The following is a 71938-nucleotide window of genomic DNA, read 5'->3' as shown; positions in this document are numbered from 1 at the left end:
TTAGTAAAATATTACCAAAACTTAATAGCATTTTAGTCAAAAAAAACTATGACTAAAACCAAGTCAAAATGATTCGTCTAAATGAACAGAGTGTGAATCTGTCTAAATGAACAGTGTGTGAATCTGTCTAAATGAACAGTGTGTGAATCTGTCTAAATGAACAGTGTGTGAATCTGTCTAAATGAACAGTGTGTGGGAATATCACAAGTTGGGCTAGCTTCTACAAGCTAGCCCACCTAATGATCTGTCTAAATGAACAGTGTGTGAATCTGTCTAAATGAACAGTGTGTGAGTGTCTGTACCATAAATGAAGGGCTGGACCTTGATGATGGCCACGGCGGGGCTGGGATGAGGCCGGGCCTGGAGGGGGGCTGGCGGGAGGCTGGGGGGACCTGGTGGGGCCGCAGGGGGCCTGCTGGAGGCCAGGGGGGTAGGGGGCCTGCTGGAGGCCAGGGGGGTAGGGGGCCTGCTGGAGATACCGGTGGGGATGTGGGGGTCCAGGGGCGGGTCCTGATAGCGCCCCCGCCCCCTGCTGAGCTGGCTGCTGAGGGGGCTGATGTAGAAGCTGGTGGGCGTCTCCACCATCGGCAGCTCCTCCTCCGACTCCACCTCCACGTCTGCTGCTCCGCCCCTCGCTGCTAGCCCGGCCTCCAGACCCTGGAGACAAACAACTCTACTGTGATGTGTGTGTGTGTTAGTATAATGTGCGTGTGTGTGTGTGTGTGTACAACTGACCCTCTCCTGTGAGTCTGGTCCATCGACAGTAGGCAGGACTTTGGTGGACGTTGTCCTATCAGGCAAGGCCATGTCTCCTGAAGCAGCCAATCATCTCAGACCCCTGCAGACAGACCAGGGGTGAGTTCAATCTGAAACTGGTGTGTTTCCTCCAATGGTGTGAAATGGGCTTTTGAGGTAGGTTTCTCATGTTTGGTGGGTGTTTCAGAGGTGTTACCCAATCAGCAGACTGATATATAAACCCCGCCCTATCTTCTCAGCTGCCATACGTAGGTGCGACGCTTGTGTAACACGGTGTTCAACGCACGTTTCCGTTTCAATAAACGTTTTACAATGTTTCTGTCAGGGCTGGACTCACCCCAGTAAGAGGAACAGGTTGCGAGTTCCGCCTGCTTCAACGTCCTGCTGTCCGCCTGATTCACCGTCCTGCTGTCTGACTGTTTCACCGTCCTGCTGTCCGCCTGATTCACCGTCCTGCTGTCTGACTGTTTCACCGTCCTGCTGTCCGCCTGATTCACCGTCCTGCTGTCTGACTGTTTCAACGTCCTGCTGTCTGACTGTTTCACCGTCCTGCTGTCCGACTGTTTCAACGTCCTGCTGTCTGACTGTTTCACCGTCCTGCTGTCTGACTGTTTCACCGTCCTGCTGTCTGACTGATTCACTGGCTGACCGGATAACTGACTTGTGTATCTGTGGTCTCACCCCTCCCTCCCTCCCTCTCCCCCCAAGCAGCAGGCCACACCCCCTGAGCTGTCAGGTGAGAACAGGTGCGTCAGATCATATCCCTGCTGGAGCTTGGCTCTGGTTACATTGGAGATGTGTGTGTGTGTGTGTCTATGTGCGTTGGTGTGTATGTGTAGGCTACAGGGGTGGGGTGGGGGTTGTGAGGTCAGTGGGTCACCCAACTGCTAGCTGGTGACAACACCGCTTACCTCACCTGTGCGTTTGTCTGTCCTCTAGCTTTTAATTTCAGTGCCCATGTTGGCTGACAGGCTGGAGCAGCCACACAGCTGCCCACTGACACACTAACCACCCAGCTGCCCAAGCGTCTGAGGGTGCAGCGCAGTCATCTAGGGTTTCGCCGTGGAGCCTATTTTTCACGAGTGAGGCGTGCGCTTCTAGGCAAAGACAGGCAGTGAAAAGATCTGATGATGACATCATACCAGCAACATCATAACAGACACCTTTCACTATAGTTTCAATGTCTAGGTTATATCTGAATATGTCAGAGATGAAAAACAAAAACCTCTATTTAGGCCTCTAATTTTTCTTTCATGTCTGTGACATATAGGATATAATTATTTAGGCTATACATATATTGTATATATGACCACTGGTGGTCTGTGTCTGTACTGGTCTGTGTCTTCTACCAATTATTATTTTAAAGCTGGTTTTACATAATTGCTTTCAAATGTTATTCCTAAAATCCTTCAACTATTTGTACAGCTCGGTGTGCTGACAGCAGTTGCCATTTTGTATACATTTTATTAACTGGTTTGTTTTATTTCTATCATGTGAAGCACTTCATCAGTGTTTGCATCACTGTAAATGAAAGGGTTTTATTTGTAGGCAATGACCTCATCAGCTTTATTTCCCTGTATTAGATAGACTACAACAGTATTATATGTTAAATGTATCAATGAGAAAATAAAGATACTAACAAACCACATGGTACTCCAAACTGTTTTGGATATGTGACCCTGCTGTGGGGCTGTAAGCAGAGAGGTTCTGGGGTGATCACCAAAGCCTCCGTGTCTGTTGTTCACTCCTACTGCCACCAGAGGGCAGCATGTCTTCACTCTCCACAGACAGGCAACTCCACTACGTCGAGTTGTCTTCTCTCACATTCATAAACATCCCAGATACACATTCACCCACAGCGAGTGAAAACGGAGGTTTTGCCCGCCGTTCCGTTGACAGAGGTGTTGAAGATTCCCTGCTTGACAACACTGTCAGTCTGCTCTCTAACTGACCAGATCAGCCTTGAGGAATTCCTGCTGAGACGAGAGGATGGAATGAATCGGATGGGAGATTTACTAGCACCCTGACAGAGGTGATTGCTGAGAATATAGGTTTGCATTGCTAAGTGCTCATCTTAGAACCTAAAATAGCCTCGCTTTTTTGTGATAAGTTGTTTCTTTTGTGATATTCTGGTCTTTGCTGAGTGGTAGAAACACTCGGAAGGGGGCTGCGGCTTTCACTGCGTCTTGTTCCTCTTCTCCCTAAATATACCTCCTCTTCCTTTTCTACCCAACTCCTCCTCCCATCCTCTCTGTCACGACTGTACAGATTACCAGTGTGACTCAGCAGAGCTCAACATCTCTGATGAACACGTCAGACACCCACGCCCCCCCCCCCCCATACACACACACATGGCAGTTGACCAGATATATTCAGCAACAAAGGTAGTAGGCCTACACATTACACACCAACACCGGTTGTGTTAAAAGATGACCCAGCTGCTTCTCGCATCGCCCAGTCCTTCTGCGGTCATCTGTGTCAGCCTCGTGGTCCTGTCGTAGATACACGCGTCACGTTCATTCAATTTTTGCGCTCGTGATGTGTCGGTGGGTTTTTAGGTGTCCGTCACGAATGCCTGTTGAATAATGCTGCCTAGTCAGTAAGTGTGTGGGTCCGCGTCCTTCAGCTCGCTGGCTGCTGCTGTTGGAGCCGCCGTTATCGTCGCCGACAACACGACAACACCGTGGATCCGGGACTTGATTCTGGACCGCTGCTCGTTGTGCAGCACGATACACCGAACCTGCGCGTGGATTAACGGAGACGACCTCTACTCGATGCACGAGATGGAATGTCGAGTGTTGTCGATCCAGAGCCATGTCGTCAGGGGATATGTGGGAAACAAATCGGCGTCTTTCCCGTTACAGGTACAAATGTGCTCTATTCCGACAACAACGACTAGATAATAATCCGTGCATGTAACGGTAAGGTGATGGTCTACCGGGCGGATGTGTAGTTTATGCGACCCTAGTACAGAAAGGTCACATGTCGAAACTCTCGCCGCGCGCTGGCATGTTGATGTGAACGGAGATTGACGTGTTTTGCGGTGATGACAGCTCTACGACCGGGTGGCAGATACCGGGTAGCACCGTTACCGGTCATCTAGCAATAAGTCTGAATGTCACGTTCCTGTATTATGGGCAATACGAGGTCTGTATCTGCGTGAGGTGATGACATTCTCCCGCCCAATCAGAAACTTACTGGCGTGTGACATCCTCACCATCACCACCACTGTCATTATCATCATCATCATCATCAGACGTTACCTTTCTACACAGGGTCATGTGTGAGACCCGCGCACGAGACATGCAGATCAGTACTTCCTCAGACAACATTTTGTCGGTCATGTCCATGATGATGATGATGATGATGATGATGATGATAATGATCGTAGTGGTGGTGATGGGGCTGAGAGGGATCCTCAGGTAGTTAGGAGGGAGGCTATAGGGGCTATCTTTGCTCAGAGCAGCGCTGCATGACAGAGCTGACTGACGTCTGAGGAATATAATTGGTTGACTGGCTGACGTCACTGGAGAGGGACTGGACTGTTCTGTTCTATTTACACCAGCATGGTGGTTATACTGGTCTGGTCCAGGATAGTGGTTATACTGGTCTGGACCAGCACTATCCTGGTCTGATCTGGTCTGGTCCAGGATGGTGGTTTTACTGGTCTGGTCTGGTCCAGGATGGTGGTTATACTGGTCTGGTCCAGGATGGTGGTTATACTGGTCTGGTCTGGTCTGGTCTGGTCCAGGTTGGTGGTTATACTGGTCTGGTCTGGTCAAGGATGGTGGTTATACTGGTCTGGTCTGGTCAAGGATGGTGGTTATACTGGTCTGGTCCAGGATGGTGGTTATACTGGTCTGGTCCAGGATGGTGGTTATACTGGTCTGGTCCAGGATGGTGGTTATACTGGTCTGGTCTGGACCAGGATAGTGGTTGTACTGGTCTGGTCTGGACCAGGATGGTGGTTATACTGGTCTGGTCTGGTCCAGGTTGGTGGTTATACTGGTCTGGTCTGGTCAAGGATGGTGGTTATACTGGTTTGGTCCAGGATGGTGGTTATACTGGTCTGGTCCAGGATGGTGGTTATACTGGTCTGGTCCAGGTTGGTGGTTATACTGGTCTGGTCTGGTCAAGGATGGTGGTTATACTGGTCTGATCCAGGATGGTGGTTATACTGGTCTGGTCTGGTCTGGACCAGGATAGTGGTTATACTGGTCTGGTCCAGGATAGTGGTTATACTGGTCTGGTCTGGTCTGGTCCAGGATGGTGGTTATACTGGTCTGGTCCAGGATGGTGGTTATACTGGTCTGGTCCAGGTTGGTGGTTATACTGGTCTGGTCTAGGATAGTGGTTATACTGGTCTGGTCTGGACCAGGATAGTGGTTGTACTGGTCTGGACTGGACCAGGATAGTGGTTATACTGGTCTGGTCTGGACCAGGATAGTGTTCATGGTCTGGTTTGGCAGGTGCTAGCATTATACTGTTTGTTGTTCAAACCTTCACTAGAAGCATGGTGTTGCCTCTGTGTATGAAATGCGCTATACTGTATAAATGAAGTTTCATTTAATTGAGATAAATAACTAACTTTATATCTGTCTGTCTGTCTTTCTGGTTGTCTGTCTGTCTGTCTGTCTGTCTGTCTGTGTCTGTCTGTCTGTCTGTCTGTCTGTCTGCCTGTCTGCCTGTCTATCTGTTCTCAGGTGCTGGGATTTGAGGTAGATTCTATAAATTCAGTGCAGTTCTCCAATCACACAGGTAGGTGCTTCCTGGCTACTGGGTTGGGGGTGGGGGTGGGTGCTTCATGGATACTTGGGGGGGGGGGGGGGGGGGGGTTGGGTGGGTGATGATCTTGTACTGCAGGACTCTCTGCTCCCCTCAGATCCTCTCAGAGACTCACAGCGTTGTGTGTGTGTGTGTGTGTTTGAGCAGCTGAGACAGCTGCAAGTCAGAGAATTGCGACAGCAGCAAATGATGACGACAGCCCTTATCACAAAGATTCCCCTCCTCCCAGGGCTCTCTAACACACACACACACACACACACACACACACACACACACACGCACACAGAGGAGAGCAGCGGCGACTGTTCTTCGCTCTCAGCCCTCAGGCTTTCTTCTGGCCTGTTGCTAGGCAACCGGCAGCACACCACGTGACCTGGTGACTCACCTGGAGTGTGACATCATCATGGGTCCTGCGGCATGGGGTCTGTCAGAGCCAAGCTCCGCCCCCACACCCCGAGAGAGAGAGAGAGAGAGAGAGAGAGAGAGAGAGAGAGAGAGAGAGAGAGAGAGAGAGAGAGAGAGAGAGAGAGAGAGAGAGAGAGAGAGAGAGAGAGAGAGAGAGAGAGAGAGAGAGAGAGAGAGAGAGAGAGAGAGAGAGAGAGAGAGAGAGAGAGAGAGAGAGGGACTGAGAGAGGGAGTGAGAGAGAGAGATAGTGGTAGAGAGAGAGGTAGAGAGAGAGTGAGAGAGAGATCATCATTGAGAGAGGATTTTCCAGGATAACTATACTCCAGGACCAGTGAACCCTGTCCCCTAGGTGACTTAGCCCGTCTCCTAGGTGAGGGACCCTTATCTACTTGGTGACTGACAGCTGACCTTGTCTCCTAGGTTACTCCCACTGGAAGGGTCAGGTGCTGACAGCTGATGAGCTGCATGTTCTTTACGAGGGAATCAAACTCAACAACGTCCACCACTACGACTATGTCCTCACAGGTGACACGCACGCACACACACACACACACACACACACACACACACACACACACATACACACTCACACACACACACACACACACACACACACACACACACACACACACACACACACACACACACACACACAGACATGCACACACGTTTACTTACAGGACTTGCTTGCTTATGGCAGTCCATCTGTGTCAATAATGACATTTCGCCTGTGCAGAGCCATGTGACTGTGCAGGCCAATGCGTGACCCGCAGGTCTGGCTACATGAGGGGCAGGGTATACAGGTCTGGCTTCATGAGGGGCAGGGTATACAGGTCTGGCTACATGAGGGGCAGGGTATACAGGTCTGGCTACATGAGGGGCAGGTTATACAGGTCTGGCTACATGAGGGGCAGGTTATACAGGTCTGGCTACATGAGGGGCAGGGTATACAGGTCTGGCTACATGAGGGGCAGGGTATACGGCACAGGGAGGGGGGCCCTGCAGCGCTGGTGCCTCTGTGCACGTCGCTGTGTTCTCCTCTCTGTGTCCTGCTCCTCTGCTTCTCCTCTCCTCTGCTCCTCTGCTCCTCCCTCTGCTCCTCTGCTCCTCCCCGCTCCTCTGCTCCTCCTCTCCTCCTTTCCTCTGCTCCTCCCCGCTCCTCTGCTCCTCTGCTCCTCTGCTCCTCCTCTCCTCTGCTCCTCCCCGCTCCTCTGCTCCTCGGCTCCTCTGCTACTGGAGGTGAGTGATTCCCTGGTGGCAGGTGGAGCTCCAGGTGAGGTGATAAGCAGCCAGGGACTCTAGTGCTGTAGGTGATGTTGCACTTCTTCAGGAGCTGTTGCGGTGATCCCTGAAGCGCCTTTTCTGCCCCCCAGCAGACCTGTGACCATCCAGCAGCTTCCCATAGAGGCTCATCCTAACCCTAACCCTCTAGGGAGGCGGTGGGCAGGCCTGTGGATCACACACCTGACCTAGCGCAGATGTTTTTGCGCCAGGAGCACTGCAAAGCTGAGTGTGTGGGTCCGATCATAGATTTCCACATAGGGCACCCTGTCTTCCCAGGACACACCCAGGATCCTTTGCAGGCAGCGGATGTGGAAGGCCTCTTTGGTTCATATGTGTCTCCAGGTTCAGGGTCCAGGTTTCCGAACCATACCGCAGTGTGGAAAGGCAAACTGCCTTGCTTTGGTGGAGATGGTTAGGTACCTGTTCTGGAAGACCCTGCCAAAGGCAGCAGAGGCCAGGCCAATGCCAACCTGGGTGTCGTTATGAATGTAGCAGGAGGGGAACAGAATGCTACCAAGGTAGGTGAAGTGAGGGACGATGGCAAGGGGATGACCATCAAGGGTGAAGGTGGGCGCATGTGGTTTGGAGATGGACTCTTGCACGACTATCTGCGTTTTATTGATATTGATCTGGAGACCAATGGCGCTGTATATGGAAGTGAGTTCTGAGTGGGTGAGGAGAGCACAGTCATCTGCATACTGTAGCTCCAGGATGTGTTGGGTTGTGGTTTTGGTGTTGGCTTGAAGGTGCTGGATATTAAAGAGGTTACCATCCAGTCTGTACTGTATCTGTACCCCATGGGTGGGATTCAGGAGTTTGTGAGAGAGAAGGGTGACATGTTAAATGTTAAAAAATAGTTGGGGCTAGAACACACCCTTGCTTGACCCCCACATCCACATTGAAGAATAGGGCTTGTTGGCCACCAACACTCACACAGGCTTGCATCCCATCATGCTGTAAGATGTTCCTGCACTTTGATAGGACCCCCAGCTTCCCCAGTACTTCATAGTAGTTCCTGGCTTACTGTGTCGAAGGCCTTCAATCAATGAAACGGATCAATGAAAGCTAGGTACAGGTCTTTGCAGTGTTCTCTGCATTTTTCCTGTACCTGTCTACCAACAAAGATCATGTCCAGAGTACTTTGCTCAAGCCTAAAGCCACACTGGGATTCGGGCAGGATGTTTTCGCTTACACAGGATGCTAGGTGGAGTAGCATGATCCATGCTTGCACCTTCCCGGCTACTGTTACTGCAGTCTACTTTATTACCTTTGCGCTTAAAAATTGTAATGATGTTGGCATCCTTCCAATCTTGTGGGATGACTTCAGATGAGCATATGGTAGTGATCAGCTGGTGTAGTCTGCAGGTAAGGCGGTATCTGCCATGCTTCAGTATTTCTGCTGGGATTCCATCAAGGCCTGAGCTCTTGTTCTTGAGACCAACAGTGGCTTTACATACTTCTGAGAAGCGGGGGAGGTGGGAGTCCAGATGGTTGACAAGGGCAGTACGTAGGGTGCTCCAGGGATGGGATCAGCGGGTGTTTCAGGGATCCTAGACAGCTGGACTGCAATCTGTTCCCTGAGCTGGTTGACTGAATGCATGGACTTCAGTGCATCACTGTTGAGCTTCCTGCAGGATGGTGTTTTCCTCAGTGGAGGATGGACTCCCAGGTTGAGTTTGGCTCTGATCAAGTGATGGTCTGTCCAACATTTGGTTCCACATATGGCTCTGGTGACTCACACCTCTTTCCTGTCAGCTTGGCGGGCAATGATGTAATCCATGAGATGCCAGTGTTTAGAGCCAGGAGGTCTTGAATTTGTTCTTAAGTTGGAACAATGTGTTTATGATGACCAGTCGATGCTCAGAGCAAAGAGTGAGGAGGTGGAGACTATTCTCGGTAAGCTTGCCAACACCGCGCTGTCAGAGTACATCCTTCCATAAGCCACTGTCAGAGCCCACTCTTGCGTTAAAATCCTCTAGGAGAATGAATTTGTTGGTGGATGTTGTTTTATTTATGCCAGAGTGCAGGGAGACATAGAAGACTTTCTTGCACTCAGGGTCAGCATCCAGTGTTGGGGCGTATGCACTGATGAGGGTGGTATGGTGGTGGTTTGTGAGGAGAATCCGCCAGGTCATCAGTCTTTCACTGATGCCAACTGGGGATTCTGGGATCTTCTGAAGTAGGCTTGACCAGACAGCAAAACCTACAAAATGGAGGAGAGGGGAGCCTTGAGGAAGGCCCTTCCAGAAAATGGTGTAGCCTTCTCCTGTCTCTGTTACAGAGTCCTCGACATGGAAGAGGGGTTCGCTGAAGGCCGCAATATTTATTCAATGCATAGGAATCCTTTGATTTGGAGCACACATGGGCAGTCACTCCAAGGAAGGAGCACAGCCTGTCTTCTGTCTTCTAGAGATTGGTGTGTACTTGCTGTCCATAACTAAGAAAGTGTTTAAAATGACCATTTTCTACAAGTAACAGAGGCAGACAACACCCTATCAGATCTTGGATGATTGCTTCACTGATGGCTTCTTACCTTCTTGGAGAATGTAGGCTGTAGACTTGTACTTTCTGGACAAAGGATGTTATAGTTGGTTCTGTGACATCTGTCAGTTGTTGTTCTGCCTTATATTCCAGGAACCAAAAATTCAGGAAGGAATCTGTAAGATATCTGGTCATATGTACATCAGTCACATCAAAAGAGTAATCTTAAAAATAATGGTTTAAGATTTACAAAAAGCAAAACTATCAAAACGTAATATGTGTGTGTAAAATCTGTGTAACGTATTGGAACACAAATATGTGGAATGACTGAGTAAGCCAGAGAGAGGAGCTCATGACACTCAACACACAAGTGACGAGGTAAAGTTATCTGATCTGCAACTGGGTATTCAAACTCAAAATGCTCTTAAAGTAACATGCCATGTGCGTATGGCCAAGCAAAGCATATTATTTGTTGTGTACTTTATTGCAGCTGACCCTAAACGTTGATGTAGCCTATCATAACATGTAAGCTAGAATTATGTGGCCTGTCTCGTCATTGTTCAACACAAGAAAAAACGTAACTTTGGAAGAACAATTTGTCACCCTGGCCCCGAATCACAAATTAACACTGCATTAATATTAGCTGCTGGGTAAGTGGGCTAAGCTAGCTAACTTAGCATGCTAAGTTGCACCTAATAGAAGGTAAACAACTGAAACTAACAACTGAAACTAACCTAACATCAGCCTGAAACATAAGAGTATAACATAGGTAACTTTAGCTATATATGTAGCTATAGCTAATTTCTTTGGGTGAGGGAAGAAGAGACGTCTGAAGAGTTTGGTACAGAAGGAGCTTAGCTAACGTAACGTAACGTTAGCTAGCTTTGATAGCGTGCAAGTTTAGTTTTCTTTATGCTTCCTTTCTAAATGACAATACAAGTTGGACGTGGTCCCAGCAGGCTCTGTAAGTGTAGCATCACTGTATTTACACACTGCTGTATACTTTTAGCCACATTTTATGATGGATGAATTTGCCGACATTCTTAGAAGTAGAAAACACCACCTGTTTCTCTGTCATTTTATTAGACTGTGTGCGGTAGGTGGATTGATGACACAACCATTACATTTTTTGAAATTAGTGACAGGTCGTTGGTTGCATTTGAAGCAGGGAGTTTTACATCCAATCACAGTAATGATGTTAACAAATAAATTGCACAGGCATTCCCACAGTTGTGGTTAGGGTTAGGGTTAGGGTTAGGGTTGACCGGTCTTGAGATAATTCCCCAAGTCCGTGACCGAGACAAGACCGAGTAAAAATGCGGTCGATTCCGAGACCTTCAAAAAGTGGGTTAGGTCTAATACACACCACACCACACGCACACAATGCACACCACACACACACATACATACGCATACACACACACACACGCACACACACACAATACACACCACACACACACACATACACAGACACACAGTACACACCACACAACACAGACACACACACATACTAACACACATATACCAGTGCATATACACGCACACACACACACACACACACACACACACATAGACAGACACAATACACACCACACAACACAGACACACACACACACACACACACACACACATATACCAGTGACAGAGGCGTTGTGTCCTGCAGGCTACACCAGAGACACGTCCTTCCTGGAGAAGGTTGTGGACATCATCCAGGAGCTGAAGAGGGCCAACCCCAACCTCGTTTACGGTCTGTAACCCCCGCCAGTGTGTGTGTGTGTGTGTGTGTGTGTGTGTGTGTGTGTGTGTGTGTGTGTGTGTGCGCGTGTGTGTGTGTAGCGTAGCTGTGTGTGTGTGTGTGTGTGTGTGTGTAGCTGTGTGTGTGTGTGTGTGTGTAGCTGTGTGTGTTTGTGTGTGTGTGTAGCTGTGTGTGTGTGTAGCTGTGTGTGTGTTTGTGTGTGTTTGTGTGTGTGTGTGCCTGAGATGTAGAAACTGAGTGTTTTCTGGTATGCTGTTGCAGTGTGTGATCCGGTGCTGGGAGACCACGGCTCCATGGTGAGTTCTGTCCGTGTGCATGCCATGCGTGTGTGTGCGTGCGTGCGTGCGCGCGCGTGGGTGTGTGAGAGAGAGAGAGAGTTTGTGTGCGTTTGTGTGTCTATGACTGACGTATGTGTGTGTGTGTGTGTGTCTGACTGACGCTGGTGTGTGTCATGTGTCTACAGTATGTGTCTATGATTGATACTGTGTGTGTGTGTGTGTGTCTGTGTATATGACTGATATTGTGTGTGTGCGTGTATGTGTGTGCGTGCGCGTGTGTAGTATGTTCCCCAGAACCTCCATCCAGTCTACAAGAACAAGGTGGTTCCTGTTGCTGACATCATCACACCCAACCAGTTTGAAGCAGAGTGAGTACAGGAAAAAAAGTTTTGCTGTAGTAATACTTAGTAAGCTAGTTTTACTAGTATAGTTTTACAGTTGTACTATAGTTATACTGACATAATAAAGAAAATATGTAGTAGTGATAGTGTAGTTCTAATGGTCCTCCTGCTCTGCTGTCTGTCTCTCAGTTCTACTGCTCCCTCTGCTGGACACACAGAGTACTACACATAATGAAACTGATGTTTTAACAGTCAAGTGTGTGTGTGTGTGTGCGTGCGTGCGTGCGCATCTGTGTGTGTCCTAGATTGTTGACAGGGAAGAACATCAGCTCAGAGAAGGACGCTGTGGAGGTGAGTGTGTGTGTTTCACCAACAGGGGGCAATGAAGACCTGGCCTGGTCAGTACAAACATGCCAGGGTGTGTGAGAACTGTTCAGGGATGTGTGTGTGTGTGTTCCAGGTAATGGACCTGCTTCATAAGATGGGTCCAGACACGGTGGTGATCACCAGCTCAGACCTTCCCTCCCGCCTCGGAGACCGCTTCCTTGTGTCACTGGGTAGCCAGAGGACTGGTGAGATCTGATTCTGACTCTCTCTGACTCTCTCTCTCTCTCTCTGAGTCCCTCTGTCTCTCTCTCTCTCTCTGATTCTGACTCTCTCTCTCTCTCTCTCTCTCTGAGTCCTTCTGTCTCTCGCTCTCTCTCTCTCTCTCTGAGTCCCTCTGTCTCTCTCTGATTCTGACTCTCTCTCTCTCTCTCTCTCTCTCTCTCTCTCTGAGTCCTTCTGTCTCTCGCTCTCTCTCTCTCTCTCTCTGAGTCCCTCTGTCTCTCTCTCTCTCTCTGATTCTGACTCTCTCTCTCTCTCTCTCTCTCTGAGTCCTTCTGTCTCTCGCTCTCTCTCTCTCTGAGTCCCTCTGTCTCTCTCTCTCTCTGATTCTGACTCTCTCTCTCTCTCTCTGAGTCCTTCTGTCTCTCGCTCTCTCTCTCTCTCTCTGAGTCCCTCTGTCTCTCTCTCTCTCTCTCTGATTCTGACTCTCTCTCTCTCTCTCTCTCTCTCTCTCTCTCTGAGTCCTTCTCTCTCTCTCTCTCTCTCTCTCTCTGAGTCCTTCTGTCTCTCTCTCTCTCTCTCTCTCTCTCTCTCTCTCTCTGAGTCCTTCTGTCTCTCTCTCTCTCTCTCTGACTCTGACTATCTCTCTCTCTCTCTGACTCTCTTTCTCTCTTTCGGACTCTGACTGTCTCTCTCTCAGACTCTCTCTAACTCTCTGTCTCAGACTCTCTCTGACTCTAACTCTCTGACTCTTTCTCTGACTCTCTCTGTCTCAGACTCTCTCTAACTCTCTCTGACTCTGTCTCTGACTCTCTCTGACTTTCTCTGCCTCCCTGTCTCTGACTCTCTAACTCTGTCTTAGACTCTCTCTGACTCTCTAACTCTCTCAGACTGTCTGACTGACTCTCTTTCTCTGACTCTCTCTGACTCTGTCTCTGACTCTCTTTCTCTGACTCTCTCTGACTCTGTCTCTGACTCTCTAACTCTGTCTTAGACTCTCTCTGACTCTCTCTGACTCTCTTTCTCTCTCTGAATGTGGTGATGCTGGTGTGTGTTGCAGAGCTGATGTTGTGATGCTGGTGTGTGTTGCAGAGCTGATGTTGTGATGCTGGTGTGTGTTGCAGAGCTGATGTTGTGATGCTGGTGTGTGTTGCAGAGCTGATGTTATGATGCTGGTGTGTGTTGCAGAGCTGATGTTGTGATGCTGGTGTGTGTTGCAGAGCTGATGTTGTGATGCTGGTGTGTGTTGCAGAGCTGATGTTGTGATGCTGGTGTGTGTTGCAGAGCTGATGTGATGCTGGTGTGTGTTGCAGAGCTGATGTGATGCTGGTGTGTGTTGCAGAGCTGATGTGATGCTGGTGTGTGTTGCAGAGCTGATGTTGTGATGCTGGTGTGTGTTGCAGAGCTGATGTTGTGATGCTGGTGTGTGTTGCAGAGCTGATGTGATGCTGGTGTGTGTTGCAGAGCTGATGTTGTGATGCTGGTGTGTGTTGCAGAGCTGATGTGATGCTGGTGTGTGTTGCAGAGCTGATGTTGTGATGCTGGTGTGTGTTGCAGAGCTGATGTGATGCTGGTGTGTGTTGCAGAGCTGATGTGATGCTGGTGTGTGTTGCAGAGCTGATGTTGTGATGCTGGTGTGTGTTGCAGAGCTGATGTGATGCTGGTGTGTGTTGCAGAGCTGATGTTGTGATGCTGGTGTGTGTTGCAGAGCTGATGTGATGCTGGTGTGTGTTGCAGAGCTGATGTTGTGATGCTGGTGTGTGTTGCAGAGCTGATGTGATGCTGGTGTGTGATGCAGAGCTGATGTTGTGATGCTGGTGTGTGTTGCAGAGCTGATGTTGTGATGCTGGTGTGTGTTGCAGAGCTGATGTGATGCTGGTGTGTGTTGCAGAGCTGATGTTGTGATGCTGGTGTGTGTTGCAGAGCTGATGATGTGATGCTGGTGTGTGTTGCAGAGCTGATGTTGTGATGCTGGTGTGTGTTGCAGAGCTGATGTTGTGATGCTGGTGTGTGTTGCAGAGCTGATGTTGTGATGCTGGTGTGTGTTGCAGAGCTGATGTGATGCTGGTGTGTGTTGCAGAGCTGATGTGATGCTGGTGTGTGTTGCAGAGCTGATGTGATGCTGGTGTGTGTTGCAGAGCTGATGTTGTGATGCTGGTGTGTGTTGTAGTTCTGCCGGATGGGACCAGGTCCACCCAGCGTGTCAGGATGGAGGTTCCTAAGGTCGATGCTGTGTTTGTGGGAACAGGGGATCTGTTTGCTGCCATGCTGCTGGCCTGGACACATCACTACCCCAATGACCTCAAGGTCTGGACACACACACACACACACACACACACACACACACACACACACACACTTCTCACAGACATCACAAACGAGAGTTGATTTGAAATGTATGTCTCTCCCTTTGTCCTTCCTCCCTCTCTCTTGCTCTTCTGTCTCTCTCTATCCTCTCTTTCTCTCTCTCCCTCTCCTCTCTTTCTCTCTCTCCTCTTTCTCTCCAGACTGCGTGTGAGAAGACGTTCTCTGTCATGCATCATGTGATCCAGAGGACCATCTCTTATGCTCATGGTGAGACACCACACCCCCACGTACTGTATGACAGCGTTCAGCTGTATCTGCATGACATTTCTGGTTCTGAGGTTCTGAGGTTCTGATGTTCTGATGTTCTAATGTTCTGAGGTTCTGATGTTCTAATGTTCTGAGGTTCTGGTGTTCTAATGTTCTTAAGTTCTGGTGTTCTAATGTTCTGAGGTTCTGGTGTTCTGAGGTTCTGGTGTTCTGAGATTCTAATGTTCTGATGTTCTAGTGACGTTATGATGTTCTGACGCTCTAATGTTCTGAGGTTCTGGTGTTCTGTGCAGACCTGGCGGGCCCCGGCCGGCGTCCCAGCCCCCCCCAGCTGGAGCTCAGGATGGTGCAGAGCAAGGCAGACATCGAGGATCCCGCCATCGTCCTGGAGGCTACCGTGCTATAGAGGCCCCTCCCCTTACCCAAGGCCCTCCCCCAGCCCAAGCCCCGACCCAAGCCCCTACCCTGACCCAAGCCCCTCCCCCACCTCAAAGTCCCTCCCGGAGCCCAAAACACCTCCCCCACCCCAAGCCCCTACCCCAGTCCAAAACCCCTCCCCCTGATCCAAGCCCCTCCCCTGACCCAAGCTCCTCTCCTAACCCAAGCCCCTCCCCCAGCCTAAAGTCCCTCCCCCGGACCAAAACACCTCCCCCACCCCAAGGCCCTCCCCCAGCCCAAAACACCTCCCCCTGACCCAAGCCCCTCCCCTAGCCCTTCCCCTGACCCAAGCCCCTCCCCTAGCCCTTCCCCTGACCCAAGCCCCTCCCCTGGGTCCTCCCCAGCACCACAACCGCACAATGTATAGATGTTGTCATCTGACCTGTAACGTGACATTGCCTTAGAATCTAACAGCACAACATGCCATAGGAGGAGGAAGAGGAGGAGGAGGAGGAGAAGAAGAAGACAGCAAGGACTCTTTTTAGTTCTGTCTCTCCCATTCCCTCTGTTCATGAGCTAAACCCTCTGGTTGGTCCTGCACCCACACACAGACACACACGCACACACACAGACGCACACACACACACAGACACACACGGTGATGCATACAGTACAGTGTAGCTGGAAAGTGTAGAATCCAGAGTACCAGACTAGAGGTCTTCATGGGTCCAATAAGTCGGACCCCAACCCTAATGAACCCGGGAAGTTTGTTCAGAGATCCATATATATATATATATACACACACACACACACACCGGAAAGTCTGCACACCCCTTTCACCGTCTCCACGTTTTATTACATTACAGACTTATTCTACAATAGATTGAGTTCATTTTCTGTCTCTCAATTCTACACAAAATATCCCATTATGACAAAGTGAAAACAGGTTTTTAGACATTTGTGCTTATGTATTAAAAATCAAAATGTAAAATATGTACATAATTCAATTCACATGTACAATTGTCAACCTTTGATATGACACTCAAAAGTGAGCTGAGGTGCATTTGCTTTCCGGGCATCTTGAGAGAGAAGCTACTAGCTTGGCGCACTTGTTTCTGGAGATCTTTGCCCATTCCTCTTAGCATATCCTTGCAAGCTCCTTCAGGTTGGATGGGGAGTGTCAGTACACAGCCATTTTCAGCTCTTTCCATAGATGTTCAATTGGATTCAGGTCTGGGCTCTGGCTGGGCCACTCAAGGACATTCACAGACTTTCTTCGAAGCCACTCCTTTGTTCTCTTGGCTGTGTGCTTCGGGTCGTTGTCATGTTGGAAGGTGAACCTTCGCAGCAGTCTGAGGTCCAGAGCGCTCTGGAGCAGGTTTTCTTCCAGGATCTCGGTGTAGTTAGCTGCGTTCATCTTTCCCTCTATCAGGACTAGTGGCCCCGTTCCCACTGCTGAAAAACATCCCCACATCATGATGCTGCCACCACCATGCTTCACTGTAGGGATGGTATTAGCCCAGTGATGAGCAGTGCTTGGTTTCCTCCAGACTCCACTTGGTATTCAGGCCAATACGTTACATTTTGGTTTAATTAGACCAGGGAATCTTGATTCTCATGGTTTGAGAGACCTCTAGGTGCCTTTTGGCAAACTCCAAGCGGGCTGTCATGTGCCTTTTACTAAGGAGTGGCTTCCATCTGGCCACTCTACCATAAAGGCCTGATTGGTGGAGTGCTGCCTGGATGGCTGATCTTCTGAAGAGTTCTCCCGTCTCCACAAGGATACGCTGGAGCCTCAGGGTCCTGCTCACCTCCCTGGCCAAGGCCCGTCTTCCCCGATTGCTCAGTTTGGCCAGGCGGTCAGGTCTAGGAAAAGGCTTGGTGGTTCCAAACTTCTTCCATTTATGAATGATCGTGGCCACTGTGCTCATTTCTGCATCTTACACCTGTAAAGATGCAGAAATGTTTCCGTACACTTCTCCAGATCTATGCCTTGACACAATCCTATTTCTGAGGTCTGCAGATAATTCCTTTGACCCCATAGCTTGGAGTTTGCTCTGACATGCACTGTCAACTGTGGGACCTTATATAGGCAGGTGTTGACAATCCCCAATCATTTCCAATCAATTGAGTTTACCACAGGTGGACTCCAGTTAAGCTGTATAAACATCTCAAACAGTATCAGTGGAAACAAAATGCACCTCAGCTCACTTTTGGGTGTCATATCAAAGGGTGTGCACACTTATGTACATATGATATTTTACATTTAGATTTTTAATAAATTAGCACAGATTTCTAAAAAACGGTTTTCACTTTGTCATTATGGGCTATTTTGGGTAGAATTTTGAGACAAAAAATGAACTTAAACTATTGTAGAATAAGACTGTAATCTAACCCTATAAAATGTGGAGAAGTTGAAAGGGGTGTGCAGACTTTCCAGCTTGACTATATATATATATATATATATATACATATATATAGCGTTTTATATTATAAATAGCGTTTATATATAAATAGTAGATATTCCAGACCCAACCCGGCCTGTCCGAGAGCAGAGAGAACTGTGATCCGAGCCGTGTTGGATATTTTACGGACCCGACAAATCTGGTAATTGAAATTGCTACTATAAATTCTGTTCTACTGCTAAAAACATTTATTTTGTCGGATACAACATATGGTATCTTAATAAAAGGAGATGAAAATAGCAGAACGACGTGACGTGAATAGGCTCCGGTCTGTTTGAGCTTATTTTTCACCTCAGTGAGGAAGGTTTTTCCTCTGCTCTGACTCGGCTTGCTCATCGTTTCTCCCCTTTCACAAGTTTCACTCTTGTGTTTGTTTTTTCACCTTATTTCGCGCTCTTGTAATCTGATCCTAGGTCAGCCTAACCGTCACATTACAGTGCTTCTGCGTTTCTCTCATGATCAGTGCAGACCATGGGACCCTCAGATCCACTCGGGCATTAGACATAGTGATAAACAGACCCGGGACCCGACCTGGACCTTAAAACGTGGCCCCTAACCTGTATGGATCCCGGGTCAGGTCTTCGATCTAAGGTTTCGGTAGACCTGTGAAGACCTCAATATCAGGCCATCTCATTAGTCATCATAGTTGTATCCACAATTGACCAACCAATCCTGGCAGCTGATGGAGTGTGTGAATCAGACACAGCTGAACTCTGACCTCTGGTGTGGTTCAGGGTCACGCGGAGGTGAGCCTGGCAGGAGCACCTCACCTACAGTGTTGCTGTTGTTGTTTTTATCATTTAGTTTATCCTTCTTTTACAATGTTTGACATGCAAAAGACCTGTCATTTCAACATGTACTACATTGTTGCTTTTCATTTAATTTCTCAGTTTTTGTTTGCAGAGATAATCAACTTTGAACATTATTATTATGGTCTGTCTCTCATATCTTACCGGACCAGGTGGTTACCATGGATGCGTGAACACGTCATCAATGTATAATAATTTTTCTCCTTTTTCGCCCTAGCCTGCTCTCTTTTTTTTTTCAAGTTGCAAATTACTTGTCCCATCAATCGAAACATTTCCAATAGTCCAGGCTTTCATGCACACTTTTTTCAACCTGTTTGAAGCCTAACCGACTGATTATTGATTTGTTTACATGGAACAGCTGTGCGACGCGCACGCAGGCAGGAGTGAGTGAGTTACTATGGTTACTACATACGAACACAAGTGGTCAGCTGGACACATTTGGAGACGCATGATAGACACAGGTGTAAACGATGATGTGTCTCGCTGTCCACTTGTGATCTGATCGTCCAAAACGCATTTTAAAACCAAGTCTAAACAGGGTCATAGAGAACCTCAGCTCTAGAACCACAGTTAGCAAACCTCAGCTCTAGAACCACAGGTAGAGAACTTCAGCTCTAGAACCACAGTTGGCAAACCTCAGCTCTAGAACCACAGGTGGAGGACCTCAGCTCTAGAACCAAGAGTAGAGAACCTTAGCTCTGGAACCACAAGTAGGGAACCATAGCTCTAGAACCATGGTTGGAGAACCTCAGTTCCAGAACCATAGGTAGAGAAGCACAGCTCTAGAACCACAGTCTGGGAACCTCAGCTCTAGAACCACAGGTAGAGAAGCACAGCTCTAGAACCACAGTCTGGGAACCTCAGCTCTAGAACCACAGGTAGAGAAGCACAGCTCTAGAACCACAGTCTGGGAACCTCAGCTCTAGAACCACAGGTAGAGAAGCACAGCTCTAGAACCACAGTCTGGGAACCTCAGCTCTAGAACCACAGGTAGAGAAGCACAGCTCTAGCTGACTGAGGAGGATTGTGCCTGACTGAGAGTCTCCATGGTGAGGTGTGGGGCGTGTCTATGTGCAGGACCAATCAGGGACAGGCTCTACTCTGACTGACAGGTGATATCTCCTCAGCTTCTCATCAACAGTGACCTGTTCCATTTGTGTTCCGATGTACCTGTACATGTGCTGTTAACGTGCGTGTGTGTGTGTGTGTGTGTGTGTGAGTGACAGAGAGAGAGAGAGAGTGTGTGTGTGTGTGTGTGTGTGTGTGTATTTCCCTGTGATGTAATGTGGTGTAGGGGTTCATTAACAAAGAAGAGTAGAAAAGCCTGAGTTGTACCGCAGAGCTGGGCTGCGGGTTAGAGGTCAAAGATGGCAGCCCTGCTGTTGCTGAGGGGCTGGTCATGTGACCCAGGTGTGTGTGTGTGTGTGTGTGTGTGTGTGTGTGTGTGTGTGAGAGAGAGAGAGTGAGTGAGGGGGCCTATGCAGGGTAGCCTACCAAGATGGAGGCTGGTCATGCGACTGGTCTGCTCGTCTATGTCATGGGTAACCATGGAAACCGCATGAAGACTGTTACCGCAGCGACGTAGAGGACATTCCCGGGGGGAGGGGGGTAGTGGGGGGGGGGGTCTGAAACTGTGTATGTGTACATAATATAGTATATCTGTCTAATATCTGTGTACATACTATAGTTCATCAGTGTAAACTCTGTTGTGTACATACCAGTACATCTGTATATTGTCTAAGTGGTCCATTGTACCGTGTGTGTGTGTGTGTGTGTGTGTGTGTGTGTGAGAGAGAGAGCATGTGTGTGTCAGAGTGTGTGTGAGTAAGAGGCCGCCGCAGGCAGCAGAATCTGGAACTACAGATCCCAGAATGCAGTGTACCAATGTGATGATGTCATAACAGGAAGAGGAACTGTGACCCTGGCCCTCCCTGACCCCCCCCCCCCCCCCCCCCCCTCCCGAGACCCGTCCCCCAGCGTCGCTTAGCTCGGTTCTCTCTGTGGACGTCTCTCTGGTGACGTCTTTCTCTGTCCCTCCCGCCATGTTTTCAGTTCTCCAGTCCTGACCTGTGTCTCAATAAGATGTTTGGTACTGTTTCTAGTGTATTTTATAACATGTTCCAATGAAGATTGTAGTGTACAAATACACATTTCTAAGATGTAAGGTGTACTGTATGTTACCATGCAATAAAGAGTCATGATTCTGTTATCAACCGACCGGCTCTTCTCCTTGAAGGAGAGTGTTTGTGTGTGCATGCGTGCATGTGTGTGAGACAGCAGATGGAGTCTGTCTGGGTTAGGTTCAGGGTTTGGCCATACTAGACCCTCACCCACCAACAGCCCCCCTGCTAGAATCTCACCACACACACACACTCTGTTCTCTCTCGCTATCTCTCTTTGTTCTCTCTCTCTCTCAGGTCAGTGTTCATTGGCCTGAGGTTAGGTGTGGTGAGCAGGGCAGAGTCCTGCACCATAGCTGTGTGGAGTGGAGGGCAGACTTCGCCCCCTCCACTTAGCCTCCTCCTATTGATCTCTCTATGTGTCAGTCTCAGTGAGCTGTCCAGAGTGTGTTAGTGTTTGAATCAGGCAGAGTGTGTTAGTGTTTGAACCAGGCAGAGTGTGTTAGTGTTTGAACCAGGCAGAGTGTGTTAGTGTTTGAACCAGGCAGAGTGTGTGTGTTTGAACCAGGCAGAGTGTGTGTGTGTTTGAACCAGGCAGAGTGTGTGTGTGTATATATGTGTGTCAGTGTTTGAGAACCAGTCTGATCAACTGCTGCTGTCCCTCTGAGGTAAGTGCTGCTCCTCTTGCTAGCTGATACCTGTTAGTGTAATGTTGTTACATGCCGTATGTAGCTATATAGTAATGTTACATGCTGTATGTAGCTATATAGTAATGTTGTTACATGCTGTATGTAGCTATATAGTAATGTTGTTACATACTGTATGTAGCTATACAGTAATGTTGTTACATACCGTATGTAGCTATAGTAATGTTAAATGCCATGCTGTATGTAGTCATTGTAATGTTACATGCTGTATGTAGACATAATAATGTTACAGTACATGCCATATGTAGTTATAATAATGTTGTTACATGCTGTATGTAATCCTAGTAATTTTGTTACATGCCATATGTAGTCATAATAATGTTTACATGCCGTATGTAGTCATAGTAATGTTGTTACTGTACATGCATGAGGCTAACCCTAGTTACTGTCTGTAGACTCGTTTTCCTGTTTAACATGTAAAGAAAACTGTTGTTCTTCATTTGGGTTTGATGTTGTGTCCTCTCCCCCCCAGGCTCGGGCCGAGGGGCTATCCTTTAAAGATAGCTGTTAAACTGTTAAAACTATAGTAGAAGAACCCATAAAGTAGAGAACAGGGTTAGGGTTAGAAAGAACCAAGATATAAAATAGGGTTAGGGGAGATGTAGTAGACGGGGTCAATGTTGGAAAAGAGTAGAACAGATGGGTTTAATGAACAGAAAAGCAAACCTGGAAGTACTGTACACCAAGAATGATGTGAATGGGCCACTTATTCACCAAGATAAGGAAATGCATGAGCTCACACCTTGTTTAGTTGCCATTACTGTATCAATGAAACTGTCTCTGAATGAGTCTTTGTATTTTGATCCTCCAGTTCTCTGTGGGTTAGATTACCTGCAAGCACTTGAATTAAAAACACTCAAAAATGTGTTGGTCCCCGGGGCGTTTTTATCACAGACTAGACTCTGGCCTACCAAACCTAGAGAGCGGTCTACCCTTGGACTGAACTGACCAGCTGAAGTGGTCTGGAGGGGGCTGTTTACTGCAAGCACAGCAGATACAACTCAGGTCAGAAGGTAAGGGCTACAATGCTGCCCTGCAGATAACTGTTAAATCACACATCAGTATTAGAAGTGTTTTGAGCCTCTTTGGACTGACCCCTGACCCCATGCGTCGGCAGCCCTTACCCTAACCCACTCTCATCAGGGTGAGTTGAATCCAGGAGACCATATGCTTTCATGATAGTGTAGTTTAGAAAGTTGAATCATACTGTGGGCCTATTGGGCTGTGATTAGTGAATCATACTGTGGGCCTATTGGGCTGTGATTAGTGAATCATACTGTGGGCCTATTGGGCTGTGATTAGTGAATCATACTGTGGGCCTATTGGACTGTTATTAGTGCATCATGAATGTACCCTGGCATGTGGGTTGGTGGATGAGTTCATGTCTCGCTCTCGATCGGAAGACGCTCCAAAGTTCACTCCAGTTCCCTGGGGAGTGGTGTGTGTGTGTGTGGAAAATAGGGCAGAGTTCCTCTTCCGATCAGTCTCAGTGTGCTGTCAGTGAGAGGGTGTCAGTGTTTGAACAAGGCAGAGAGAGTCTGGGGGTGTCAGTGTTTGAACCAGGCAGGGAGAGAGTGTGGTGTGTGTATGTGTAGGTGTATGCGTGTGTGTGTGTGTCAGTGTTTGAGAACAGTCTGATCAGCTGCTGCTGTCTCTCTCAGGTACTGTAAGTGCTGCTCCTCTTGCTAGATGATACCTGTTAACTACTCATAGTAATGTTGTTACATACCATATGTAGTCATAGTAATGTTGTTACATGCCGTATGTAGTCATAGTAATGTTACATGCCATATGAGGTGTGTAGTTACCGTCTGTAGACTAGTTTTCCTTTTAAACATGTAAAGAAAACTGATAAACTGTAGTAGAAGAACCAGTTGAGGCTGGCTGAAGTGTGTGTGTGTGTGTGCGTGCGTGCGTGCGTGCGTGCGTGAGGGAAAGAGCGTGACGGCACAGTTCCAAATAGGTGAAAGGATGTGTGAGTGTTGCTGAGCAAGTGTGTGTGTGTATGAGTATGCGGGATGAGTGTGCATGCGTGTATAGGAGTATGAATGAGTGTGTGTGTGTGTGAGTCTGCAGAGCAAGGCTATAATAGTTTTGGGTTTTTCTTTTTAGTTTTTGTATCGTTTAAAATTTTTGTTTTAAATTTCACTATAGTTAGGGCCTGAGCACTGCCCGTGCGAGGCCCTATTGAAATTGTAAGGATTACTAGGGCTGTGAGCAGCAGTGAGCGGGCCCTCGCACCCACACGTGTCGGGGTGCGGCGCCGTTAAAGGGTGTGCTATTTTGGTATCCAGTACTGAGAGAAACTTCCTGTCACCAGTAGGTGGCGCTTTAAGCGTGACTCAATACTGATGCATAGATGTGTTCAGGACGGTACCTTGATGAAGCGTGAGAAATGTTGTGTAAATCGGACAATGTATGTAGGAGTTATGATGACTTCCTGCTTGACCTGTAGGCGGTGCTATAAGTATGACTCAATACTGACCTACAGATCCTACAAACCCTAGACCTAGTTTTTTTAAGGGTTTTTGGTAAGTTTTTGTTAACTATAATAACCTTGACGCAGAGCAAGTGTGTGTATGTGAGAGGTGCTAGTGTATCATCCAATGGCACATTCTCACACTCTTTCTCCCTCTCTCTCTGCTCTCTCTCTGTTCTCTCTCTCCTCTCTCTCTCTTTCTGTAAAACTCCTCTGATCCTCCTTTGTCTATAATTACATTTAATCAATCAATGAAATTTCAAATCAAATGAAACCTTTAATGATCCCTCTCTCTACTTCTTTCTTTCTCTCCCTCTCTCCCAGTCCTGTGACCACAGACGTACGGTTGGCTGTACTGTGAGTCTGTGAGTGTTTCTGTGTGTGTGTGTGTGTGTGTGTGTGTGTGTGTTGCGCCATGGCCCTGCTGGCCAGTATAAAGAGGTTGTTCGCGGTCCAGCTGCTCGTGGGCTTTGTGTTCGTGGTCAGCGGTCTGGTCATCAACTTCCTGCAGCTGCTTACCTGCTTCCTGTGGCCGATCAACCGAGCGCTGTACCGCCGAGTCAACTGCAGACTGGCCTACTCTCTATGGAGCCGTATGTACACAGAGTCATTCTCTATGGAGCCGTATGTACACAGAGTCATTCTCTATGGAGCCGTATGTACACAGAGTCATTCTCTATGGAGCCGTATGTACACAGAGTCATTCTCTATGGAGCCGTATGTACACAGAGTCATTCTCTATGGAGCCGTATGTACACAGAGTCATTCTCTATGGAGCCGTATGTACACAGAGTCATTCTCTATGGAGCTGTATGTACACAGAGTCATTCTTAAGGCTTAGTTGCTTTCTCAGTCATTTCTCAGTCATAAGGTCTCAAGAGAGAGACACGTGGATGGAGGAATAGAGAGACAGGAGAAGTCAAACCCAGTCCAACTTTATTGACAGTCTGTGCTGCTGTGTGGTTGCAGAGCTGGTCATGCTCCTAGAGTGGTGGTCGGGGTCAGAGTGCACGCTGTTCACTGACCAGACCACGGCCGACCTCTTTGGCCATGAGCACGCCGTCATCATCCTCAACCATAACTATGAGATCGACTTCCTGTGTGGCTGGACCGTATGTGAGAGATATGGCGTCCTGGGGGTCAGTACTGGACACACACAGACACACATACACACATACTGTACATACATACACGTTGTAAGTAAGCTTGGAACAAGCAACCAAAATGGCACTTTTCACACCCCATACTGCACTGTGCACTGTGCACTGTGTGTGTGTGTGTGTGTGTGTGTGTGTGTGTGTGTGTCTGCATGTGAGTGTGTGTACTGTATGTGTATGCATATGTGTGTGGGTGTGTGTGACTGCGTATGTGTGTGTGTGACTGGGTGTGTGTATGTGAGTGTGTCTCATGCCTGCTTTGTCTTCCCAGAGTTCCAAGGGGTTCGCCAAGTATGAGCTGCTGAAGGTGCCTCTGATTGGCTGGACCTGGTACTTCATGGAGACTGTGTTCTGCAGGAGGAAGTGGGAGGAGGATCGGGAGGCTGTGTTCAAGGGGCTCCACCGGCTCAGAGACTACCCTGAATACATGTTGGTGGGTACCGCCTGTGTGTGTGTGTTAGTGTCTGTGGTATGTGTGTGAGAGAGAGTGTGTGTGTGTGTGTGTGTGTGTGTGTGTGTGTGTGTGTGTGTGTGTGACACCCATGTCTCTGTCCGGTGTAGATCCTGCTGTTTTGTGAGGGGACGCGGTTCACGGAGCAGAAGCACCAGGTCAGCATGGCGGTGGCTGACAGTAAGGGTCTGCCCCGGCTGAAGCACCACCTGCTGCCCCGGACCAAGGGCTTCACCACCACCCTGGCCTGCCTGAAGGGAACAGGTGCACACGCACACACACACACACACACACACACACACACACACACACACACACACACACACAAAAACACACTCAGACAGGGTCAGGCTGATGTGTGTTTGTGCTCCCCAGTGTCAGCTGTGTATGACGTGACATTGAACTTCCGCGATAAGAAGACCCCCACGCTGCTGAGCATCGTCAGAGGAGAGAAATGCATGGCCGACATGAACATCAGGTACTAAGCCTGTATACTAGATACCTGTATACTAGATACCTTTATACTAGATACCTAATACATGAACATCAGGTACTAAGCCTGTATACTAGATACCTGTATACTAGATACCTAATACATGAACATCAGGGACTAAGCCTGTATACTACATACCCAATCCATGAACATCAGGTACACCTGTATACTATATACCTAATACATGAACATCAGGTCTTTATACTAGATAGCTAATACATGAACATCAGGTCTTTATACTAGATAGCTAATACATGAACATCAGGTACACCTGTATACTAGATACCTAATCCATGAACATCAGGTACACCTGTATACTAGATAGCTAATACATGAACATCAGGTCTGTATACTGGATACCTAATCCATGAACGTCAGGTACTACACCTGTATACTACATACCTAATACATGAACATCAGGTATTAAGCCTGTATACTAGATACCTAATACATGAACATCAGGTACACCTGTATACTAGATACCTAATACATGAACATCAGGTACTAAGCCTGTATACTAGATACCTAATACATGAACATCAGGTACACCTGTATACTAGATACCTAATACAGGAGGACCCCACTTATCCGAACCCAACGGGACCGAAGGTCGTTCGTATCTCTGAAATGTCCGGATGACTGAAACTTATGTTAAAATGCACCAAATTCAATAAGTGGTATACTTGTTTCATATAGACTCATAATAGACAGATAAATACCCTTAATTACTTGTGAAAATGCATCAAAATTGCAATCAAATAGCCAACTAAACTGATACAGCCTAGCCTATAATAGGCCTACAGTACCCTATAATAAGATAAACGAATTTCCACTTGAGTGCGTGCTTTGATCAAATACAGTAGCCTACTTTATTCTCAAATGAGGCCTACGCTGCATCGATAGGCTACTGTATTCGCAGAACAAAATGGTATAGCCTAAAAATAACCCAACATTAGAACAATTAGAGAAAATGATAATCAATAAATAAATAAATGAAATGACAGACAAGTTGTCATGTCTTAGGCTATTGCAGCCTAAAGGAAAGTCTCTAAAACAACCGATGTAGGCTATAGGCTGTAGGCTATTATTTAACAAATACAGTAGGCCTAGTAGGCTAATCTACATGCTCACAACACATCTGTGTTCCTGAAGTCCAATAACTGGGAACGAAAAATGACTCGATACTCCTCTGCTTCAGGTTGCTGACGCGCTTTCTGGCTACCAAGGAATGCAGCTCTCGCAGCAGACTCCGCGTTTTGCGCTCGACATTAGAGCAAAGAAATGAAACATGACAGTAGGCTACAGCCTACAGGCAACATGTAGGTCTACATACAGTCTGTTTTTATTCACGGTAGGATACAGTACTGTAATGAAAATCCAACCAGTAACCAGATTATCAGGCTCAAATAAAAGTTTTTTAAGCCTGTCCGGTAGACCGGGAGGTTCGGATCTCTAAAGTTCGGATGAGTGGGGTCCTACTGTACATGAACATCAGGTCTGTATACTGGATACCTAATCCATGAACGTCAGGTACTAAGCCTGTATACTAGATACCTAATACATGAACACCAGGTACACCTGTATACTAGATACCTAATACATGAACATCAGGTACTACGCCTGTATACTAGATACCTAATACATGAACATCAGGTACTACGCCTGTATACTAGATACCTAATACATGGCCTACATGAACATCAGGTATAGAAGAATGGCGCTAGCCTACAGGGCAATGAAAGGAACAGCCCCCTCCTACCTCCAGGCCATGATCAAACCCTACACCCCCCCCGACCACTACGCTCTGCTACCTCGGGGCGACTGGTTGCCCCGTCACTCCGAGGTCCCTGCGGTCGAACGACACGGTCACGACTCTTCTCTGTCCTGGCCCCGCAGTGGTGGAATGAACTGCCCACTAATGTCAGGACAGCAGAGTCACTGCCCATCTTTTGTCGCAGGCTCAAAACGCATCTCTTCAAGAAGTACTACAACAATCCTCCCTCCTAAGCACTTATTGTTTTTTATTGTATTGTATTTTAGATTGATATTCTTGCACTTTGCCTTCATCACTAGATTATGCTCTTAGTCACTTGTTTTAGAAATAAGATGCACTTGTGAGTTCTGGCAAGTAGTAGTACATTGGCTTTTCCTACGTTAAATGCAATTATTGTTAGTCGCTTTGGATAAAAGCGTCTGCTAAATGACTAATGTAATGTAATGTAATACATGGCATATCAGGACGGAAGAGAGAGTTCACTCTTGTGGCATGGAGTGACTCTGTCACTGCAAGGAGGGTGGTCTCTGTCGAGTGGCCAGCCTAGAACCCGGACTGGTGAGGGTCCAGGAGGTTGTTCTGGTGGAGCTACTACAAATCTAATACCTATGTACTACCTATATACTATAGCTATATATCCTATACTCTATACCTATATATATTAAACCTATACTACAGTATACTCCTATACCTATACTGTATAGCTATATACTATACTCTGTACCAGTATACTACCTATACGGTACCTATATACTACAGCTATATCCTATACTCTATACCTATATACTACCTATATCTATATACTTTAGCTATATCCTATACTCTATACCTTTATACTACCTATACCTATATACTATATCAATATCCTATACTCTATAACTATATACTACCTATACCTATATACTTTAGCTGTATCCTATTCTCTTTACTATAGCTATATCATATACTCTACCTATATACTATAGCTATATCCTATACTCTATACCTACAGTATATTCCATAGCTATATCCTATACTCTATACCTATATATTATAGCTATATCCTAAACTCTATACCTATATATTATAGCTATATCCTATACTCTATACCTATATACTATAGCTATATCCTATACTCTATACCTATATATATTATACCTATACTACAGTATACTCCTATACCTATACTGTATAGCTATATACTATACTCTGTACCAATATACTACCTATACGGTACCTATATACTACAGCTTATCCTATACTCTATACCTATATACTACCTATATCTATATACTTTAGCTATATCCTATACTCTATACCTTTATACTACCTATACCTATATACTATATCTATATCCTATACTCTATAACTATATACTACCTATACCTATATACTTTAGCTGTATCCTATACTCTTTACTATAGCTATATCATATACTCTACCTATATACTATAGCTATATCCTATACTCTATACCTACAGTATATTCCATAGCTATATCCTATACTCTATACCTATATATTATTGCTATATCCTATACTCTATACCTATATACTATAGCTATATCCTATACTCTATACCTACAGTATATACTATAGCTATATCCTATATTCTATCCTTATATACAATAGCTATATCCTATATTCTATACCTATATACTATAGCTTTATTCTATACTCTATACATATATACTATAGCTATATCCTATACTCTATAACTATATACTATAGCTATATCCTATACTCTATACCTATATACTATAGCTATATCCTATACTCTATACCTATATACAATAGCTATATCCTATATTCTATACCTACACATACAATAACTTAGACAGATATAGAGTTGCGGTGTGATGCTCGGTAGGAGAAGAACATCTCTGAAATGTTAGAGAAAGTCCTGAAAAATTCTGTGAGTGCTGCGTGTGTGTGCACTGCTGTCTCCTGCAGGCGGTACCCTGTGGACGAAATACCTGACGATGAGAAGGAGTGTGCTGACTGGCTGCATAAATTGTACCAGGAGAAGGTAGACGCTTGACTCTCTTTCTCCATTACTTTGAAATTGACATTAAACATGCATGTGTTATGACATAATAAACGTATGTGTGTGTATAATGACATATAAAGTGTGTGTGTGTGTGTGTGCAGGATGCGTTGCAGGACCACTACTTCAGAGAGGGTTGTTTCCCTGGTCCCACCATCTCGCCACCCCGACGCCCCTGGACCCTCCTCAACTTCCTGTTCTGGATGGGGCTTCTGCTGTGGCCTCTCTTCTCCCTGACCTGGGGAATCATCGTCAGCGGCAACCCCCTCCTCATCCTCATCTTCCTCATAGTGCTCTCCCTCGGTGGGTAAATCAGTCAACTAGCCAGTCAGTCAGTCAGTCAGTCAGTCATCCAGTCAGTCATCCAGTCAGTCAGTCAGTCAGTCAGTAGGTTGTTAACCAGCCATTCTATAAGAGCTGCAGGAGCTGAAGCAGAATGTTAGCAGTGTGTTAACGTAATAAACCAGCCCGATAAGGGCTCTGTCGGAGGCCAAGCAAACACACAACAACTCAGGAGTATAGAAAAATATAAGAGCCTTCATTTTATTTGGGCATGATAAAGCTAAAATTCATAGGGGGGAATACATGTGGGCCACATGCCTTAGACCCCTAACATGGGTGTCCATCAACTGCCCGGGTAGACCACTACAACCTGGGATGCCTCAAAACATTCGTGACCACTACAACCTGGGATGCCTCAAAACATTCGTGAACACCACACACACACACACACACACACACACACGTGTAAATCACTACAATTTAATTTATGTGTAAATTAAAGGAATACGAAAACACTGCACTCTGCAACTTCACATTAGGGCAACGCCCCTTACTCGGGTTGAACACTCAAATAGGGTCAGTAAGAAATCCCCCCACGCTAGGGAAGTTTGGCCACCCGCAATAACCTTCCCCGTTTTGCCCTTCAATTAATGCAGCTAACCTAAAAGCTTACAAAAGGACAGACAATGCAGGGAACTAACACAACGAACAAACACTGAATGAAATCAAAAAGGTTTAAAATGTAACTGGCCCGGCTGGCGAGACCCTCCCCCGGTGTCTGAGCTTGTGGTAGCCTACTGTCCGTAACCGCTTTGATCGGGCAGTGCTGGCAACACATGGTGAAGCGGGCCAAGTACTGAGACACAGGACTGGACAACAGGGTGAGTGTACACACTAAACCCCGGCCTATTCTGACTCCCCTCCTGGCACTAGAATAACTCCCCTATCTCGCTATCTTCATCGCCGGCAGCACTAAGCTGCGAACGACACACCTCCCTCCCAGTGTGCGCATGCTCACAGACAATAGACAGCTCTCCAGCAACAACGGAAAGGACTCCTGGCTCTGTCTTTTAACCCCAGAGTCCCATACAGTTCCACAGGTGGCTGGCATCAAGCACAATTAGTCAATAAGCCAGGTGATCATCATTAGCTGCAGTAAGGGCAAAGCTCCATCACACTAACAACAATTATTAACATGTCTTTACGCCCCCCCCCCCCCCCCCCCAACCCCAACCCTATATCCCCCCCAGCCACGGTGGCCATCCAGCGCCTCATCGGTGTGTCGGAGGTGAAGACCGGCTCCTCCTATGGAGACCAGAGAGCCAAGAAAAAGGAGTAGGTCTGCTGCTGCACCTAGCTGACCTGCACAGTGGTCTCTGTGTGGTCACACTGTGGTTACTACTCCAGTGTTCAGGACATTCTCTGTTCTGGACACAGGCCTGAATCCTTCAGCCTCCCTCTTCTGACACCTGAGAGAGGGCCGAGAGCAGACAGTCCAGAGGGGATAATGAATCTGGCTATGATTGAGAAGGACACAAGAGTTGTGTGTGTATGGGTGTGTGTGTGTGTGTATGTGTATGTGTGTGTGTATGGAGGCAGGGAGGGGGGGACAGTCTGTAAACATAGATCACTAACCTACTGTAAAATTACACACACACACACACACACCAACACAGAGATCACATTTTATTTTAACTGATCTTCCCGTGTTTGTCAACAATGAACATGGATATTAGAAATAATAAATAAATATTTCTGTTTTCATACTTGTCATGTGATGTGATCTTTATACCTACGCTGAAACCAGCACAATAGTGATCTCATCTCTGTGTCTACTGTCTACTCTCTCGTTCTCTCCTCGGTCTAACACTAGCTGACGCAAGAAAATGACTTTTATTTTGAAAATGCCGGAAGTCACATCAACCTGCGCAGCGCAGAACAGAACACTTCCCACAACAGAGATTCCTGAAGTCAGTCAATCAGAGACAGAGACAGAGACAGAGACAGAGACAGAGACAGAGACAGAGACAGAGACAGACAGACAGACAGACAGACAGACAGACAGACAGACAGACAGACACACACACACACACACACACACACACACACACACACACACACACACACACACACACACACACACACACACACACACACACACACACACACACACACACACACACACACAGACAAGACAGCCTGCCTAGCCTAGCTACATATAGCCAGCTGGCTAGTTTACAACCTAGCAGCTAGCTAGCCAGTCAGTAAGATAAGGTGGTTGACCGAACAAGATGAAGGCATTTCTCTGTCTGACGTCTGGTCAGTCGCATGGCATTATGCTTAGCGAGGCTAGCTCGCATGTTTAATTTGATTTGTGTCACAAAGTTGACCAGCTAGCTTGCTAAATGGCTAGTTAGCCAGGCATGATCAGTATTAGGTAGCTAGCTAGCATACTAGTCCGTGCCTTGTCGAACGTGTGGGTCGAGCGGCGGTGATATCAGTGGATATGGAAGGAGTTCTGTACAAGTGGACCAACTACATGACAGGTAGGCAGGAGGTCATAATTGGCGTCAAGACTAGCTGGCTAGCTATCTAGCTTTACCTGTGGCGTGATGTCGTTGTTGTTGTAGTGTCTGTGTGTCATGTGTGCGCACGCGTGCGTGTGTATGTCTGTGTACAATGAGTGTGTCTATTATTTATGATGTGTGTGAGCACAGGTTGGCAGCCTCGCTGGTTCGTTCTGGATGACGGCATCATCTCCTACTACGACTCTCAGGATGACGTGTGTAAAGGCAGCAAGGGCAGCATCAAGATGTCGGTCTGTGAAATCAAAGGTTAGAAGCACACTAGTCTCGCATAGCCAGACCTATCTCCACACTCCGTTTACACTGTGCCAGTCATGGAGAAAGGTCTGTCTGCAAATTACCTTCTGGAGATGGGGGGGGGGGGGGGGGGCACTGTATTTCTTTAAACCAATCACAATCGTCTTGGATGACAGGAGATTGGGGCAGGGAGATTCTCACGCTTCCTAATGACAAGGCTTATCTCCAAAACCTGCGTCCGGTGAGTCAGACTAGAAGCACACTCACACACCACTCTACCTCCTACCTCCAGGCCATAGTCAAGCCCTACACCCCCTCCCAACCACTATACTCTGCTACCTCGGGGCGACTAGTTGCCCCTTCACTCTGAGGCCCCTGCGAACGATCAACATGGTCACAGCTCTTTTCTGTCCTGGCCCCGCAGTGGTGAAATGAACTGCCAACTGATGTCAGGACAGTTGCCCATCTTTCGCCGCAGGCTCAAAACTCACCTCTTCAAGAAGTACTACCACGATCCTCCCTCTTAAGCACCAATTGTATTTATAGCTACTCTTGCACTTTGGCTTTAGCACTAGATTATGCTCAGTCACTTGTTTATAAAGGAGATGCACTAGTGAGTTCTGGTGAGTAGTAGTACACTGACTTCCTACGTTAAATGCAGTTATTGTAAGTTGCTTTGGATAAAAGCATCTGCTAAATGGCTAATGTAATGTACTCCACCGTGGAAGAATGTCTGTCCTCGATAGCTTTCTCCTGTCCAGCCCAGTGGTAACTTGGTGTGTGTGTGTCCAGTCCACCCTACAGACAGCAGTCGTCTGGAGCTGATCATCCCTGGCGAGCAGCACTTTTACGTGAGGGCGGTGAACGCTGCAGAGCGCCAGAGGTGGCTGGTCGCCCTGGGGAGCTCCAAGGCTGGCCTTCTGGACACCAGGACGAAGACTGAGAGAGGTAGAACCACACACACACACACACACACACACACACACACACACACACACACACACACACACACACACACATACTGTTGATACACACACCCATGCGCACACACAAACATCGCACACCATTTTGTATTTTGCACTGACCTGTCTAGTCCTTGCCTTGCACCCTGTCAAATGTTGTCTCAGTGACAGTCATCAGTGTTATGCATCAACTGACTAGAATAAATTCCTAGTATGTGTAAAAACCTACCTGGCAATAAAACCGATTCTGATTTTGACATACACACACATACTGTACACATACTGTAGATACACACACATATATATATACACACGCACACACACACACGCAGGCATACCATAAGCACATGCATAAGCACAGGCACACAGTAAGCGTAACTGACAACAGAGTGAGTGTGTGTTGCAGAGCTACACACACAGTAAGCGTGACTGATAGCAGAGGGTGTCTGTGTGTGTGTGTGTTGCAGAGCAGGCAGAGAGGACGGACAGTCTGAGAACCAAGATGTCGGAGCTCCGCCTGTACTGTGACCTCCTGGTCCAGCAGGTCCACACCCTCCAGCACTCAGCCACACCCTGCCACCACATCACTTCCTGCAACAAGATCACTTCCTGTTCAGCCCCGCTTAGCAGCGACATCACCTCCTGCTCAGCCCAGACCGGCCATGACATCACTCCCTCTCCCTACTCCCCCAACTCTGAGGTAACTGCCTGGGGACTGAACACCATTCTCCATCTTTGTTATGAAAAATTGGGGACTGAACCCCATTTTCCACTGGTAATAAAAAATAAAAAAATAAAAACTTTATTTGTACGGTAGGACCCCACTCATCCGAAATTCAGAGATCCGAATCTCCCGGTCTACCGGACAGGCTTAAAAAACAATTATTATTTTTTGAGCCTGCTATCTGGTTACTGGTGGGATTTTCATTACGGTACTGTAGGCCTACTTGCATTTAAATCTGTCATAATAAACATGTACTGTATCCTATTGTGAATAAAACAGAACTGTATGTAGACCTACATGTTGCCTGTAGGCTGTAGCCTACTGTAAAGTTTCATTTCTTTGTTACTCTAATGTCGAGCGCAAAACGCAAACGAGTCTGCTGCGAAAGCTGCATTCCTTGATGGGCAGAAAGCGCGTCAGCAACCTGAAGCAGAGGAGCATCGAGTCATTTTTCGTTCCCAGTTAATGGACTTCAGGAACACAGACGTGTTGTGAGCATGTAGATTAGCCTACAAGGCCTACTGTTTTTTTTTTTTTTTTTTAAATAATAGCCTACAGCCTAGGCCACGTTAGCCTACATCGATTGTTATAGAGACTTTCTTTTAGGCTACAATAGCCTAAGACACGACAACTTGTCTGTCATTTCATTTATTCATTTATTTATTTCTTGATTATCATTTGCTCTAATTGTTCTAATGTTGGGTTGTTTTTAGGCTATAGTTCTGCGAATACAGTAGCCTATCGATGCAGCGTAGGCCTCATTTGAGAAAAAAGTACTGTATTTGATCAAAGCACGCACTCAAGTGGAAATTCGTTTATCTTATTCTAGGCTACTGTACTCTATTTTAGGCTAGGCTATATGAGTTTAGTTGGCTATTTGATTGCAATTTTGATGCATTTTCACAAGTAATTAAGGGTATTTATCGGTCTATTATGAGTCTATATGAAACAAGTATACCACTTATTGAATTTGGTACATTTTAACATAAGTTTCAGTCATCCGGACATTTCAGAGATACGAACGACCTTCGGTCCCGTTGGGTTCGGATAAGTGGGATCCTACTGTATAGCACCTTTCATACAGTAAGCGGTAACTCGCCAACACATAAAACACACTAATACTCTCTCCCGCTGTCTCTCTCCCTGTGTTGTCCTCTCTTCCCCTCTCCCTCTCTTCTTCTCTCTCTCTCCCTCTGTTTCTCTCCCTCTGTCTCCCTCTCTTTCCCCTCTCTCTCCTTCTCTCTCTCTCTCCCCCCAGACCAGACAGGAGGCCTCGTCGTTGCTCAGTGCCACTTGTAGCACCTTCATCAGGACGCTGGAGGAGTGTGTGAGCCTCGCCAACACACACCTGCTGCCCACGCCGGACTCTGCCCACTCACCCGTCTCCCCCTCCCCGCTGCAGATGAGCCGGGTGAGAGAGAGAGAGAGAGAGAGATAGGGAGAGAGAGAATGAGAGAGAGAGAACTACAGAGGAATGTGACCAGCTGTATGGGCAAGGTGTTCTGCAGCATCATCAACACCCGAATAGTACAATTCTTAAATGACCACAACGTCCTGCTTAAAAGTCTCAAATTGGATTCATGCCAAACCATCGCACATCTGACCATATTTTCACCCTCACCACTCTCATTAACACACATAATAAAAATAAAATGTATTCAATAGTTTTGTAGACTTCAAAAAAGCTTTCGATAGAATTTGGCATGAAGGGCTTTTTTATCAGTTACTGGAGAGTGGTATAGGGGGTAAAACATATGATTTAATTAAAACAATGTATTTAAATAACAGATGTGCAATTAAAATTGGAAACAAAAGAACAAATTATTTCAAACAGTACCGTGGGGTGAAACGGGTGCAATATGAGCCCAACCCTCTTCAAAATCTATATAAATACATTTGCAGAACTACTGCAGAAATCCACAGCCCCGGGTGTGACCCTGCAGGACACTGAGGTCAAGAGCCTGATGTTTGCGGATGACCTGGTTCTCCTGTCTCCCTCCACAGAGGGCTTGCAGCAGAGCCTGGACATCCTCCATAAGTTCAGCCAAACATGGGCACTAACTATAAATATGGAAAAGACCAAAATATTGACCTTTCAAAAACTCAGAAAAATAAATTCACACTAGGAAACACAGAAATTGAACATACAAAACATTACACATATTTAGGCTTGATTATCAATTCCACTGGACATTTAGGCATGGCTGTGAATGAACTCAGAGAGAAGACAAGGGCTTTTTACGCCATCAAAAGGAACATTCCAATTGACATCCCAATTGGAACGTGGCTCAAAAGTCTAAATTCAGTAATAGAACCAATAATATTATATGGCAGTGAGGTGTGGGGCCCACTTACCAGTCAGGATTTCTCAAAATGGGAAAAACATCCACTGAAAGCCCTGCAACCAGAATTGTGCAAAAACATACTTGGAATCCACAGACACACAGCCAATAATGCATGCAGGGCTGACCTTGGCCAATACCCTTTAATAATAAAAATTCAAAAGAGAGCCATCAAATTCTACAAACATCTCCAATCAAGTGACCCCCACGCCTACCATTACAAAGCCCTACAGTGCCAAGAGTTGAGCAAAGACAAGAGTCCCCTCTGCCAGCTGATCCTGAACCTCTGCCCACAAACCCCAGGGCTTCAGGACCAATCAATCTGGCCCAACCAAATCATCTCAAAACAAAAAGAAAAGTATATCAAATATTTGCATGAAACCACCAAATCACAAAGTATGTTAGATTTACATTTGACCCTAAACAGAGAGTACACGGTAGCAGGATACTTGACTGCAGTGACTGATAGAAGACTGCGGAAAACGTAGACAAGGTACAGACTGAGCGGACATAGCCTGGCCATAGAAACAGGCCGCCGCAGGCAGTATTGGCTACCCAAGGAGGCCAGGCTGTGTTCACTTTGTCATCAGGGAGATGTTGAAACAGAATCTCACTTATTACATTGTGAGAAATATAAACATTTAAGAGAGATTTTCTTTGATAAAATAAATAATATATATCCTGAGTTTATTCACCTCCCTGATCCCGAGAAACTGCCATATTTATGTGGAGAGAAAAGTCAGTGTGCAATATTAGCTGCTAAATATGTTGACTGTTGTCATACGTTAAGGGAAACAAGTTCTACTGTATAGCAAACATCTCAGTGATAACATCTGAAGGGTATTGCCAGCTCCCCATGTTATTATATTATAAATTGAACTATTGTTAAATGCTTTTGATTGTATTGTTGATATATAGCTTCATGTTTTGTTGTGTATGTTATGTTTTTATACACAAACACATAATTACTGTCACATAATCACTGATACTCACTCCGCCGGGCTGGGTCTGGGAGCTGAACTCGCAGCAACCCAGACCCTTCACTGTCAGAGATAACACACCCTCACACTCACTTTTTATTTATTTATTTATACAACAATCTAAATGTTGATTTTTTGAATGTTGATTTTATGTACTGCTTTGGCAATGTAGGTTCTTTTCACCTATCGTGCCAATTAAGCTTATTTGAATTTGAATTTGAGAGAGAGAGACAGGGAGAGAGACAGGGAGAGAGAGAGGGGAGAGAGAGACGGGGAGAGAGAGACGGAGAGAGAGAGACGGAGAGAGAGAGACGGGGAGAGAGAGAGAGAGAGATGACAGAGACAGAGAATATATACTGTCTAGAGCAGGGGTCTCAAACTCGCGGCCCACAGGCCATTTGCGGCCCGCCACACCACTCCATCCGGCCCGCGACATGATGTCAGAAATATAATGTAATCCGGCTCGCAAAATAATTTATTGTAAATGGCGCCGCCAGGCAGGCCTACAATGTGAAATTCAAGTCGCTCAAACGTGGGGCGAAATTCTGCTATTGTGCGCAGCGCACGAGTTGAATGCTGAATACAGTCACAGGTGCAATCAATCCGCACGCGACTATGAACAATGAATGCAGATAGCCACCGAGAGGCTGTTTTCATGGTTAACTAATGTTAGGAACACAGACAGTTTCAAGAAATATGGACGTTTCAGTATTTTTTGTGGAGTTCAGTGGAAATGCTACCTGCCTGATATGCAAGAACAAATTCGCCGTTCTAAAGGAATATAATGTCAAGAGCTATTCATTAGGCTACTAAACATGGAGTGTCATAGGGAGACGAGAGGAAAAAACGAGCCACACCGCTGAGAGGGCTAACGCCTCAGTCTTTCAAGATAAGTGTCTAGCAAGAAATAGAGTAGTAGCCTACAAATGTATTCAAGTGTCTGGTAAGAAATTGAAACAAACTTGAACTTTAATAAATGCAAGTACATGTCCAGGGCAGGCTTACAGTAGTGATGCATCTTGCAGCTAAAATAGAATAAAGTACAAATGTAGGCTATTCAAGATAAAATAAAAGTAAGGAAAAATGATTTGCAGCACTAACTGTTAAAATATATTACAATGAATGGAAACTGGTTTGGAATTGTATGATGAAAATATAGTCTTGCAACATTTGTGAGTCTAGTTATGGAAATGAAAAATGACATTTTCAGAAATATTGCACTTTCTTATAGTTAGTAGTAGTTGAAGTTGACATTGAAGTGGCCCTCCTATGAGTTGACGATACCAGCAGTGGCCCCAAGACAATTTGAGTTTGAGAACCCTGGTCTAGAGTAACCAGTGTTTGTCTGTCCTGTGTAGATGAAGCGGTCTATCAGCCACCCAGGGACCTACAGCTTTGACAGGTGAGTTGACCCCCTACACACACACACACACACACACACGCTGAATTCCAGTTGTATCGGAAACATAGTTTTTTCTGAGTGCGACGTCAAAATCGTCATCAGATACGTCAACTGAACTCTGTTTTCTGCCATTGAATGAATGGGGGGGGGCATTACACACACACACACACACACACACACACACACACACACACACACACACACACACACACACACACACACACACACACAGTCAAACAACAATCCCTCTTTGTCTTAGACCTGTGATCAATCGGTGTGCTCCCCAGATCAGGTCAGAGGTCAGCCCAGCGCAGGACCAGAACCTGCTCTGACACCGAGGCTAGCAGACCCGGCTACGACAACGACCGTGAGTCTCACACACACACGCACACGCACACACAAACACACACAAACACACACACACAAACACACACACACACACACACACACACACACACACATATATTTACACACATTCGCACGCACACACACACACCGACATAATCTTCTCTGTCTCAATAGTTACAATGTGTCTGTGGTCCACACAGGGGCATTGCCGTGCCTGAGAGCCAGTTTGAACGGAGACTCCGCCCCCTGCATCCCAGAGGAGAGAGGGGGAGGAGCCAGTCCCAGAGGGGGAAGAGTCAGCCCCAGAGCCACATCAGACACAGACACTCCAGAGACAGATGTGTCTATGTAGAACTACAGACACACCACAGACTCATCCATCTACACACCAGACTGTCAACTACACACCACACCACACCACAGACTCATCCGTCTAAACACACCACAGACTCATCCATCTACAGACACACCACAGACTCATCCATCTACAGACACACCACAGACTGTCTACTACACACACCACACCACAGACTCATCCACCTACACACACCAGACTCACCCATCTACAGATACCACAGACTCATCCATCTGCAGACACCCCACAGACTCATCCATTTACATCCTCATCCATCTACAGACACACCACAGACTCATCCATCTACAGACACGCCACAGACTCATCCATCTACAGACTCATCCATCTACAGACACCACAGACACATCCATCTACAGACTCATCCATCTACAGACACACCACAGACTCATCCATCTACAGACTTGCCTGTCCTGCTCAACCCTGCAGACCACTGACCTGAAGCATCTGAACCATCTTCAGACACAGACTACAGACACAAACAAACTGACTACAGACACATTACATACAGACAGACAGACAGACAGACAGACACACAGACCCTCCCCGCCCTGCCAGCTACTAGAGAAACTGTGCCAACAGACTAGCAGGTGTTACGGCCTGTTCTGTCCCCCTCAGACCATGCAGCCAGGTCGGTGTCACGTTGATAACGGTCCCCCTCTGAAGTATTGTAGTTCCTGAGGAAGCATTTTTTTTGCACTTTAAGAACATGGATAAAACCAGACGTCTTTTCTGAATGTTTAAACAATGTTACTATTATAATTATTATTACTAATTAATACTGTTTCAGAAGATGTTTGAAATGCACAGTTACTGTCACCATGGAGACCATCACTCTGTGCCAAGGAGCCTGTCTGAATGTCCTCCATGTCGAAGCCTTGGCACGACACACACACACATGCGCGCGCACACACACACACACACACACACACACACACACACACACACACAGAGCTCACTAACACATGCACATCACTGTTACTGTGAGTCACACGCACACACACACACACTTGTGCGTTGTTTCCTCTAGTGAATGATGATGGTGAGAAGGAGCTGCCTGGTCAGCCTGACCTGCTTGTTTTAAATAAATATTTGTCTATTGTCATGTCATAATTGTGTGTGTGTGTGTGTGTGTGTGTCTCATAGACTAAATACTGAGCTGCTTAACACATACAGTACACCCTTCCTCCACTCATCACCACAGCTCCCCCAGGTGGGCTACACACATGCGCGCACACACACACACACACACACACATACACACACAGGATATTGTCTATGAGTGTGGTCCAATAAAACACCAATATTAATTTGAATGGAGTTTATCTTGCTGCTGAATTGTATACCTACCCGCACGCACAAGAAGAGCAGTACAAGCAGCAATGCAGGTAGGATGATTTTACTCTCCATGTGAGTGTGCTTCTAACCAAGAAATGTATCATATATGAATTTCCCATTTTAGGGTTAGTTTTTATTTTCTCATTTAAACAATGTTTAAATGGTGTTGCCAAGCAATTATCAGTAGTACTTCAGGAATAGGGCAAATTAAACTTAAGTCAGCAGCTGCCACCTTGCATGTCGGTGATTTGAAAATAAAGGTATTATGTAGAGTAACCTGATACATAATACCTTACAGTTGGTATTTCCTGTATATTCAATATTAAATAATGAGTCTATTGTAACATTTAAAAGTAAAGGACACAAGGTGGCTGTCACAGCATGGAGCCATTGAAGCCCTGCAGAAGAACCTGACACAGCATGGAGCCATTGAAGCCCTGCAGTCTTGCCAACATTGGCAGAGGTGAAAAGATGCCCACTGGACAAATGGCTATACACATTCTGTGGGATATACTGTACAGATCTGTAGCAACTGTTTATCTACAAGCTGACATTGCTGCATCTTGCATGCCTGTCCTGAATGTTTCAGAGGGCAGATGATAACTTTCTTCTAATCAAGGAGCAGGTGTACATAGCTCTGTCTGCATCACTACACCGAGGTGACATTTTGGCTGTACTGTCTGATCACAACACTAAGAGCTCTCATTTTTTCTCCATCTGTATCATTGTCCGCACCTGTTTTATTATTGTATCTGAGGCTTCACATGTTTGGTGATGGGACCTCAGTGGGTGAGAACAGACATGCTGAATAGACATAAAGATGTAGGCATGGGCAAATAAATATGTATTATTTTATGCCAACCTACATTCAGTCTAGCCCTAACCCCAACCTCTTAGAGTGCATGAAGTGTCGGCCAGCTGTGTCATGTGTGTGTCTCCATTCTCTGTGTCAGTAAATCCAGTTTGATAGTTCACCTGGGCCAGCAGACTAAGCAGAGCCTCGACCCAAACAAGCTGTCCTGAATGGTCTCCCAGGTCACCCATCATCACAGCTACAACAGTGACACCAATAACCCTGTCACTCTGCTACAACTCTGGTCAGCTGGCAACTTCAACCACCACATCAGACCAGTCTGCCTGGCAGCAGCGGGCATCACCTACCACCTACCTACCAGGCTAGCACAGGTAAACCTAGCACCTACCTACCAGGCTAGCACAGGTAAACCTACCACCTACCTACCAGGCTAGCACAGGTAAACCTAGCACCTACCTACCAGGCTGGCACAGGTAAACCTAGCACCTACCTACCAGACTAGCACAGGTAAACCTAGCACCTACCTACCAGGCTAGCACAGGTAAACCTAGCACCTACCTACCAGGCTAGCACAGGTAAACCTACCTACCAGGCTAGCATAGGTAAACCTAGCACCTACCTACCAGGCTAGCACGGGTAAACCTAGCACCTACCTACCAGGCTAGCACAGGTAAACCTAGCACCTACCTACCAGGCTGGCACAGGTAAACTTAGCACCTACTTACCAGGCTAGCACAGAACCTAGCACATACCTACCAGGCTAGCACAGGTAAACCTAGCACCTACCTACCAGGCTGGCACAGGTAAACTTAGCACCTACTTACCAGGCTAGCACAGAACCTAGCACATACCTACCAGGCTAGCACAGGTAAACCTACCTACCAGGCTAGCATAGGTAGACCTAGCACCTACCTACCAGGCTAGCACGGGTAAACCTAGCACCTACCTACCAGGCTAGCACAGGTAAACCTAGCACCTACCTACCAGGCTGGCACAGGTAAACCTAGCACCTACCTACCAGGCTGGCACAGGTAAACCTAGCACCTACCTACCAGACTAGCACAGGTAAACCTAGCACCTACCTACCAGGCTGGCACAGGTAAACCTAGCACCTACCTACCAGGCTGGCACAGGTAAACCTAGCACCTACTTACCAGGCTAGCACAGGTAAACCTAGCACCTACCTACCAGGCTGGCACAGGTAAACCTAGCACCTACCTACCAGGCTGGCACAGGTAAGCCTAGCACCTACCTACCAGGCTGGCACAGGTAAACCTAGCACCTACCTACCAGGCTGGCACAGGTAAACCTAGCACCTACCTACCAGGCTGGCACAGGTAAACCTAGCACCTACCTACCAGGCTGGCACAGGTAAACCTAGCACCTACCTACCTACCAGGCTGGCACAGGTAAGCCTAGCACCTACCTACCAGGCTGGCACAGGTAAACCTACCACCTACCTACCAGGCTGGAACAGGTAAACCTACCACCTACCTACCAGGCTGGAACAGGTAAACCTACCACCTACTCTACCTACCAGGCTGGCACAGGAACTATGCTGGTCCTTATGCTGATATGGATCAATTATCAACACAATCATAGCCTTTTATACCCACTAACCCCAGATGACTTGGGTATTGGAGTGGTTTGCAGGGAATCACAAATCCAGGAACAAGCACAAGAGTCTCAAGAGACAAAAAAGCCCTCTACCTCCCTCTTGTGGCTATAGCTGTAAATAACCTGTTTCATAATTATATTTCCAACATGTCACTACGTTATCTTCCTACTGTGACCTCTCCATCTGTTGAATATATATATTACCATAACACACATCTACTGGCTCATGAGTCTGCCCATCACACCAGTTATCCCAACTACCTACTCAGTCTGGCTCAGCTTCTAGGATGTGACTATTTTACCAAGCTGAAGGTAAATTCTCATTAAAATATGACTTACAAACATTACTCTGCTTCACAGCAGAACTGTAGTTGAACAAATTACAAATAATTTCTTCCTTCTCTGATTCCAAGGTCGATCGAAGGAACAATTTCTGATCACATGGCATAGTGGATGACATGTTAGAGATCATTGCTGGTCAGTGGTTGAGGAGCCTATCCTGGCAGAGGTACTTCCATCCCCAGCTGTCTACCTTGAGGTTGACTAAAGTACTACAGTAAGGTCCATAAATATTTGGACAGTGACACAATTTTCATCGTTTTGGCTCTGTAGACCACCACAATGGATTTGAAATGCTTTAACTGCAGACTTTCAGCTTTAATTTGAGGGCATTTACATCCAAATCAGGCGAACGGTGTAGGAATTACAACACATTTAATATGTGGTACCCCCCTTCTTAAGGGTTAGGCTGGATGAATATGAGCAAATATGCTCACAACACTTCAGATTTCATGCTTTAACCAGGTAACTGGAAATTGTATTGACTTGTATAGTGTGTCTGTGTATTAGGGAGACTCACAGAGGACATCCCTGCTTACACCCATGTTCTCTCCACAGTGGAGGAGTGATCAACAAGCTGGTCCGTACAGCAGGTAAGACCCTCTGAACTACACGACTCATGACCTCTCTCTCCCGGAAGTGATGGACAATATTCTATGCCGCATGTGATCTCTTCTCAGTTGTGGACATAGGGAAGAACTACACAGCAGTTTATGATGCAGTGTGCACACTCTACGGGAGGTCTACATGAGCTGATCGGTTACAATACCCACTGTGTGATGCTGAGGCATTGCTCCGTGTTTATGATGGGCTGTGCTATTCTTCATCATCATCGGGTCGTCCACTGATTTGTCTCCAGTTATCCCGGTCCTGTTAGGTGCCAACAATGTATCCTTTCCCACTTTTATGTAGCCAGTCCATGTGTGTGTCTCCTCTCTCTCTACCTCAGCTGATCAGCTTCCTCAGGTCATCGGGGTGCCATTCAACAAAGACGTAAGGTTGACCCTCTCTTTCTTTCTTTCTTTTTCTTTCTTTCTTTCTTTCTTTCTTTCTTTCTTTCTTTCTTTCTTTCTTTCTTTCTTTCTTTCTTTCTTTCTTTCTTTCTTTCTTTCTTTCTTTCTTTCTTTCTTTCTTTCTTCACCATTCTAACTTTATGGGTGTCTGTCTGTCTGTCTGTCTGTCTGTCTGTCTGTCTGCACAGGCCCCCGCCCCCAAAATGTATCCTCTCTCACGTTTCTGTAGCTAGTCCGTGTGTCTGTCTCCTCTCTCTCAGCTGACGGCCTTCCTCAGTTCCTCGAGGTGTCACTCAACAAAGACATAAGGATGACCCATCTCATCATCCAGGTCTATTTCTGATACATTGCATGGACAGGTGAGAGCACACATACACACACAAACGCACACGTTGACATCCTCTCTGCAACACTGATCTCTTCTGCCACCCTACTCTCTCTCCCCTGCTCCCAGGCTATAGCTCCCGCTGTGGTGATTATCTGCAACTGCTGTGCTGTACAGACTGAGAACAAGGAGAGATGGACACGGCCTGCCCCTCCAGCAGCTTACCAAGAACGCAGGAATGGTCAGAAACAGACAACCAATCTGAAACACTTCACTTTAGCCTCAAACAGCCTATGCATAGGCTGTGTTTGGAGATTTCACAGTCCATTCTCTGTGTGTACTTTGCACCGTAGGCTGCGACCCTAACCCCTGCTATGGATGGGAACAGCACCCACTGCCAGGATATAGATCAGGTACCAGTTATGGTCCCTCATCCCCGGATAATAGTTATTGATTAGGGTGATAACATGTCTATCTATCCATCATTCCTTCTTCCTCATTTTGCTTGTTGCATGCTGTGATATCTATCACCTTTTTCTCTTTATTTTTGTACGTGATCTCACCTCATTTCAAGTGAACGTTGACTGTAGATTCTTATAAAGGGGACAATTATACAAAAAGGTTGAATTAACTCTCCCTTTGTTTCTTTCCCTCTTTCAATCTCTCTGCCTCTGTCAGTATGCTCTGGCCTGGATGTGTTTCCAGCTTGCAGGGTCTGTGAACACAGCCAAGGGGTTCAGCTGTGAGTCATGTCCAACTGAATACTGTGTCATTTATTTACATGTCAATGTCATTTTCTTTATATAGCACCATTCATACAAATTAAAGTAGCACATAGTGTTTTCCATAAAAAAATACTCACAATACTCAAAACTTTCCCTCAGTGGTGTGGGAGTGGACCAGACTCCAGAACCTGACTTCTAACTGGCTCCAACGCTCTGTTTCAGGACAACTATAGCACATGAGACCAGTGGGCTATGGGGAACACTGTTATGAACACACGCCAAATTCTCCCATACATAGGAGTTGTATTTGACTGGCAATGTGGCTGTATGTAAATTAAACCCAGGGTCTCCTTTTTGATGTCACAAACTAGTTTAATTTGAAGACATTGTGATTCTTTATCACATACGTGGTGTCTTCAAGCAATTTGTTGGACATGTCTTCAAACGGGTACTTTTGAAAGTTTAACCTTCAGTTATCGCACACACACATTATACCTTGGAAGTGCTGTTTATCTCAAGGAGGAGCTGCCTGAACCTGCCATCACAAAGACACCTCCAGCTCTACCTTATGTGATGAGAGATGGCCTTGTCTGAACAAAGTGTATAGGAGTTGTGGGGGATTTGTTTTTGAGTGGAGAAAGGGAGTGGGGGTTATGAATTAAAGTAAAGGGTAATGATTGTGAAAAAGGATATTTGGTGCCTTGTTTTATATCAATGGCTGTAGTACATTTTTGACTATGATGGTCAATTATTAGTAATTGGATTAGATTAACTATTTCTGTTATTTATTTGTCAGTATTGCAAAGTGAATGAAATGTGTTCTGGCCTGGAGCACAAGAAAAGCTAAAATAAAGGGGGACTTAGGCAGAATATTTTTTCCCCACGATGTAAAAAAAAAAAAATCACATTTCAGGAAGACTAACATTGAATTATATATGGATGTCTTCACAACTATTAACTAAGGAAAATAAGCCAAATCCATGCTTGACAAACATGAGAATTCTTTATGACAATTATTTTCCACCGCTAATGCTGTCCGTCGCTGATGAAGATGGACATGAGCACTTTATCGGTCCCCATGGTGCGTCCCCTGCATGCTGCCTACTGTCTGCTATTGGCTGCTCTTAGAGGAAGGATGGCAGAATGGGTGAAGAGCAGAGAACTTCATCAGTGGACACTCCTGTCTCTCTGTGTGTGTTTCAACATTGACACGCCATCACTGTGTGCAACAACTGTCTGACAATAAAAGTTGTTTGTTTTTTTGGTGTTTTTTTTAATTCCCTTTTATCAGTGTGAAGAATATAAAGGCATGACAACTTTTTGAATAACATTGTGCAGTCCATAGTGCATATGGGCAAGGCACCTTGACATTACACATTTTAGCTGTTTGGCTAAAACAATATCAAAAGCAAGTCAGTATGTTGCCCATGTTATGCTTTTTGAGTAAAGTGATCAGAAATGCAGTGACATATTGTTTTAACAATGCTTTATCAAAATAGAAATGCTACACCTCTTGCCGGGAAGGACATGCGCTTATAGTATTTGTAATATCTTTGCAGACATATGAACATTAAATTAGCTTTAATCAGTCTAAAAAATATCTAGTTCAGTATCTTCTGATAATAATGGTCAATAAACTGACTGAAATCAGTGATATTTTGACAAAAAAAATTAAAAACACATGGCTACTTAACATACAATTTTACCTCAGAGCTATTCCTCAAATTGATTTCTTCACTGTAGACTTTCAAACAATCATGTTCATGATAAATTGCACTCCAGTATGTCTCACCCTGATCACTGGAGCTGGCCGCCAGAGTCAGTCCTCCTCCTCAGGCATTCCCAGAGGTGTGAGACCACCACAAACAGCTCACTTCTGCTCAGGTCCAATGTTTTCTTGGAGCCCTTCTTGCTAAACGAGTAACTGTTAGTAGGACAAGACCTCCTCAGACCACCTACTCCACATCTCTTTGGCCTGGGTGCAATGATAACACCAACTCTAGCAAGAGGATAAAGTGAAGCACTTCTGTACCTGTACCAGGGATAGTCATCTTCTTCCCTCTCATCTCCAGTCACGGTTGCACTCCCAGAATTCCCTTTTTGGCATAAACCCCGCCCACTTAAATAGGGAGGAGTTTGAATATGAATATGCTTTCTGGGTATTCACCATAATCAAACTTTGTACCTTTATAAAACAATGAGGAAATGAGATGGAAGGATGAAACAAATGCCAAATGAACATTTAGTTTGGGATACATATTTTTGGAAGATAATATTACATTTTTTTTTTTTTTTTCACCATGGGTGTGTTTTCTGTTCAGTTTAATTGGGTCCCCTAGTGGTTTACAGCAGAGTCAAGGTCTGACAATGCTTGAATCTGTAATAGAAATTTAACTGATCTAGTCAAAAAAGGATTTACCAAGATTCGCTCAAAAGGTTAAGTCTGGTTTATTGTGAAAACATACGAGTGCAAGGACTTTCTGAACAACCCAACAGAGTGGTCTATCCAGCGAAGTGCCAGCTCTGGCTTTTGCTGTGCCTTATATGCAGTCAAAACACAGGTACGGTGCTTCCAGGATGTGATTGGCTACTCCATTGTACGTCATATGAAATGGCAGGCGTGGCCAAGAGTACAGACATGTGACATGAGAAAAAGGCGGCAATTGTGGACAAAGGATGACAAAGGATGGTTATTCTGTTGTAGACAGATGGCCTCCTGGAAGCCATTTTGTATGTTAGCACAGCTATGTGAATATTTGGGGGAGGTGATGAATTACAAAAGGAGAGAGAGAACAAAGGTTTAAGGTGTTTGGATGTAAATTCCACAACATTCCCCCATTTGTGCCTGAAAAGGTACACAAAAATAAAATATAAAATCCAAACACAAAGTGTAAACATTCAGCTATGCTATACATGTGGAAAGGAAATAATCTCTCCACTAGGTGGAGCAAAAAAAAAAAAAAGATTATTTTCTTTCCACGTGCAAAATCACGCACCAAAACCCCTTGTTTCAGAAATATGACAGGAAACAACGTAAAAAAGATGACATGATTATATACTATTTATAGTCTAAAAGTGGACAACCATTCACCAAAAACCTTGATTTTAAAGTTTGAACAAGGCAAAAAGATAAATGGTTATTAGTGTAAGAAGGGCAAAAAACCTCTTGGTCAATTTAGAGGAAAAACCCAAACTTATTTATCAGCTCATGTTTCAACCATTGTAACTCTTGTAAACAAATATGATATTTTTTCAAGATAATTTCAAAGTTCATTCACTCTTGTTGTGAATAATCGCATGTAATTTCCTCTGGATCATAGCTTCCATGTTTGCGTCTCTGAATGTTTAATGTAGGTTCCAGTGTGTGCGGTTAGAGGTGCAGTCATTGCTGTTGAGATTGTCCACGTTGTCATACCACAACCACGAGAAGGAGGTGACCGGCAAGGTCAGTCTCCGATTGCTCTTCAGAGGAGAGGACAGTGTGGCGGTGACCGTCAAGGTCACTCTCCGATTGCTCATCAGAGGAGAGGACAGTGTGGCGGTGACCGCTTTGCCCTTGAGATCTCTGGTTCGGCTGCATGGACCATCCTCTCAGCTACTTTTGACAGCTATTCCACACAGGCCAGAATGCCCTGGTCCTGATTGTTCCATCTTTGACGGGTAGGTTCACCCCGCAACATCTACTTCTCTTCCATGTTTTCTGGCCTGTTCTCAGGCTGCTCATCTGCTCCTTGGTTTGGGATGCAACGGCGTCGAAGTTCTCTCTCGAAGTTCTCTCAGCTACTCTGGCAGCCGTCTGCGTGGTGAGTTGAATCTGGTACGGCCCCAGGTCGCGGATCAGGACCCAACGGCCTGGTTGGAGATAAGAAGAAGCCCTCTCTTGGGTCCGGAATGGTCGCCTTCCTTAGTTGGGACTTCATACGGGGAGCAGGCCGGCAATGTCTTTGAGAGACATGGGAGGAGAGACCTGTGAATCCACAGATGAGAGAGACAAACAGAGACAAAACAGAAGAGCAAAAGGAGAGTCCTCTGGTCTGGTCTCCCTGTTCCCCTCTTTGAGTCCTCTGGTCTGGTTTCCCTGTTCCCCTCTTTGGTCAGGAATGGTTATCAGCAGTCTGATGAAGATACTCAGAAACATGGTTAAGTGCAAGCTCCTGCTTTGGGGGAAAAATTGTGTTATTCAGTCAGGAAAACTTAAACAGGGTGTCTGTTCAAGTGTCATTAGAGCCAGTCGGGTTTGTCAGTCTATGTAGTTTGTCAGTGGGGAATCTAGCTTTTGTCCATTTACCGAATCGGACAGTAGCAGGGATCTAGGCTCTGCAGTAGCCTACAGTGACATCAGGGGCAGTGTAAGAATGACTTTAACACGCCCAGTCCCCAGTCATGATCAAGGCAATTGGATTTGGCTCTAGAATTTCTCTCGCGATTTTATGAAATAAAATAAAATAAACACATTCTCGTCTCAACAAAATAACCGCTTGAGTCTTTCGGACCTCCCATCCAGGGCGCAATCCCGGGCTAGACCCCGTTCCGTCCGAGGCCTCAAGCCAGGTTCCCCTGGAATGAGAGCTCAGGCTTCTGCTTCCCGGTGTCTTCTTTTCAAAGCCCACCGATCACAGAAGCACTACTCGCCTACTAACGCATTCGCTTTTGGCTTGTAGTGGCCTGACTGTACATTGAGCCGAGCGCGGCGGCCATCTTGTGGTCTTACTGCCCTATGCGACCCGACCGGCCGGTGACCCAGTCGATAGCGATCCCGGACACCGTAGTGATTGTTAGTCACCCAGCTCAGAACCGACGGTCTGATCCTAATTCCACTTGTGCTATGGATATTAGAACTTTGACCGTTTTCACCAGCCTTGCCTATTCACAGAGGTCGTCTCTTACGCCCCTCTGCTTAGGTGTGGACTGTCTTCCACGTACCACACAGTGCCAACCCCTTAACGGCGACACAGTGCTGACTAGACGGTACCAGAGCAGTATGTTAATTCATACTTCATCAGACACGGGGGCCTTCAGTCGTCTCCCCAGCACTATACTACCATTTAACGTGCCCTTTTGGGACCTTGCTGTCCCGCTCCCGTCTGTTGGGGGCTAGGTCCAGGGGTGCCCACTCCCCCTCCCTAACCCCCTAAGGGTAGAAACAAATTCCCTGAAGTCAGGATAAAACAGAGATGGGGGAAAAAAAATGCATCACTCAAATAAAATGACACTAAAATGAACTGGCTTCATTTACAATTAAGAAAACATCAATTATCAATTAATCAAAAAATCAATCAAAGCTTCATTTGTATAGCTAATTATTAAATATTGTATATCTAAAACTTCCCTCTTCTGCATTTGAGGACAGAGTATTGGGCACGCTTCGGACAAAATGGTCTCTTCTCTTCTCTATGTCATACTTATCTGTCGCTCACGGTGAGTCGGTGACATGGCGTTGGCCCTGCATCCCACGAACCACAGGTCGCCCATCTGTAGAGAAGCAGGCCGGTAACCTCCATCTCCACCTCCGGTCCTGTGCCAGTCTCCTGGTTCGGCATTCACCCATCACTCCCGGAATGACAGTTGTCTGTAAAAACACTCAGAAAAACACTCAGGCCCGATGAATGTGCCTCAAACTATAAACATGAGATATTTAACATAACCATTTAAAAATATATAATTGGGTTAGGAGATGCTGCATGCAGATTAAGACACTGACAAATATGAACCTTCTGTTCATCTTGCACAGCTGTTCTATCTGACGGTCCCTCCTGGCCTAGTCATGACTATTGTGGGTTGTTCACTCCAGCAGGTGGCGCCGAATCCCAGGTTGCAGGATTCTCCCTTTCAATTTGCCTGCGGTAGCTGTGACATTCTCTAATCCAGTGATCCGGTTCACCACAATGAAAACATGCATCCTCCTCATTCCTGTCTTCCAGCTGTCTTAATTGAGCAGCTTGTAATCTGGCTGCACCTAGCTTCATTTCTTTCAACTCCCTCTTTTCAATGTGATCACGAAGACGCTCCGCATAGCGGAAATGGTCAACAACTTCTTCGAGAGAAGTCGATTCCCAGGTGTGGCACATCAACCTAACTTGGTCGGACAAAGAGGAGAGAGAGTTATTCATCAATTGTTGTTTCAAAATCTTTTTATAATCGGCGTTCGCTTTGTCCATGCCACTGTGTGCGGCGAAAACTGATTCTAGCCGTTCCCAAAACCTTTGCGCAACAATCTTAGCTGGGCCAGACAGCGAACTAGTATTGGTATTCATAATTAACACAAATACCCTACAGCAGGGGTGCCCAACCTTTTTTGAACCAAGATCTACTTTTCAAGAAGCCAGCCTGTCGAGATCTACCAGTCCAGTTCCAACATCGTAAACACACACGCGCATACAACACACACATGCACACACACACACACACACACACACGCGCATACAACACAGACACACAGTTCCCAGTCTGCATAGTAAACTCACAACAGACTTTTTTTCTCTTTGTCACAGCCACTTGGAGACCATCACAAACCCTCCCCCTTTATCTCTCTCTCTCTCTCTCTCTCTCTCTCTCACACACACACACACACACACACACACACACACACACACACACACACACACACACACACACACACACAGTAGGGAGCCATAGCCCTTACTGGCCTGTATGCAATATGCACCCAACAAACAGAGAAGCAAACCAGATACAAAATAGGTATCTTCGCCTCTGGTGTGCCCTTTCAATGGCAAAATGGTGAGTAGCTCTTCCTTGGCGCTCATGTCTCCAAAAACCATTCGGATAAACACACACAGCTGTGCTACATCCACCATATCAGTTGACTCATCGAATTGTAGAGAAAAGCACTCACATGCATCAATATCCTTCGTGAGTTGCTCCTCGACATCGACAGCCATTCCCCCACATCGCCTTGTAGTAGTACTCCGGGACAGCTGTACGTCCTTAATAGCCTTCACGATCTCCGTTTTATTCTTGAAGTCGTTGAAAAGGCTATCCGCAACCTCAAGAAACGCTTCTTTCACAATTTCGCCGTCCTTGAACGACTTCTTGTGTCTGGCAAGAACGTGACTGGCACGATAGGAAGCTATAGTTGCAGCTTTACCCTGGGCCTTGGGTTTGGTGAAGATTGACTGCTGGGCTGCTAGCTGTGCCTTCAATTCCCAAACTTTTGTGGAGCGTAGAGCCGTCTTCGCAGGGTAATCCTTCTCATAGCGCCCGTGTACTGTCTTGAAATGTCGCTCCAGATTGCCCTTCTTTGCCAATGCAACGCTTGCATTGCAGATGAGACAAACTGGCTTCGAGTGGGAATAAACAAAACAAAAAAATCCTCCTCCCATTCAGGGTGAAAATTGTAGGTTTTTGCTCTTTTGCTTGACGTTACTAGGCGCTTCGTCAACTAGCTAATATTATGTTGACCTTGACTGAACTTTCACACGCGCCCAGACAACAGATTCACGTTAACGTAGACTATGTCTATAAAACGTGCCCAGCGTTGTTGTCTTTTATGTGTTGAAGTGACGGGGTACACGGCAGGAATGATACACATTTAAAGAAAGATTTATATAAAAATAAAACTTTTTTTCCTAAACAGCTCGCGATCGACTTGGTATCAGTCCACGGTCTACCGGTAGACCCCGATCGACGGGTTGGGCACCCCTGCCCTACAGCCTATAATTCAAAACTAACGGTGAAAAGAAAATATAGTTAAAACAGGCGGGAAATAAACAAAGGAATACAATTTCGAAAGAAACAAAGACACATTAAACCGCTAAGTAGGCTAACTCACCCAGCAACTGGTCCTTTGTTCTCCCTCTGGCTCGATGGCGGTTCACGGGAGAGCGGAGTGGTGTTTTCCTGCGTTTCCCAGGCGACCAGCTACTAGATTCTAGCAGTTAGGATTTAACAGTCGAAACAGTGTACAAAATACTTACAATAGGCTACTTTACCTGGATAAAAGGCGCGCTTAACAAACAATACAAGGCAAGAGCCGAAGCTCAAACAGTAAACAACAAAACGAACAACCCTGTGCAGGGACACAGAACACAAAAGACGAACAAAGGGGACGAACACAGGCCCACGTTACAACACTCGGCTGACCCCCAGCCCTCTTGGTTGGAAGCTACCCAACCACCCGGGATAAAAGGGACAAACGTTTCTCCCAGAAAAACGCGGACCGGACACTACCAAGCCACTCCCCGTAGCTACCTTCGTTGAGAAAACATACGGCTCTGCGGTTTTAATTCCACCCGCGACCGGCCAAAGGGAAGCCCGTTCTGTGCCAACTTTGGCGTATTAACTCAAAACCGTTCTAAGCTGCAACCGATAAACAACCTAAATTGTACATCAACTGCAGGGGAACAAATCACGAGACCAAACTCACACTTCTTCTGAAAGGCATATACCCTAGTAACGAAACAAGGACGAAGTCAAAGAACAATACAATATAATATATCTACTGTTGTTCACAACTCCTTAGATAGTTAATAAACCCACCCCGGGGGTTTCTGTTTTCAGAACACGCCAGACCAACACAATCCGAAACTAAAACAAGGCAAATACAACTCAGAACCATAAGAGGGTTCGTTTAAACGTACCTGTGAGTTCAAGAAGCCAGTGGAAGAACTGAGGAAATAATCTCGGCGTGCGCTCTGGCGCAAGAGAGAAGATTGACTTTCCAAGCCCACTATTATGGACCGACACGTCTGCCGACCAGTTCATCCACTGGAATCCCGAAGCAACACGCAGGTAGTCCTCCCTTTTCATCCGCGTCGCCAACTGTAATAGAAATTTAACTGATCTAGTCAAAAAAGGAAAAAAGACCAACAGAGTGGTCTATCCAGCGAAGTGCCAGCTCTGGCTTTTGCTGTGCCTTATATGCAGTCAAAACACAGGTACGGTGCTTCCAGGATGTGATTGGCTACTCCATTGTACGTCATATGAAATGGCAGGCGTGGCCAAGAGTACAGACATGTGACATGAGAAAAAGGCGGCAATTGGGGACAAAGGATGACAAAGGATGGTTATTCTGTTGTAGACAGATGGCCTCCTGGAAGCCATTTTGTATGTTAGCACAGCTATGTGAATATTTGGGGGAGGTGATGAATTACAAAAGGAGAGAGAGAACAAAGGTTTAAGGTGTTTGGATGTAAATTCCACAACAAATCCGTATTGAGTATCCTAGGGCCTTCAAGTCTGTCGGTGAGTTTCTTTGAACAGTGTAGGAGCTGAATTCAGGGTTTATGTGGCATGCCCGCAAAACTTCTCAGGGAATACCGCAATGTCTTAGACTCTCATACGGGATTTAAAACCTTCAAGTCTGTCGGTGAGTTTCTTTTAACAGTGTAGGAGCAGAATTCAGGGGTTTATGTGGCATGCCCGCAAAACTTCTCAGGGAATACCGCACTGTCTTAGACTCTCATACGGGACTTAAAACCTTCAGCCGGTAGAAGCTTGTGGGGTGGATGGTGAGACTCACCACCACCCCTCCGCCGGATGTGGAGGTTTAGGGTTTAGAGACTTATAGAAAGAGGGACCTCTCTTGAGTCTTCGGGCCGGTAGAAGCTTGAGGGGTGGATGGTGAGACTCACCACTCACGACGGCTGTGGCAACCTTACGGTGACAACAAGCAGTTTGTTTGGCCAGGGGGTAAGTATGCGGCCCTCCAGGGTTCCACTTGGAACAGCACACTGGATGTGGTGGTCCAGGGCATCAGGACCTTGATCGTTGCCCAGTCTTCTTTGGGGGTTAGCCCTACCCATGCACACTACATTTGCACCACACCCTTCGATGAGGGAGCCCCCCGGCTTGGGGGCGGTAAGTCCTGAAGTCTGGACCCAGTTAGCCATCAACTTAATGGCAGTTTTGAAGATGAGGGAATTTATGTAGGATTGGTAGTTGTCCAATCACCTAACCCTAATCAGCTCAGGAATAGAGTACAAGGTTAGGGTGTTTCATGAGCCTAAGTCCATACTCTCTTTCAGAAAGGTTGTCAGTTCATTCTCTGCTACATTGGTTTTGGAAGTGGGATGGTGGCAGTGGGGCCATCGGAGAGGCGCATGAGGACGTGAGGGACTTGGTATAGTGAAGGGTGAGGGAATGCTCCTTCAGATGGAGAAGGGGATAGTGTAATGGCCCTCTATGGCCTGTTAACAGCTGTGCTAAGAGAAATGGCTCTCTTGGTGTTGTGGTTAGTGAGCCGGGTTCGGAAGTGAGAGGTCATTGGTTTGATTCCTGCTTGGGGCGACTTCTTTCAAACAAACAATTACATGAGGCAGCATGCTGTCTTACTTTTTCCTCCCCAAAGCTCTTCTGAGTTTGAGTCTACTCCACTTTACCCTGGCTGATTGCTCATTCAGCTCAGGTGTGCAGGATCAGCTAGGTGCAAGCACTCAGCTCCTCAAACTACAGCCTGAAGGGTCCTAGTAGTAGCCTTTATTTAAACTCAAGAGGCCACATTGAGGTTTTCACCTCATTTTCAAGTGTGTTGAGTTGACAAACACATATACTAAGCAATAAACAGCTCCTGGGAGCTGTAATTGTAGGGCGGCTGCAATTTTGCCATCAGTAGGCTTCCCCTGGTGGCCATATCGGGGATTGATGGCCCCAGGTTGCCACTGGTCTAACATTCCTTTTTTGACAAGTCAATTGACCCAAACTGGTCTTTGCAAACCTTCATAGGCCCCCTAACTGTATGACCAAAGATCAATTCAGCCAGAACTAGAAAAAAATGTGTAGCGGCTAAATGCTTCCACCCAACAATGCAAGTTGCAGTTAATATTCAGTTGGTCTTGAGAGAGGGATGCACATGGATACATGCAACCAGAGATGGGTAGAGGCAAAGGAAGTGAGGGAGGCAAAATTGAGTAATTGTTTTTATTAAACATCACAAAAGGCACTATTGAATGCTAATGCTAGCTAGCTAACGCTAATGCTAACAATAATGCTAATGCTAATGTTAACACTAATGCTAGCTAGCTATAGCTAGCGTTAGTGTTAGAATTAGTGCTAGCTAGCATTAGCGTTAGTGTTAGCATTACCATCACCGAAACATTTCCCAATTCCACCCTACACATAGCACACCAACACTTACTCATTTCTCACTCCAATACTATCTGGACCTCAAACTACATTTGGCAATTTCACATACCTGTCCAGGTCTGTGCGCCCCACCACACCAGTGCCAACTCCTAGAGAGAGGCCTCACTTTCATCCCCCATCCCACCCTGGTTGCAGGAAAAAGTATCGACAGACAGGAAAAACTATCTACAGGCTTGAGGCATGCCCTGGTGCATGTCATGATCTAACCTGTACTGAATACCTTTTTTGAAGGGCCACGTGTTGCTTGGATTGATAAGCATTACCTTGCCAACTTACTGAGCTTGGAAAAGTTGGTTTGATATACCTTCCACCATTTTAAGTGGGTCTGGTCTGTCAGGGGACAACAAGTACGTTGGCAGTTCTGATTTTGTCTTCCTCAGAGGTCTGGGACTCAGAGGGACCGGCCACTGACTTCTTGAAGCTCTTCCCCCCTCTGACACAGGTTCAGCATCTTGGGGCATCCCACAATGAACTTCAAGATCCTCTTGATGTGCAGTTACAGGCACAGCTGTGCCTGACTCAGGAGGGCACTTGTCAGACAGACAGACACTCTGTAATAGCTCTCTTTTAGTGTCCACATTGTCATGTTCTACCAGTCATCTAGAACCGATGGTCTACAGCAGTGTTTTTCAACCGGTGTTCCGCGGCACACTAGTGTACCGTGAGAGATTGTCAGGTGTGCCGTGGAAAATTGTCAAATGTCAGTAATAATATTAAAATTATAATAATTATTATTTTGAGAATGACTGACTTTTTTAGCCGACATGTAGGCTATGCAATCGTATGCAATCAAGTAGAAATCGCTTGACATGTTACCTCTCACTCAAGAATGTCAAGGACATGCAGCGTTGAACGAGACAATAGGGGAACATTTGGAAAGCCTCGAGGAGATGTCATTTTATTTCCTCTTAGCCTCCACTGACTCATTGGACTGGGTGAGGAACCCATACAGCTCATCTGTTCTTTTCGGAAAGGACATGACTTTGCAGGAGCAAGAAGAACTAATTGAACTGAGACAGGACCTTTCAACTCTGCTTCCCTTTTCCACAACATATCTTTGCGAGCTCAGCTTCTCAAGCCTAACTGCAATTAAAACTAAAAACAGAGAGAGACTTCGAGCTGTTGAACAAGAGCTTCGCGTGTGCCTGTCAGCTATTATATTAAAAGTGTTAAATGCTCTTTGTTTTGTAGGCCTAAATGGTGACAAGTTTCATATTCATGCGCTCCATTTAATAAAAGTGCCTACATTTGACCGTGTGCACCAGTTATATACATCTTTCCATGTTAATTATTCATTTTGGGATGGTGGTGTGCCGTGGGATTTTTTTAATGTCAAAAATGTGCCTTAGCTCAAAAAAGGTTGAAAAACACTGGTCTACAGTGACTCCATGTCTAGGAGTTCAACTGTAATAGGATTGCTGTATTTGTTGATACTGCATTTTGCTGATTTTCAACTTGTGAACTTAGTCTCAGTCTTCTCGGGCTTCAGTAGACTGTCATTGAACAGGTGGAGCACTGTTTTTAAGGAAGGAGATGCTGAAATAGGTTTCACCAGAAAGTACATCTGTGAAGTCATGCAGTGGCTTTATGGCTTTGTTTACATATGTCATCTGGATGTCTTGCCAGGAGGGAATCAAGTGCGTTTTATCCGAGCCTAACCCTAACACCTCTCCTATGGCCTTCTCCTGTTGGAGTACTCATTCAATCATTTATCTTGAACCCCACCTAGTGGGCGACTCGGAGATAAACTAGTGCAGGGGTGGCCAACCAGTCAGAGACTAAGAGCCACAAAAATTACTGTGGTACCACCCAGAGCCCCACCATATATACCAGCGTTTCTCAACCTTTTTTTCAGTCACCGCACCCTTCATAAGTACTTAAAATCCCAAGGCACCCCAGTCTAAAATAAGAAGAAAAACATTATTGTCCATTAAATATACATTTAAAGTTAATTTATTTAAAATTAATACATACAACAAGATATTTTCTGACATAATATATTTTGGACTGGGCTGGGTTAGGCTGGGCTGGACTGGGTTAGGCTGGACTGGGCTGGGTTAGGCTGAACTGGCCTGGGTTAGGCTGGGCTGGACTGGGTTAGGCTGGACTGGACTGGGTTAGGCTGGACTGGGCTGGGTTAGGCTGGGCTGGACTGGGCTGGGTTAGGCTGGACTGGACTGGGTTAGGCTGGACTGGACTGGGCTGGGTTGGGCTGGACTGGGCTCGAGATTTGAGGCTTTGAAATGTCCCAATGATGTCTGGCATATCAGACAGAATGTCTTACCATTACGTTCTATGAAGAAAAAATTACTCCCCACTCGGGTAAAAAATGTCCTGTGTTCGTCTTCATATTTTCTTTTAGCTGTGCATTTCTTTCCAGCCATTCTTTGGTTGTGTACAGTAGCCTAGGCTACGTTAGCTTTTGTCGTAAAAGAGAATGACCCACGCAAAGCAAATTATTTTGTTTACAATAGGTGTGTTTACATGACAAATATTTTTCAATCTGGTTGATTTCAAGCTGATTTCATCTTGAGCGTATACAAGGGATACAAAGTAAACTGGTTGGATGTTTACATGCGACAACGAAATAAATGTTTCGAACGCGCACGCAGCCGTGAGTGATTGCGTTACGATGGTTACAAACAGCTGATTACGGAACTGTCGCGCGTGCCTTGATTAGTCAAGTCTTGAGCATGCGCAAAATGAACGCAGCATCAATCCGTTTCAAGGTAATATACATGACGGACCAAACGGTTTCGAAAAGGTTTAAACTACCTTCTTGAAAGCGATTGGAATTTCAATCGGGTTGGGGCATTTCAGTCGGATTGAGGTGTTTATATGACATATTTCCAATCGGTTTGGTCTTCCAAACCTATTTGAAACCGATTCAAACTGTTCATGTAAACGCACCTAATAATTTTGTTACCAAGGTGATTTGCTACCTATATGATTGGTTTGAAGTGGTTCTCACGCGACTTCCTCACTAGCGAAACAATCATGATTTTATGACAAATCTGCAATAAACTAAAATGGGCGGGAAGAAATGCACAGCGAAACTAGAGAGAGAAACGTTCTTATGGATGAATGAATTTATTTGTTAATGAAAGGATGGGAAAAGCCGCAAGCCAACTTTTTTTTGGAGGGATGGATGGAGGAGCCGCACATTGACGGGCAAAGAGCCGCATGTGGCTCGCGAGCCGCGGGTTGGCCACCCCTGAACTAGTGTGTAGGTAGACCCAGTTCAGCCTGTGCCATTGCCATTTCTCTCCGCTTTTTCGAAAGGAGTAGGTGCTGAATACCTTTTTGCAAACTCCCATGGTATGTTCAGCCTTTGGAGCATTGTCTTTGTCTTTCACAACATTTTCTCTGAAAAAAGGAGAGAAACACAAATGACTAATCAAATCACTATTGTGACAAGAGTAAACACATTCACTAATTTCCAAGTTCTGAACTCTCCAAATATCAGTTAAAGCATTTGAGTCACAGATGTCAAATCTTGACGTTGTACTGATAGGCATCCAAATATGATGCTCATCTGGAGTAATTAAAATATCCCACAACAATTTATTTTCCCTAGGATAAACCTCAGTTCTGTGAGCTTGTTAAACAAATCTAGATTATGGCTATTGCTGTGGCCATATTTATTAAAATAAAAGATCCTTCAACATTTAATGTTACTGCTAACCAAATCAATTTTCATCCACTTTGGATGAGATTTCCCTGGCCAGTTGAACAAAATTGCAACACCAGCAGAGCGGGTACAACCATGATTAAATATGATTGTCACCCCACTGTCCAGACCAAAAAGTCTGCTGTACTTCAATGTGTTTCCTGGATAAAACAATGAACCCTTTTCTTATGAAAAAGTAGAATGGAACCCGCACACTGAGACCGAGGCAATCGTGAGAGCAGAAGAGTAGTGTATATTCCAACAACGTTTCAAACCTCGTCTGTCAAGTCAAACACACAGCATCTTATATACAGGGTCAGTGCAATCAGTTCTGATCAATGACGGCTGTGTAACCAGTCCTCTGCCACCATCTGGTGGTGGTGAAAAACAACTGCAGGAACCATGTTGGTCCTGGAAAAGGTTACATCTTGTACATTGGTGCTGAGGCAAGCATCTTCACTTAACATCTGAATGAAACTCAAAATGAATAAACATGGTGTGCACCATTTGAAAATGCATCATAATGGGGTACAAATGTCAAAATGAATATCTAAACAAAAGGATCCAATAACAAAGATGACATTAAAGGGGGGGGGGGGGGGGTGACGTTACCTATATACTCACAGTTGATACATGGATACATTCTCCAATCATCACATTGTTACCTCGTACACGTGAGACAGTAATGACATAGTTGATCTTGACCTAAGAACAGATACATGACTTATGTCTACTTCTACTTAAGTGATTACATTTCAAATATGATTCACTCAAGTGTTACTTGCTTGATTACACTTCTCCTTTTAACATCTATTATTCGCAACCTCATACAGGAAAGTTGTTTGTCTTCAGGCAGTTCATCTAACACTATCCCTTTGTTCCTTCTGATAAGTGCCAGACCCTGGCTAGAGAGGGGGGGGGTTCCTTAACACCAGAGCTAGCCGGGCCCTTGTTAGTTCCATATGTGGACCATTCATTATTCATCCATCTATCTGTTTTTTAGAGGGATCCACTTATAATATTTTACTACCTTTCTGGCCTGTCCCAGGTGCTTGGGCCAGATCTGCCACCGTAGGCCTCTCGTCTCTCATGTCTGACTCTTGGGCCTAATGTGCCAGCCCATGGTGCACTTGGCAGTCCACCTCATTTGTGTGTTTGACTTGACAAAGATCTGAGGGTCGAAACGTTGGAATAAACACTACTCTTTTGCACTCATGATTGCCTTGGTCTCAGTGTGCAGGTTCTATTCTACTTTTTCATGAATACCTGTCAACCCAGCACACAAAAAACTGGATGTGCATATGACTATACCATATTTCCAACCCTTATTCTTATGAAATAAAAATATAGCCTCTTTCAACACTGTTCAGAAGCCTCTTTCAACACTGTTCTGAAGACCCAGTGAGTTCAATTAACTGAATGACAATTGAGTTTTTTTAAACACAAAATGAACTGACACACGAACATTGGATCAACCAGTAAAGAGAAGAAAGTGGTCTGAGTAAAATAATTCCACAAAGGTAGCAAGTCTCATTTTCCCTCTCTCAATCACGAGTCTCAGATGGACACGACTTGTGGATCAGGTTTCTTACTTGTCCAATTCAGTGATATGGCATTCAATGACGTAAGGGTGGACTCCTCTAGTGGGACTTTACGCCGGCTCTTCTTGCTTTCCCAATTACGTCTATTAAAGGGCAGTTTGCGTCACGGTCCTCCTTGGTGAAGTCCTCTGTGAACCTTGTGTTCTCTGCAGATTGCAGACGTCTTGGTGATCTTGCAAACTCGTCCTGATATCGGCGCATGGAGAATTGCATGATCATCTGTCACCGTCTCCTCTTTCCTCCCGATCCGGTGCACAGTCCACTACATCCTCCAACTTCGGTAACAGTGGGGGAGCGATCTTGCTAAGACAGAACGTCCTAACTGGGATTTGTCTTCCTTTCATTCCATTAACCCACAAGTTGAATCTTCTCTCAAGCTCTGACTTTGGTCTTCACCTCCTCGTTGTCTCTCAGGAGTGATGACACTTGTTTTTTGAGGTGAGCAACTTTCTCTGCAAACTAATCTCAGCATTAAACTCTACTTGCTCACCCTATTTATCAGGATGGGTTCTCTTATTGCAACATGAATGTCTGCGAGTTCTGTCAGAGTTCCATCCTGTTTGTCAAACCTGTTTGTCAAACATTTCTGAGCTTTATCCCATCAAGTGAAGTTGGGTTGGAGACCTAGACATTATGGTATGTCATTTTCTCCATCTTTCATTCTCTTGGCATTACGGTCTTTGATAGGAGTAGGCTCCTATCTGACATAGATCTAAAGTAGACGGATCATAGTCCTGGTCAAGTGCATGGCACTTACTTTCCCACATTGGCTTTCAGTGACGCAGCTAGCGCGCTATGAGATTGAACATTTTCCAGTTGACGTTGCATTCAGCAGTACGTAACTAACCCTAACAAGCTCAGTGACCGCATGTGCTTAGTTTTGTCATCTTCCCAGAATTACAGCTACCAAATTTGTAACTAGTTAATTTCATTTGTTACAATAAACTGAACTCTAACTTAAAGGAACAAGCCAAATTTTTGGTACATTCACTTATTTGCCATCTTCTCCAGAGTCAGACAAAGACACATACCCTTCTCTTCTCCGTGCACACAATGGGAAGTATCGAGACCTGTGCTGTTAGCCCATCTTAGGCTTAAGGCAAAGGTGTCGATGTTTCCTATTGTATGCATAGAGAAGAGAAGGGTATGTGTCCTGTCTGTCTCTGGGGAATATGGTAAATAAGCGAATGTACCAATTTTTGGCTTGTTCCTTTACCCTAGGGCCAGGTGGAGTCCCCCAGGGCCAGGTTTTATGGACAAGAGCAGCTCAGCTGATCCCTAGGGTTAGGGTTGTGGCTTAAGAGCAGCTCAGCTGATCCCTAGGGTTGGGGTTGTGGCTTAAGAGCAGCTCAGCTGATCCCTAGGGTTGGGGTTGTGGCTTAAGAGCAGCTCAGCTGATCCCTAGGGTTGGGGTTGTGGCTTAAGAGCAGCTCATCCTTAGGGTAGGGGATGAAAGCTACTCGAAATTGAGACATTTTTTAATAACTTTTGAACGGAAGGTCGGATCGACCTGAAACCTTTTTCCATCCCCCCCCAAATCGGGGTCTAGGATTCGAACGCGACCGGCCCCGAGGCTCTACGGCAAGCGGAAGGGGTCGAAATAGCAAAAAGTCTCAATTGGTTTTTGGCCAATAGCGGCCGAACGGAAGGTCGTAGGTCAAATCTTTTTTTTCTGCCTGCCTATTTTCGCATATGGCCTTTCCAACGGTACCGGGCTCGAGTCTGTACGACCTTCCTTTCAAAAGTTACAGCCGTTTCAAAATTTCCAAATTGTGTTTCAACAAGTTCGGGTTAGGGTTAGTCCAGACCGCAAAAAACTTCCCCTGGAAAGTGTCTAGGAGTGCATTTCAGGTCATTTGAATAGGTTTTACGTGAACTTTTTTGGGGTCATGTGTCAAAGTGTTAGAGGGTTAGGGTTAGGGGAACAAGGCCCAACACATACTAGTGTAGTTGATAAAAATTAAAGTATTTGCCAAAGCCCAGGTTCGCTCAAAAATAGGTTCAGTCAGATTTATTAAGAAAACAATACGATTGCAAACGGACCTCAAAGTAAAACACAGAGTGGTTCACCAACAGAAGAAGTAAAACATGAGCTCGCCGGATCCTCCTTATATCTGCTCAAAGCAAGGATGTGGTGCAACCGATATTTGATTGGCTGAGTTGTCTATACGTTATCGTAAGGTGACGGATATCACACAGTGGTCGAGGGATGAAAACTCACTTTGAATATGGACAAAGAAAACAAAAGGTCTGAGCCAGGACAGGAAGGACAGAAGGTGTGGCCCTTCTGACTTAAACAAAGAGAGGAGGAAGAGCGAGGTAGAGGAGGTGTTTACAATTACAAAAGAGAGAGAGAAACAAAAGGTTGAGGTGTTTACAATAGTAAAAGGCAGGGGACTGGATGAATAGGTATTGAAAGAAAAGATATGAATCTGAATAGTCTTGAGACGGTCAAAATTCCATGACAAACTCCCTCATCTGTGGCTGAACAGCCACATAAAATATATACATCAGATATAAAATAAGCATAATCAAAAAAAAAAAAAAAAAAAAAAATCAATTACAAACACAAAATTGTAATAAAAACTCTATGCTATACATGTGGAAAGGAAGTAATCTCTCCACTAGGTGGAGCAAGAACAAAAATAGATTATTTTCTTTCCACATGCAAATCACGCACCAAAACCCCTTGTTTCAGAAATTTGACAGGAAACAAGGTAAAAAAGATGACATGATTATACTATTTATAGTCTAAGAGTGGACAACCATTCACCAAAAAACCTTGATTTAAAGTTTGAACAAGGCAAAAAGATAAATGGTTACCAGTGTAAGAAGGGCAAAAAACCTCTTGGTCAATTTAGAGGAAAAACCCAAACTTATTTATCAACTCATGTTTCAACCATTGTAACTCTTGTAAACAAATATGATATTTTTTCAAGATAATTTCAAAGTTCATTCACTCTTGTTGTGAATAATCGCATGTAATTTCCTCTGGATCATAGCTTCCATGTTTGCGTCTCTGAATGTTTAATGTAGGTTCCAGTGTGCGGTTAGAGGTGCAGTCATTGCTGTTGAGATTGTCCACGTTGTCATACCACAACCACGAGAAGGAGGTGACCGGCAAGGTCAGTCTCCGATTGCTCATCAGAGGAGAGGAGAGTGTGGTGGTGACCGTCAAGGTCACTCTCCGATTGCTCATCAGAGGAGAGGACAGTGTGGCAGTGACCGCTTTGCCCTTGAGATCTCTGGTTCGGCTGCATGGACCGTCCTCTCAGCTACTTTTGACAGCTATTCCACACAGGCCAGAATGTCCTGGTGCTGATTGTTCCATCTTTGACGGGTAGGTTCCTCCCGCAACATCTACTTCTCTTCCATGTTTTCTGGCCTGTTCTCAGGCTGCTCATCTGCTCCTGGTAGTCTCTTGTCTCCCCATTTGGCAGGTCCACATAGAGCGGTCAGCCAACGAGCTCTCGGAAGGTGAGGAGGTCGTGCTGCTGGAGGGCCACCTCGGCGCTCCCGCTCCCCCAGTACAGGCTGATGAAGTGCTCCGTCTGTGGATCCACAGATGAGAGAGACAACAGAGACAAAACAGAAGAGCAAAAGGAGAGTCCTCTGGTCTGGTCTCCCTGTTCCCCTCTTTGGTCAGGAACGGTTATCAGCAGTCTGTTGGAGATACTCAGAAACATGGTTAAGTGCAAGCTCCTCTTCTGCATTTGAGGACAGAGTATTGGGCACCGCTTTGGACAAAATGGTCTCTTCCCTATGTCATACTTATCCGTCGCTCACGGTGAGTCGGTGACATGGCGTTGGCCCTGCATCCCACGAACCACAGATCCCCCATCTGTAGGGAAACAGGCCGGTAACCTCCATCTCCACCTCCGGTCCTGTGCCCGCCTCCTGGTTCGGCATTCACCCATCACTCCCGGAACGACAGTTGTCTGTAAAAACACTCAGAAAAAACACTCAGGCCCGATGAATGTGCCTCAAACTATAAACATGAGATATTTAACATAACCATTTAAAAATATATAATTGGGTTAGGAGATGCTGCATGCAGATTAAGACACTGACAAATATTATCTATTCCCCCCACTATCATGCACAAAACCTTACGTCTTCAGCTACATATGTCTTGTCCTGTTTATTTACCTTAAAAAAAAAAAAAAAAAAAAAATCTATATTGGCTAGTTAAAATCTACCTTGTGGGTTGTTCAAGGGAACCCCAGCAGGTGGCGCCGAATCCCAGGTTGCAGGATTCTTTCTCTCATTTCGTCTGCGGTAACTGTGACAGTTCCTGATCCAGTGACCAGTTTTACCACAATGAAAACACGCGTCAGTTCTGTCTCCGTTTTCGTTTCCCTCTCTCGGTTTCATTCTGTTTCTATCCCTACGATTCTTGTTCGTGTGACGACCCTGTGGTCGTTGTTGGTTGGGAGCAGACGGAAAAACAGAGTTGGGAGGCGGGGCAGCAGCTACAACAGCGGGTGAACCAGTCATAGTTCGGGAAAAATGTGTGAGCTCTGAGTGCCGAGTCGACGTGATAGAGTTCAAAACGGAATGACTAGGAGGGGGAAGGGACTCTGAATATTCATCTCTCTGATTAACTTCCTCAGCTACCCCTCTATCTGACTTGAAAAAACACTCGTGTGCGACTATTTCCCACTTCCTGAATGCATTCCAATCTATCGCATTTCCAGGCTCCCTTCCTAACCTAGTCATCTCAAACGCCTGTAACTGAGCCCTAACAGTCGCTAACTCACTAATCTTGAGTGTACCGGACAGGGGGAAATCAGAATGTCTCCCCCAGATCAAGAACTGCATACAAGCATCATCCCAAACCCTTTGTGCAACAATCTTAGCTGGCCCAGACAGCGAACTAGTATTGGTATTCATGATTAACACAATACCCTACAGCCTATAATTCAGAACTAACGGTGAAAAGAAAAGTATAGTAAAAACAGGCGGGAAATAAACAAAGGAATACAATTTCGAAAGAAAACAAAGAAACAGTGTACAAAATACTTACAATACTTTACCTGGATCCATGGCGCGCTTAACAAACAATACAAGACAGAGCCGAAGCTCAAACAGTAAACAAGCAGACTAACAACCCCGTGCACATACAAGACAGAGCCGAAACTCCAACAGTAAAACAGCAGACTAACACGGGGACGCAAAACAAAGAACGACCAAAGACGACGAAAAGAGGACGAACACACGACTAACACACGACAAGCATGCCCGGCTGCACCAGCCACTTGGTCAAAGCTAAACCTAGTTTAGGTTTACCAAACCACCCGGGATCAAAGGGACAAACGCTTCTACCAGAAACGCGGGTCGGACTACGTACCAAAACCACTCCCGTAGCTACCTTCGTTGAGAAAACATACAACGGCTCTGCGGTTTTAATTCCACCCGCGACCGGCCAAAGGGAAATTCGTTCTGTGCCAACTCTTTGGCGTATTAACTCAAAAACCCGTTCTAAGCTGCAACCGATAAACAACCTGAATTGTACATCAACTACAGGGGAACAAATTCACGAGACCAAAACTCACACTTCTTCTGAACGGCATATACCCTCGTAACGAAACAAGGACGAAATCAAAGGACAATACAATATATAAATATATCTATTGCTGTTCACAACTCCTTGGATAGTTACTTAAAAAATACCCACGCCGGGGTTTCTGTTTTCAATAATCTAGACCAGGGGTGTCAAACTCAAATACACAGTGGGCCAAAATTTAAAACTTGAACAAAGTCGCGGGCCAACATTGAACAAATGAAAATTTTAATATGGACCCAAACAAGTTTTGCTTTAACATTGAATATGCACTTATCACTTTCGCTTTTGGTGCGCATCAATGGTGTGCACTAACATATGTGAATACACCCTCAGACACAAGTGTTGGTGCTCCATCTGCTCAGTAGAGAAGCTTGTAAAACCCTGACTGTCCTACAGCCAGGCAGACAGACAGACAGCCGGCATGCAGACAGACAGGCAGGCAGGCAGACAGGCCGGCAAGAAGGCAGACAGGATTGAATGAACAGGAACAGAGCAAACACAGCGGCCGGCTAGGTCAACACAGGTGTCTCTATCACAGTGAGACGTTACATAACGTAAAGCTTCTGTTTTCTGCCTTTCTTTTCGCCATTTTTAAGAAGGGGTAACACGGTTACAGTTGTAGTATGAGATTGCTATGACTACTGTCACAGAAGAGAAGCGTATCTGGGTCCTGTCTTGATTGACGCGCCAAACCAACAGCAGAGCATTATGGGATTTGTAGTATTAGCGGTGAATGCGCTGTATAATACTGGCGGGCCAGCTCTAGTAGTCATTTGGTATTGCCTCGCGGGCCAAATATAATTACACTGCGGGCCAAATTTGGCCCGCGGGCCAGAGTTTGACACCCCTGATCTAGACCAACACAATCTGAACCAAAACCAAGGCAAATAACAAGCATAAAAGGATTCGTTTTTCAACGTACCGTGAGTTTAGCCGAGTGGAACGGCGGACCTCTCCGAACTAATGCGCATAGACGCAAAGAGAGAAGTTCCAGAGCGGCTACCGCTCCGCACGTCTGCGTCCTTCGGTTCCACTCCAGGCGAACCTCACGGCAGTCGATCCCGTCCCGAGTCGCCAATTGTAGTTGATAAAAATGAAGTATTTGCCAAAGCCCAGGTTCGCTCAAAAATAGGTTGTCAGATTTATTAAGAAAACAATACGATTGCAAACGGACCTCAAAGTAAAACACAGGGTGGTTCACCAACAGAAGAAGTAAAACATGAGCTCGCCGGATCCTCCTTATATCTGCTCAAAGCAAGGATGTGGTGCAACCGATATTTGATTGGCTGAGTTGTCTATACGTCATCGTAAGGTGACGGATATCACACAGTGGTCGAGGGATGAAAACTCACTTTGAATATGGACAAAGAAAACAAAAGGTCTGAGCCAGGACAGGAAGGACAGAAGGTGTGGCCCTTCTGACTTAAACAAAGAGAGGAGGAAGAGCGAGGTAGAGGAGGTGTTTACAATTACAAAAGAGAGAGAGAAACAAAAGGTTGAGGTGTTTACAAAAGCAAAAGGCAGGGGACTGGATGAATAGGTATTGAAAGAAAAGATATGAATCTGAATAGTCTTGAGACGGTCAAAATTCCATGACACTAGGTGTGCTGGAAATGCAGAGGCACAAGACACATTAGTTTTTCTGCTCTTCAGAGGTCCCAATAAGTTAAAAAACAATGCACCGTCCTAAGTTCTATTGTGGAAAATTCCTACAGGTAGGTTCTTTTTTCCTTTCACAGGTACAGAGGTAAGTATGAGGTCATCAGGTTAGTATTTCTTTTTCAGGGATGAAATCGTTAATTCTCACTTTATTGTTTTTTTCTCTTTCCTACAGGTCTGATGTCCCTTCACCCAGGAGTCCCTGAAGGATATCAACAGTTCTCCTATCTCTCAGGTAAGTATAAAATACTATATCATGTATTTGGATTAAAACTGTGAATTTGTTTTTACTCTTTTCCCTCCTTCCACTGTTTCCTCATCACAGTCAATCCAGTCTGGGGAATACAGATGTTTTACGCCATATAGGCATCAACGTTATCCAACAACATCTGTAGGAAGTTGTCTGCTGTAAAACTGGTCCAAAACGTTGGATCCAGTGGTTCGGGTTAGGGTTAGGGTTTTGGACATTTCCTATCAAAGTACAGTCTTGTGCCTTGGTGTGTGGGGGTCTTAGCATGCCCCAAGACTAGCTAGAGTGGTTCTGTGTTGATTGGACCTTTGCAAGTACCAGAACCATACTGTACATTTGGGAATCTTTCTTGATTCCCATATGGACGTTCCCAATTGGACACTTCCCATCAAAGTACAGTCTTGCTTATCATGGTGTGGGGGTTTTAGCATGCCCCAAGACCAGCTAGAGGGGTCCTGTGTTGATTTGACATTTGCAAGTACCAGAACCATACTGTCCATTTGGGAATCAAGAAAGATTCCCAAATGGGCATCCCATTTTTGACATGTCCTATCAAAGTACAGTCTTGTGCCTTGGTGTGTGGGGGTATTAGCATGCCCCAAGACCAACTGTCATTCCCTTCCGTAACTTTTGAGTCCGAAATGTCAAATGATTCCCAAATGTACACCCCCCTGTAGAGTCCCAAATGTCAAAATGGTACCCCAATGGACAGTTGGGCCTAACAACCTTAATTTAATCAGGACATTTTGTACTGTCCACAGCTCCACAAGGGATGCAAGTAGAAGACCCATATTTACATATGTTCATCCCACAGTGGGGTGCTATATGTGGCCCAATTACCAGCCTTCTATCTCCTTTCCAGGGCTACTTATACCCAATAATGTCAGTGACATTTTGAGACCCAAGTGTCAGAAACCAGTGACATTTGGGAATCCTCAACTTTGGGGGGCATGTGGAGTGGCTTCCCATGATCCAAAGTGCTCATCCTTCATGTCACACATTGTCCTCGAAGCCAGCTTTAAGCCACAAGTGGTTGCAAATGTCTAGCTTGAGTGAAAGGGTCATGAAGCCATGAAAATGTTAAGAAAGGTCACATAGGTCACACTGTCCACTTGGGACTCAAGAAAGATTCCCAAATGTACATCCCTTTTACATCCATTTTGATTTCCTATCAAAGTAGAGTCTTGTGCCTTGGTGTGTGGGGGTCTTAGCATGCCCCAAGACCAGCTAGATGGGTCCTGTGTTGACTGGACCTTTGCAAGTACCGGAACCATACTGTACATTTGGGAATCAAGAAAGATCCTCAGATGGACGTCCCAAATGGGACACTTCCCATCAAAGTAGAGTCTTGTGCCTTAGTGTGTGGAGGTATTAGCATGCCCCAAGACCAGCTAGAGAGGTCCTATGTTGATTGGACCTTTGCAATTATGAAAAAACATATTGGATTTGAATGGTGACATTTGGGAATCTTTTTGACATATGGGACTCTCCAGGGGGGCGTACATTTGGGACTCTTTTGACATTTGGGAATCTTTCCCAAATTGGACTCTTCCCATTAAAATAGAGTCTTGCTTATCGGTGTGTGGGTGTTTTAGCATGCCCCAAGACCAGCTAGTGGGGTC

At 45.8% G+C, this 71938-nt stretch overlaps 3 protein-coding genes across 5 annotated transcripts; all 3 read left to right on the top strand.

The window, feature by feature from the left end:
- The first annotated feature begins 3496 nt into the window (after nt 1-3496).
- pdxkb (pyridoxal (pyridoxine, vitamin B6) kinase b) lies at nt 3497-15631 on the top strand. Its single transcript, XM_084447331.1, has 11 exons — nt 3497-3620; nt 5460-5514; nt 6368-6472; nt 11376-11459; nt 11730-11764; nt 12029-12114; nt 12393-12438; nt 12548-12659; nt 14804-14940; nt 15141-15207; nt 15501-15631. Exons 1-11 carry the CDS (start codon nt 3531-3533, stop codon nt 15611-15613), a joined length of 930 nt encoding a protein of 309 aa, XP_084303457.1. The 5' UTR covers nt 3497-3530; the 3' UTR covers nt 15614-15631.
- Nucleotides 15632-21441: 5810 nt separating this feature from the next.
- agpat3 (1-acylglycerol-3-phosphate O-acyltransferase 3) lies at nt 21442-32115 on the top strand. 3 transcript variants are annotated; one of them, XM_084446635.1, is made up of 10 exons: nt 21442-21647; nt 22581-22691; nt 24490-24758; nt 25135-25304; nt 25594-25755; nt 25884-26037; nt 26149-26251; nt 29971-30046; nt 30169-30367; nt 31597-32115. In XM_084446635.1, exons 3-10 carry the CDS (start codon nt 24581-24583, stop codon nt 31683-31685), a joined length of 1131 nt encoding a protein of 376 aa, XP_084302761.1. In that variant the 5' UTR covers nt 21442-21647; nt 22581-22691; nt 24490-24580; the 3' UTR covers nt 31686-32115. The 3 variants fall into 3 exon arrangements, with proteins under 3 accessions (XP_084302761.1, XP_084302760.1, XP_084302762.1); XM_084446634.1 differs by having other exon boundaries at nt 22581-22699; XM_084446636.1 differs by lacking the exons at nt 21442-21647; nt 22581-22691; nt 24490-24758 and adding an exon at nt 24938-24944.
- Nucleotides 32116-32405: 290 nt separating this feature from the next.
- On the top strand, nt 32406-41300 carry plekha3 (pleckstrin homology domain containing, family A (phosphoinositide binding specific) member 3). Its single transcript, XM_084447369.1, has 8 exons — nt 32406-32892; nt 33064-33180; nt 33961-34116; nt 34598-34830; nt 36113-36265; nt 39535-39578; nt 39866-39945; nt 40127-41300. Exons 1-8 carry the CDS (start codon nt 32853-32855, stop codon nt 40276-40278), a joined length of 975 nt encoding a protein of 324 aa, XP_084303495.1. The 5' UTR covers nt 32406-32852; the 3' UTR covers nt 40279-41300.
- The last annotated feature ends 30638 nt before the right edge of the window (nt 41301-71938 follow it).

The sequence above is a fragment of the Borostomias antarcticus genome, assembly GCF_949987555.1.
Source record: "Borostomias antarcticus genome assembly, chromosome: 12".
NCBI lineage: Eukaryota > Metazoa > Chordata > Actinopteri > Stomiiformes > Stomiidae > Borostomias > Borostomias antarcticus.
This window is presented reverse-complemented; position numbering and strand designations above follow the sequence as displayed.

Bases quoted from the DNA above. Each gene is read 5' to 3' on its own strand.
- pdxkb (XM_084447331.1), top strand. From the start codon at position 3,531: ATGCACGAGATGGAATGTCGAGTGTTGTCGATCCAGAGCCATGTCGTC. The intron at 5,515-6,367 runs GTAGGTGCTTCC...CTTGTCTCCTAG, and splicing joins GCAGTTCTCCAATCACACAG to GTTACTCCCACTGGAAGGGT. The intron at 6,473-11,375 runs GTGACACGCACG...TGTGTCCTGCAG, and splicing joins CTACGACTATGTCCTCACAG to GCTACACCAGAGACACGTCC.
- agpat3 (XM_084446635.1), top strand. From the start codon at position 24,581: ATGGCCCTGCTGGCCAGTATAAAGAGGTTGTTCGCGGTCCAGCTGCTC. The intron at 25,756-25,883 runs GTGGGTACCGCC...TGTCCGGTGTAG, and splicing joins ACTACCCTGAATACATGTTG to ATCCTGCTGTTTTGTGAGGG. The intron at 30,047-30,168 runs GTAGACGCTTGA...GTGTGTGTGCAG, and splicing joins ATAAATTGTACCAGGAGAAG to GATGCGTTGCAGGACCACTA.
- plekha3 (XM_084447369.1), top strand. From the start codon at position 32,853: ATGGAAGGAGTTCTGTACAAGTGGACCAACTACATGACAG. The intron at 32,893-33,063 runs GTAGGCAGGAGG...GTGTGAGCACAG, and splicing joins GTGGACCAACTACATGACAG to GTTGGCAGCCTCGCTGGTTC. The intron at 39,579-39,865 runs GTGAGTTGACCC...TGTGCTCCCCAG, and splicing joins GGGACCTACAGCTTTGACAG to ATCAGGTCAGAGGTCAGCCC.